Genomic DNA, 72,089 nt, shown 5'->3' on the forward strand with positions numbered 1-72,089 from the left:
CTTTATTAAATTCTGCATATAAATTTATATACAGATCATTGTACGATGACTATTCGGGAAGTAAGGAACGTTATGTCGCGAAATGGAAACCACAGTGAAAATCAAAACTGTTTTATTTGCAACAGTTAGCTACACCTTCCAGCTACTTCTCTACACAGTCGCCGCTCAGACTGAGACATCTGTAGTAGCGTTGTACCAACGTTTCAATTCCCTCGTTATAGAAGACAGCCGCCAGTGCTTTTCGATAATTTTCTACTCTGAACTGCAGCTCGTTGTCTGTGTCAAAATATTGTCTTCGTAGTCAGCGGTTCATTTGAGCAGAGATGAACATCAGGGGTAGCCAATTACGGGCTGTATTTTGGGTTATCAAACACTTCCCATCGAAGACGCTGCAGGATCATCTTCATTGCCACTGCAGAGTGCGGCCAAGAATTGTCGTGTAGAATGGACCGCATGACAGTTATGTTATTTGGATTTCGTAGCTTCGGGTGAAATCCTTCACTACGCCCTCATAGTTGGCAGTAGACACTAATCTCTAACCATCTTTACGTTCTCACTGTGAGCCCACAACTGAAAAGAGCGACATGATGCGATCGACAGGCGTACTAGTCATAGTGCCCAACGCATCTGTGCAAAGCCTCATCAGGTTTTCACTGTATTTTCCATTTTGCGACCGATCGCTCCTTACTTTCCGAATAACCCTCGTATATAGGAAATGTCCAAGGACTTTTAGTAGATTAGAGAACAAGAGAAGCAAAGATTCTAGTACCAAATCTTTATTAACTACTGCATTTACATTTACATACAGAAAACAACCCTTTCCTTGTTTTTGTTAGGTGTGATTTTAGTAATGGCCAATTTAATTTTAACATATAATTTAAATCCACATCTCAATCATCCGTTTCTTTCTCCAGCCAACAATTTGACAAATACAGATATGGTATGTTTTCCAACTCCAGTATATATCTATATTTTTCCCTGTATACTTCCTCTTTTATGGCTTTAACAATTAGTTCTGTTCCTTATGGCAGTTCTTCTAGATGAGAGCATTAGGGGATTTTAATTTTTTCTCTTATTTCCTGCATGACACTGTTGTTATAACACTCCACATCTTCCTGTGTGTAAGCTGCAAGTTCTTCTGCAGCACATTATTGCGGAATTTCGGTATAGAACTTCAAGTGCACAACTTTTGCAAACGAATTGTCATTAAAGGTTGTTGTTCCGTTGGTTTTAAGCTCTAAAAATGGTTGTTCCGTTGCTAAGTGTATGACATGGAGCCCATCACATTTCTATGTAATGTATCCATTCTTTTTAAGCAGCCCTAAGGAGGAATGGAGTTTGATAAACAGATTTTTCGCGTGTCCTTTAACGTAGTAAACATGCTCCAGTCGTTTTCGGCCAGTACTCCAACATATGGCCACTTACCTCTGCTCTTTACAGTTAGTGCTATTGTCTTGCATTCCCCAATAGTAGCTAGATTTCTCCATACACTGTGTTTAAAGCCATATGTAAACCTGGCCTGCACATCCGCAATAGACTCTTCCTTTTACATTTGCAGCTTATATTCTTCCTTTACAACAGTTGTCTTCTCTGTACACTCTAGTTTTCTTTTCTTTACTTCGGTGTCTTCCATTTCCAGTTTCCTTTTCCGTGCACATAACACATTAACCGCATTTCAGGTGTAATTTCTTTAATGGGAAATGGTTTAAGTCTGTGTGTACATTTACTCTTCGCCGCGCGGGATTAGCCGAGCGGTCTTACGCGCTGCAGTCATGGACTGTGCGGCTGGTCCCGGCGGGGGTTCGAGTCCTCCCTCGGGCATGGGTGTTTGTGTTTGTCCTTAGGATAATTTAGGTTAAGTAGTGTGTAAGCTTAGGGACTGATGACCTTAGCAGTTAAGTCCCATAAGATTTCACACACACTTGAACATTTTTGAATTTACTCTTCTTCTTAGGACTTGTGGAATAACGTTGCTCGCGTCAACCAACCCCAATTCTGCAATATCTAAATCTGACAGTATTGTGGAGAACAGTGTTGTAGACTGAGGAAAATAAGTTTCTCCTGCTTTAACATAATACTTCTGTATAAGACTTATATCATCTTTATTCGAGTCAGTGTCAAGAATCTCCATATAGTTTATAGGTAGATAGTTAAAACTGTATGCAGACTGAATATATCTGACAAGCGTTTCTCTGTCTGGAGTATCTGGAAGACTTACTTGTACAACTTCAATTTTCGGGTATTCTTGTTACTCCGGTATACAAACTGCAGAACGTTATTAAACACAGCACAACAGTTATTCTGTACGTTATCTGTTAATTGACTCCACATGGAAGCAAGTGGCCATGAGTAAAGTGGAGCACATTGTAAATACTGTTTACTGGTGTCGAAAACACGAAAACACTCGTGCACAGGGTCGAATACACGATACATTCTGTAGCTGTGTATTGTAGCCTCCAACCTGGTAATGCCATGCTGCTTAGCCAAGGAAGTTCTAAAAGTTTCTCGCAGTAGCATGTCTGGACACTTTATAAAATCTATAATGTGGTTACAAGTATCTTTGTTCACTCTTGGACTCGTGATCTGCCATATAGATTTGTTATGTATCTTTAATCTGGAGTTGAAGCTTAACCACGTTAGATAGTCTATTCCAATTGTCTTATCATTGTCCACAATCACATCGGTGTTTCCCTGGTGATCCCCTTCCATTAGAACGAATGTTCTAATGGTTTGCAAAAGTTGTAAATTTAAATGTTTATACCGAAGTTCCGCAAGAATTTGCAGGAGAAGAACTTGCAGCATACACACAGGAGGATGCGGAGTGTTATAACAACAGTGACATGCAGGAAATAAGAGGAAAAATTGAAACCCTGGAATTCTCTCGTCTAGAAGAACTGCCAGAAGGAACAGAATTAATTGTTAAAGTCATAAAAGAGGTAGTTTACAGGAAAAAATAGAGATATGCTGGAGTTCGAAAACATATCTTCTCTGTACTTGTCAAATTACTGGCTGGAGAAAGAAATAGATGATTCAGATGTGGATTTCAGTTATAAGCTACAAATTAAATTGGACGGTATTAAAACTACACCTACCAAAAATGTACATGCAAAAGTTAATAAAGATTTGGTACTAGAATATTTGCTTCTCTTATTAACTAATTCACCAAAAATCCTAAGACATTTCCTAATACAATGGTTCATGGGCATGTGTTTCAGATGTGGAAAGTGGGTAGTCAGATGACCTTGAAAAGGAGTTGAAACTGGGTATTTGAAAGTATAGCGCCCCCCTAATCGTACCTATATGACTTCGTCTGGAGGTGGGGGTTGGCGTGGTCGGGGGATGCGGTGGGCTTGGTCGGAGGCGGGGGTCTGCGTGGTCGGGAATGGGTGAATTAATTGATCAATGTAATTAATTTGCATATCAATTTGACATCAAAAGTGTCCTCGGAGCCCTGTCTCCCTACTACTGACGATTGTCGCAGGGGGTTTGCTTTCTGACGTCTCACTCCGATGGAGCATAAAACGTGAATGATCTGCAAACATTGAGAGGAACCCACATGCCTTGCTCATACAGTGGCATCAAGCAGTCAGGCCTGCAAGATGAGTGTTCTGCCAAGCGAGTGGATTCATTCTTATTTATCGAGTAACATGAACTCTCGTACTCACAGTTAAGTCACTAATCAACCTCCTGTATGAATAGTATGCAACGGAAACGCACATCTGACTATCAGTAATTTACAGAACTCTGACTGTTCACTACGCACTGACAATACCACATTTTCTTTTTTCTTTTATTTAACGGCTTTTATCAACACGTGGCCACCGCACTGAATATGAATGGCGCACACATTATAAATTCGGGTCATCATGACAACATACAATTCGAAGGAAAAGTCCACCAATCTTTTTCTTTTCACTATCTTATTTATTATGATAAATTCTATAACCTAAACACACAAATTCTATAACCTACAACAATAACACATGAGAAATTCCGCCCAGTGGGCATGGCTTTACATTGGTGATTCTCTACCTTATGGTCTCGTAATTATTTAACGCTACAGTGCACTTTCTGGATAGGATGGTGGATCTTTTATTATACCTCACACTTCGACTCTCACAATCATCATCACGAAACTTTCCTCCAGACCGAGCGGTACCGAAGGAGCAAGCATAACCCACTAATCTTTTGAAACTACCTTGCTACTCTCCCATGCAAACCACACATACCCAAATTACATGACATACACCACAGTACGACATGGAATATAATACAATGAATAGTCACAACACTATCACTTTCAGCTTTCCCACTTCAATTAGTACTTATCCCAGTTTCACACGACACTGCCCCACTTTGTAATTCTACTTTCCTACTATGAACTCTGGAGATATATGCACGTCTTCCTGTGCAATGCAAGCCAAGTGGCGTTGCTGGATAGACGGCCGACTCACCTTGCTTCTCTCTCAGAGTTCGAATCTAGCGTCACACGGAATCATATCACGCAAAGTAATATTAACAACATATTCATCACACACGCGAGTCCTCAACTGATACCATGGACGAGTACTTCTCTTTATCCTTTGTCTCATACACAGATTGAGACTCACACAGTACTCACCACGTGGAAGTACTCGTCTCTAATTTCAAGTCCAGCACACGCCATATCTTAAATATTTCAACTTATGGAACACACGCCATTTCTTAAATATTTCAGCTTATTGTACACACGCTAGTAATTCAACTTAACTTAAGCACGCGGAAGTATTTCAACTTATTGCTACACGTGGTTTCATTGTGACCGTTGGTCACTTCCGAAGATTACTATGATCCCATTAATATTACCTGTCTGACATTTAATTGTCCCCACAAAAGTTCCTGAAATAGAGAAATTATTATTTCAAACTACTCTTAAATATTCCACATGCATACCATGTCTCCACTCTTTTGTCTTTACGGAGCACAACTAAGACAGGTCTTAACAGCACAAGATCCAGCGGCAGAGTGCCGAAACATGGCCGTTCTTCAGGTCATCTCGCACCTCTGTCGAGGTGGGGGAAAACCATGCTACCGTATTGGTCAACCACATTTCAGGCGCTCAAAGCTCCGGTAAGTTTCATCTCTTTGGTTCCACCAAAGGTGGCTAAAGGATCGTCTCAAAGATGATCATATATTCACATTCACTATCTGCAGTTAGCTGACGACCATACATTCATTCATTTCACAGATCTCACCAAACTGGATGTAGGGATTTATTTTGTGGGAGTGCACATGTGATCAATTAAATAAATAAATTGTCATTCTTTCCCACACTGCTTTCCGGCTTCGCTGTATTAATTGAAATTGAGTTATTATTAGAAAAAATGTGTTGTTCTGACAAAAATAATGAAGTATGTTGTATCTATTTTCAATGTCGGGCGGTACTGTACCCTTTCACCATCAGCTATCATCATTCAGTGGACGTCCAGCTGTGGTATTGGCGTGCAATTTCCAGCCTTCTTTGCCGATACTGAACGGTCGTTGAGGAGACACTCTTGGTAGCCCCTCGGTTCATCTATGTGGTTAGTTACTCAACAGTTGCACGTCTATTTGCCGTCGTTCACCCCTGTCATCTATGGTCTGTGGTGCACCACTGTTTCCTCGCTGGCGGCTTAGGATAGTGTCAGTTTGCCATCCACGGTATGTTTTAACGACGCCGGCACGGGAACAGTTTACGATCTTCGCCGCTTCATAAATACCTTCACCCTTGGCCCGAAAGCCAACGATCATAGCTTTTTGGAAGTCAGATAAATCGCTTCGTTTCCGCATTACGACAACGCCTGGACTGTTTTCCCCGTCCCCTGGACATCCTTTATATACCCTCTACTGCTAGTGCTACCACCTGGTTGTTGCACGTTGACGTTGAACATACGCGGTGGTCACATTAATGTGACTGGAATGTGTAGATCTCCAATGGTATGTTACATGCCAAATTAAGTACAAAGTGTTGTTTTATATCCTACTGCAATCGTATATTTTACGAGGGTATATGAACCTAAGGTTAAAAAACATCCACACAGGGGTACCCTAGGCACATACCACGTTCGACCGTCGCACAGACTCTCGCATAGAGGACATAGAAATAAGCATCCCTGGTGCTGAGAAGCAAATGAAAGACTTGAAAACAAATAAGTCGCCAGGTCTGGATAGAATCCTGATTCGGTTTTACAGAGAGTACTCTTTGGCACTGGCCGTTCACTTACCTCGCAGTTACCGCGAATCTCTCGCCCAGCGCAAAGTCCCATGCTACTGGAAAAATGTACTGTATATAAGAATGGAAACAGGACGGACCTGAAAAAGTACAGAACAATATTGTTAACATTGGTTTGCTGTAGAATTCTTGAACATATTATAAGATCAAATATATAAATTTCCTTGACGCAGACAAGCTTCTGTCCACAAACCATCACGGATTTAGAAAGCATCGATCGTGTCAAATTCAGCTTTCCCTTTCTCGCTCGATATCCTGCGGTCTATGGATGGAGGGCAACAGGCAGATTCTATTTTCCTGGATTTCACACAGTGCCCCACTGCAGACTGTTAACGAAGGCCTGAGCATACGGAATAGGTTCCCAGATACGTGAATGGCTGGAGTACCTCTTAATGGGGTTTTCTGGTCACCAAGTTTCAAAAAATCGATTTTAATTGAATATTTCGATGGCTTACATTATAGAGAACATGTTGCAAAAACCGTTTTGCCCGTAAACTATTTCATATAGTCTAAATATACTATCATCGGCCCGGCATTCAGGCCTGTATACGAAGACCTATCGATCGATAATTTACTGGAAAGGTGTGTTGGCGCGATCACTCAAAACTCTAAGGAGTCGAGAAATTCACTGATTTGGACGTTTTCCCCAAAATACATATATCCCGGTAAAGATGTAGTCGAAACTGCAAACAATTTGGCTACAGTTATTTTCAACGACGGCTTCATGGTAATCGCACAGACAATGAATATCACAGGATTTCAACTTGGCAACACGCCGTTCGAATTTTGCAGAAGGTGCAACGCGGACCGCCATGTACGCCCAGTGCACCATGAGTCTATGGCCACCAAAGAAGCCAGATCTGAGGCCCACGCGAATGCGATTTACGAGATCGAAGAAGGCATCGCACACTTATGTTAAGTCCCAGACAACCGACTGTAAGATTTCCTGACTTATAAAAAAGAAGTGGGTGTATTTTATGAATAAAGAGGAAAAATGTTGCACTTCAATTTCCCTAAACATGACGAAAAATATAAAGCTATTTACGTTTCATACGAGGTACATAGAAGTTGAATATATACAACACTGTTAAGAGAATTATGTCCATTGCATGTAATAGTACATGAAATATCAGTCGAACGTCTCACAATAATTACTGTTTGTTTAAAGAAGTGGCTAACGTCATAAGAGTCTAAAGACTACTGTTGTCTTCAACAGCAAATTAAATATAACATGAGCGATCTTATTTTCAGAGTAAATGTGGTTTCTGCATTTATGGCTGCTGATAACCTAGGAAACGTTTATATGTAACTGAAAATCGTAAATGAAACTGTGCTACGTCGTTGTATTAACATGCGCGGCTGGCTGTGACCTAGTGTACCTGAAGTAACTGAAAATTCTGTCCACATGTACTTGCACAATTTACTTCTGTTGATTAATTAGGCAAGTTTTTTTATTTTTTTGCGAATATTTGGGTGCCATGGCCGGCTTTAGGTAAATTTAGGGAATGTTGCAGCAATGGCGGCCGACAATTAATGTACTTCTGCTACACTGAAAATGGCAATAACTCGGAGGATAGGTGCTTTACACACATATGAACATTAAATAAAATCCGTTATTTTATGTTAACAAACAATCATAATATTCTGAGATAACAAACAGAATTTATCACATCACAGATATTTCAATCCATTAACAAAATGTGAGCGTACAAGTTTGTGTCTAATTCTTCCAAGGACTCTTAACTACGAAGTTTTTACGTAGCCCGGTCTTTTCACATTTAGTGTTAACACTGAACGTTGTACTGTCTTCGATGTTGTTGCTTCACAGACGCGACAGTTATCTTAGTTTATTGGATTTTGTGCTTATGTTACTTCGTGTCTTTTCACTCGCAATAAAATGTTTGTATAGCACTTTTGGCATTTGCAGGCGACGATATAATGCCCCTGGAATGGTTTGTCCAAAAATTTATTTTTTTATGTGTCAAATGTTTCCACAACGTTGACAGGAAATTTGCAGTTCCCAAACACATGTGTACAAAAAAATTCATTTGATGTTAGACTTGTATTAGTCATTAAATGTTCTACTAGTCATTAAATTGCCATTGACTAGTTCTGATAATCACATCCTGTTTCAAAGTATACAAAATTTGTGATTGAAAAAACAGTTGTGTCATCCTGTAATGATCTGTGGTGTACTTTGCTGTGTGTGTGTGTGTGTGTGTGTGTGTGTGTGTGTGTGTGTGTGTGTGTGTATGTGTGTTTGTCAGCATGAATGAAGCTTGGAAAAAACTTCGTATACGTCACGGAAATTACGTAAAATTTCTTTCCCCATTCGGTTCACAGGCTGTGGCAACCCAGCAACAAAACCAGCTTAGAGTCTTCAAACTGCGTCATCTGACGATATATTGACAATTGAATTCGTGAGTTGTGTACTTTCAAGTGACTGTTTTGCGAACAGTTAACGTAGTTCAGACCTAAGGTAAAATTGACAATTTATAAACATACATTACAATAGAAAATAATTAGCTCTAGTACATACGACAGGTGACACACACTGAAGAGCCAAAGAAATTGGTACACCTGCCTAATACCGTGTAGGGGCTCAGCGAGCACGAAGAAGTGCCGTAACATGACGTGGCAAGCACTCGACCAATGTCTGAAGTAGTGCTGGAGGGAACTGACACCATGAATCCTGCAGGACTGTCCATTAATCCGTAAGAGTACGAGGGGGTGGAGATCTCTTTTGAAAAGCACGTTGTAAGGCGTCCCAGATATGCTCAGTAATGTTCATGTCTGGGGAGTTTTGTGGCATGTGGAAGTGGTCAAAGTCAGACGGGTGTTCCTGGGCGAGTCTGTAGCAATTCTGGACGTGTGGGGTGTCACATTGTCCTGTTGGAATTGACCAAGTTCGTCGGAATGCACAATGGGCATGTATGGCTGCAAGTGACCAGATAGGATGCTTACGTACGTGTTACGTGTCAGAGTCGTATCTAGACGTATCAGGGATCCCATATCACTCCAACTGCACACACCCCACACCATTACAAAGCCTCCACCAGCTTGAACAGTCCCCTGCTGACATGCAGGGTCCAGGGATTGATGAGGTTGTCTCCATACCCGCACACGTCCACCCGCTCGATACAATTTGAAACGAGACTCATCCGATCAGACGACATGTTTCCAGTCATGAACAGTTCAGTATCGCTGTTGACGGGCACAGGCGAGGCGTAAAGCTTTGTGTCGTGCAATCATCAAGGGTACACGAGTGGGCCTTACCTCCGAAAGTCCATATCGATAATTTATCGTTGAATGGTTCGCACGCTGACACTTGTTGATGGCCCAGCATTGAAATCTGCAGCAGTTTGTAGAATGGTTACACTTCGCTCCCGTTGAACGGTTTTCTTCAGTCGTTTTAGTCTCTTTCTTGCAGCATCTTTTTCCGGCCGCAGCGATACTGTACCCCATCGCTCGTGCGCCGACTGTAGCACCACTTTCAAACTCAGTTAAATCTTGATAACGTGCCATTGCAGCAGCAGTAACCGATCTAACAATTGCTCCAGGCACTTGTTGTCTTATATAGTCGTTGCCGACCACAGCGCCGTATTCTGCCTGTTTATATATCTCTGTATTTGAATACGCATGCCTATAACAGTTTCTTTGGCGCTTCAGTGTATAAATGTTGCTTTTATCATATTAATGTAATCTGCTCTGCAGTGGTAAATATTTCTTCGTTCTTGACACATTATTTTTGTGTACGTCGTCGTCGGTAAGTGGCAGTCGTCCGCGCTGCTGAAACCCGAAGGTCGGCAGATCAGCACGACGGCGTAACTACGATATGGTCATGGGTCGGAACTTGCGCCGCTTCACTGTCCGCGATGTGTGGACAGCAAGGCTTCCTAGAATTGCACCTGGTAGAAAAGTCACGAAAACAACAAGCAGTATTAGTTGACCTAATTTATACAGATATCCATTCACAATGCACTCACACATAGTTTGCGATTATTACTGTTTGTGATCGTATTGTGTTCTACAATAAATAGTCACGGTTAACCCGTTTAGGCCTGCTATTCAATCACTGCAGTTGTATGTGGACAGTAAGCACTAAATTTTGCCCTATTAAAAGCTTTTCTTGAAGTTTCGAGAACATACCTTCACCGAGGAGTCAAGCAGTATGTTGCTCCCTCCTACGTATATTTCGCGAAGAGACCATGAGGATAAAATCAGAGAGATTAGAGCCCACACAGAGGCATGCCGACGATCTTTCTTTCCACGAACAATACGAGACTGGAATAGAAGGGAGAACCGATAGAGGTACTCAAGGTACCCTCTGTCACACACCGTCAGGTGGCTTGCGAAGTATGGATGTAGATGTAGAACATGGTTTGGCGGTACATTTTACTGTTGTTGTTGTTGTTGTTGTTGCCTTTTGCGATTCGAGTTATTGTAGTTCTTTTGGTTCAAAATGGCTCTGAGCACTATGGGACTTAACATATGAGGTAATCAGTCCCCTATAACTTAGAGCTACCTAAACCTAACTAACCTAAGGACATCACACACATTCATGCCCGAGGCAGGATTCGAACCGGCGACCGTAGCGGTCCCAGAATGGAGCACCTATAATCGCTCGGCCTGTTGTTTTGGTAGTTTCCATTATTGGGATTACCAGACTGCGGTCTACTGGTACTATGATTAACGTTTTTGTTCGAATCATGGTTATAGCAAGCGTCGTTCACATCGCTACTGTTATTTTAAGGTCTGAAACCACCTCCTTTAAGGCTACCATCATTCTGACAGTTATTGTGGTTTCCACCTCCCCTTCGCGTTACTGTGGTTCGATGTATTATTTTCATTTGCCCTCTTGGCATCCTCTTGTATAACCTGTTTCTGTTTTGATTCTGCAACGCTGCAAAAATGGACTGAACTAAATTCTTAAGACTCTCAAATTCCTCTCGCAGTCCTTGGCTGGTATCACACTTGCTACGTCAGATGCTGCATTCGCCATTTATAACTTAACCTTCTCTGTAACTGTTTCTTTCATGTTTTTATTTCCTCTACCGATGTTGCCAGCTTTTTCACCTTTTCTACTAACTGATCCTGATTCAGATATAAAGTTGCCACATCGTCACTAAGTTGTTCCACCGTTTGCGGTAGGTCTTTGCAACTTGTTAGCAACGCGTTAATGTCACTATGTATACGTGACAAATCTGCCTTGATACTATCCGCGAGAGCCTTGTCGCGAGTCTCAAGTACTTCATTTAGCGTTAGTACAATCTCTTCGTTACGCTTAGCTAGAGCTTCGTTAAGCTCTCTTGCCCTTTCTTTCTCTCGAAGGATTTGTTTTTCTTCTCGCTGTCTTTCAAAGTCAGCGAGAAGTTGTCTCTGTTTCTCTTCCCTTTCCTGTTCTAAGATTTTCTGTTTTTCCTCGCGTTCCTCTTCTCTTCAATTTTCATGCAATTCTAATTTCCGTAGCAGTACAGAAATTAGATCCTGTTCATGTCCTCTTACTGGCAAAGGATCAATTGTGGCTACCCCCTGCCCCGTAACATCGACGATGTTAGTGTTACCTAACACCGTATGTACACTTTCGATAGACACGCTCCGTACTCTGGATGTAGTGTCTCAAAACCAGCTTCGCCACGTCCTTCTGTCCCGCATATTTGGGCTTCGAAATTCGTTCTGTGCATGTTAAGATTACTGTCTAAATATGCTAAACTGACGTGGTGTTCCCCATTTGGGATTTCTTCCACGTCAGTACTGTCTTTCCTCTTTGGTCAAATCATGATGATACACATTAACAACCCAGTAAACACGAGCACACAATATTGCACTAGTAACAATTAACTACGCACAGCTATATACACAAAATTCTTTCACTAGTATAAGAAAATTATTCTTGACGTTAGTTAACAGTCAAACAACTGATGCAACGTAAATTGTTTAAGCATTATCTACGCAAATCTGTTTACGTGTATGCCCTGTAGTCTCACTGATACGTGACCCGTAAAATGCAAAAACGTACCCACAATTACTTACCCTGTGTAGGCTGTTGACTCTGTTTATGTTGTTTAATTTTACTGGTCTATTTTCTTTATGGTGATTAGTTTTGTCTTTCTCGATCAAAGTTCTCGACAGCCGTACACGAAACGGAAATTACAATCCCATTACACTTCTCTACAAATACTGAATAATGTTAATTATTGTATACATAAAGGTTATTATTCTCGAGCCCCATGCTGGGTGCTACCGTAATACATCCTAACTTATAAAAAAGATGTGAATGTATTCGATGAATAAAGAGGAAAAAATTGTTGCGCTTTAACTTCTCTAAACTTGACAAAAAATATAAAGTTCTTTACGATTCATACGAGGTGCATTGAAGCTGGATATATACAACACTGTTATCTTATTTTCAGGGTAAATGTGGTTTCTGCATGTACGGCTGCTGATAAGCTAGAAAACATTTACAAGTAGTTGAAGATAGTAAATGAAATTGTGCTACAGTCGTATTAATATGCGCGACTGGTTGTGTCCTAGTGTACCTGAAATCATTTAAAATTCTGTCCACATGTACATGCACATTTTACTTTTCTTGATTAATGAAGCCAGTTTCTTTTGTGCGAATATATGGGCACCGCGCCTGCCTTATGGTGAATTTAGAAAATGTTGAGCAATGGCGGCCAACAATTACCGTACGTCAGCTACACTGAAAATAGCAATAACTCCAAGGAAAGGTGCTTTACACACATGTGAACATTAAATGAAATCCGTTACTTTATGTTAACTACTGTGAGATAACAAATTTATCACATCACAGACCTTTCCATGCACGTAATAAAATGTGAGCGTGCAAGTTTGCGTCTAATCTGATACTTCCTAGGACTCTTACTGAAGAACTTTTGATCGTATCCCGGTCTTTACACGGTTATTGTTAACATTGCTGACTTTGTTGCAACGCATACACCGTTATTATCTTAGTTTATTGGATTTTATGCTTTTGTCACTTCGTGTCTTTTCACGCGCAAGAAATTGTTTATTTAGCACTTTTGGCATTTCCAGGCGACAATATACAAACAACCGACGAAAACCCTTTCCAAAACTTTAAACGCGATTTCCTAAAAGTCTCATTTGTTTTGCTGGGTGTTTGGATTGCCGAAAAACGACTCGGCCGATTTCGATTCCACTTAGCTATTTTGGTATAGAATTGAAATGGCTAAGGTCGGAACTTCTAAAAGTTAAAAAATTTTCAAAATATAGATTTTTGTGTACCTTTTAATGCCCAGAAAAGTCGATTTTTTGTACTTCTTTTTCATACAGCTGTCATTTTGTAAGAAATTTTTTTCACTTTTAGGAGATTCTGACTCATTTATTTCAATAAGTTTTTCGTCTGGTCTGTTTCAGACCACCCAGTTACCTGAACCAGGTCCACCCGCCTACAGGTGCACAGCTTGCATTACGATGTTCAGAGCCATTTTGCTTAATAGCTTCTTCATATTCCAGCTTATTAATATTTTTTGATGAAGGTATAAGATAAATGACTAAAAGGATATAAGCATTGTTTGACTTATCTTTTGATTTTACCTCAAAAAAAGTTGAAAATATGGTAAAAATCGGACCTCTAGACCAGAAAATCCTCTTAACTAATAAAATCCAGTATGTTGCCCATGACGACGAAATTCATCAAAGACAAGCGTATCGTAAAGAATGCCCCAGCCAAGTTTGATAGGACCGCTCTTATTCTCCATACACGTAAATGAGCTGATGGATTGTGTGAGCACCAATTTGCGACTATTTGCTGATGAGGCTGTAGTGTTTAGAAAACTGTCGTCGTTATGTGACTGTAGGAGGATACAAGATGATTTAAGCAGAACTTATTTCGTGTGAGGAATGGCAAATTGTTCTAAAAACAAAAATATGATTTAATGAAATTATGTAGGAAAAACAACGCTGTAATGTTTGAATACAGTATTGGTTGTGTTCTGCCTGACAGCCACGACGATTAAATATCTAGGTGTAATGCTGCAAGGCGATATGAAATGGAACGAGTATGTAAGTAGTGGGGCAACTTGTGTGTCAAGCCACATTGCATTGTTGCCAAATTTATTCAAGATGGCGGCGCTGACGTCATCAAAGATGGCGACATGTAGACTTGGCAACAGTGCATGACATCATCCAAGATGGGGGCTTTTGGTGGGAAAATAGGCCAATAGTGCTATGTTCACTAACCAGACCTCCAGAAAAAATGGCGCATCATACAAGATGGCTGATTTTGGCGGGAAGATAGGCCAATTGTGCTATGTCCACTGACCTAACCCCAGAAAAAATGGCGCGAAAATAGGTCAGGTGGGCTACGTCCACTGACCTAAGCCTCCACAAGAAATTAGCGCCAAATTCAAATTCCAACAAGATAATGCATGCAAAACCATACTTGTCTTTATTATTATTCATTATCATTGATTATCATTTATTTATTATTATTAATATTATTTATTATTATTGGCCTACCTCCACTAGAAAATTCGCTCCAAATTCAAATTACAGCACGATAATGGCTGCGAAACCGTACTTGTCTTTATTATTATTGATTATTATTCATTGTCATTCATCCTTTATTATTATTATTGGCCTACCTCCACTAGAAAATTGCGCCAAATTCAAATTCCAACACGATAATGTCTCGAAAACTGTACTTCTGTTTATTATTATCATTTATTATTCATTCAAGTTGTCCGATTTCTGTGGGAAGAAAGCCATTTGCGTTACATCCATAATAAAAAATCTGTCACAAGTTCAAATTCCAACACCATAATCGATCACACATACGAAATAGCCCACATTCTACGAACTTTCGCGCTCATTTATCCTTTCACTGCTAAGCTATGAAAATCGCGTCAAATAATAAAGTGCACTTATACCAACCTAATTCACATCCTTTGATTTTGTGTGGGAAATAAGGGCTTATGTCTTTATTTCAAGCAGTACGGTCATCACTTGTTTTCCAACACAATCAGTACACATGTTCGAGATCCCAGTGCAGTCGACACGACGTCCACACTACAAGTGAATTAGTTGAAATCGTCGCCGCACCTGGGCCCGTCTCCAAGGCGCCATGGTCGCCGAGCGAGCGGCTGCATAGCTGAAGAGCGCGTCGACCGCGCCAACTCACGCTTGCGGAAGCCGAGCAAGAGGTGTGGGCGGTCTGTAATCAGACGGATGCGTGACTTCACGATCCTGTGTACAGCGTGCGTTGTGGGTTAGCTGCGCACGTCTGCTGAGTTATTTTGCGAGCGGATCTGCAGGCTCTGCTATGCGTTATTTGGAAAGTTTACGAGTACTGAGTGTATCCAAACATCAGTGTGAAGAATTATTTAGTACCAGTTTGTTATTGTGTGTACTGAAATTATGAGTTGGGTGTGTGTCTGTAGGCTGTGCAACATGGCCCAGAGCAAATCTGGGTGGGAGTTCTGTGATAGTGTGATAGATATACTGTATGGTTAAATAAGTTGTTTGAAAAAATAAATAGACTGCTGTCAATCATTACACGCCTCTGCAGGGCAGATCAGAGTGATTGGTTTTCCGTCACCATCTCGGTTGCAGGCGAGTAGTAAGTGTTTTTGCGGCGGCGTTAATCGTGTGTGTCAACGAGCTATGGGTTATTCTAACAATAGACGTGAAGGTAGGTCCAGACCTGAGACGTTGGCGGTATACATGAGAAGAACAAAGCAGCTTTCACATGTGTCAGAGGAGAGCGCCCTTTCTGGTCGGCTGTCACGAGCGCGCGGAAGCTGAACTTGGATGGAGGCCCTGGAACCCTCCCCCCCCCCCCCCCCCCCATCCCGCCGCCCGCAAGCGCGCGTGGCCTGCCTTGGAGCTTAATCTAAGGCGCGTAGGTGACATTAATTCGTCCGGTGTTAGGCGCGATTGCGACTGTGAGGAGGTCATGTTTGGGGGAGGCCGGGCAGAGGCTTTTGGTCGGTTTGGCAGCTGGGGGCAGGGTATTGGGTGAGGGTGTTTGGGCGCGTCTGTTGGACTATTTTGCGAGCATGTCTGTGCACTGTGCTGTGCGTTATTTGGAGAGTTTAAGAGTACAGAGCTCGTCTGAGGATATTGTGTACTGCATTATTTGAGAGCAATTCGCTATTGTGTGGTGAAATTAGGAGCTGTTTACTTGTTTGTGGCCTGTGTCAGACGACCACAGTCAGATCAATGCGGGTGTTTTGTGACAAATATACTCCATGACTAAATAAAAGGGCTCGAAATAAATAGAGTGCAGTCCTTCCTTACTTCCCCGAGCTGCACAGTGCAGTCTGAGCGGTTTTTGCGCAAAAACGGCAATCTGGTCAGATTGTGAGCGAGTCAACAAATAATTGGACAAATTTATCTGTAGAGGAGTTACAAGCCTGCATTGGAATGAATATCTTGATGGGTGTGGTTGTGTTACCAAGTGTAGTGCACTACTGGAGTTCAGAACCTGCCTTAGGTCGGACTTACATATCGAAAGCTATGAGATGTAAAAGTTTCAAAAAGATATGTGAAACTATTCACATATTCTGATGTTTGGGGGGGGGGGGGGGGTCCTGTGCACTAAGTCAGCTGGACCGTGGACTGAGTGGCGAATACAGCGGGTGGTGGTGGTGTCTATCTCTAGTTGTTTAAATAAAGACAGATGTGTGATTTTGAAAAGTTAACGATTAGGGAGCTGGGTATTTTAGATGGATTATTATTAAGAGAAATTAAGAGTTGTTCGGTTCTATGGGCGTGAATGTTTTGAATTATTTAGGTGTGCTTCACATGTATGTAGTCTGTTCAGTGACTTTTTTGACAGTTTACAATTATTTAGAGAAATTAAGAGTTGTTCAGTTCTATGGGCGTGAATGTTTTGAATTATTTAGGTGTGCTTCACATGTCTGTAGGCTGTGCAATGACTTTTTTGACAATTGACAATTAGCAAGCATGTGTGTAGAGCGTTATACATCAGTTATGTAGGAGTAGGTTGCAGGTCTGTATACTGTGGGGGCATGTGAGAGCGTGTGTTCTGTGATATATACTGCATTCCTAAATAAATTGCTCCCAAATAAGTAAATTACACTCCTTCCTCCTTCCATCAGCCTAGTGTGGGCTGAGTCGTTTTACCAACCGCCCCCCCCCCACCCCTAGGAAGTGGTGGTGGTGGTACACTTCGTTTTCAGCTATTTTCTTACGTTGGTAGCGAAGACGCAAGAGAGCTTTGTTTACTGACAGATTTCACACTTGGCGTCTGATCCTAGGAGGAAGTGGTGGTCGGGTGGATGAGGTCAGTACAAGTGCCCTTTCTTTACATGCAATTTTCTTAGGTTAGTAGTGAAAGCGCAAGTGACGTTTCTTGACTGACAGAATTCAAACTCGACGAGGGTTCCTAGGAACAGGTGGCGGTCTGGTCCTCGAAAAGTAGTTGAAAGTAGGTAGTTGAACAGCTTTGCATACGTATATGAAATTGTAAATTGAATTATTTAATATGATTAAAACTGAAACGGAATTAAATACTTAGGTAATTGATAGGTTAGATGAGCGATGTGGGCGTTAGCATATTTACAGAAGGCTATGTCCGTCGCGTGCATGGAGGGGGCGAACGAGGGTGTGTGACGTAAGCAGTCGGACGTCAGTGGGGTGGCGGCACGGCGAGTGTCCGGCTATAATGATCTTAGCGAGGGGTCTCGTGGCGATCAAACATACTGTTATACAGTCATGGCAGATTCCACTGTCGAGCACACTTTGGCGCCAAAATTGTAGAACGGCATTCTCCATCGCACAAAGACACGTGATGGACGGTGAACGGTCGGCATCGACAGGTTTGAACGTGTACAGCGAACAGATTTGGCGCCAGCTGGTCGGTGGGGGCAGCCTCCCCTGTCCACGAAAACATGTTGTTGACGAGAGCGCTGGACCGGCCGTGACGTAGGGTGATATGGCCGCTCCCTTACCTGTGGCGCGCGGGGCTATGCGGCCGCTCTCTCGGCGACCATGGCGCCTTGGAGACGGGCCCAGGTGCGGCGACGATTTCAACTAATTCACTTGTAGTGTGGACGTCGTGTCGACTGCACTGGGATCTCGAACATGTGTACTGATTGTGTTGGAAAACAAGTGATGACCGTACTGCTTGAAATAAAGACATAAGCCCTTTTTTCCCACACAAAATCAAAGGATGTGAATTAGGTTGCTATAAGTGCGCTTTACTATTTGACGCGATTTTCATAGCTTAGCAGTGAAAGGATAAATGAGCGCGAAAGTTCGTAGAATGTGGGCTATTTCGTATGTGTGATAGATTATGGTGTTGGAATTTGAACTTGTGACAGCTTTTTTGTTATGGATGTAACGCAAATGGCTTTCTTCCCACAGAAATCGGACATCTCCAATAAATAATAAATGATAATAATAAATAGAAGTACAGTTTTCGAGACATTATCGTGTTGGAATTTGAATTTGGCGCAATTTTCTAGTGGAGGTAGACCAATAATAATAATAAATAATAATAAATGATGAATGATAATGAATAATAATCAATAATAATAAAGACAAGTACGGTTTTGCAGCCATTATCGTGCTGGAATTTGAATTTGGAGCGAATTTTCTAGTGGAGGTAGGCCAATAATAATAATAATAAATAATAATAATAATAATAACAACAATAATGAATAATAATAAATGATAATAAATGATAATCAGTGATAATGAATAAAAATAAATGATAATGCATATTAATAAATACAACTACGGTTTTGCATGCATTATCTTGTTGGAATTTGAATTTAGCGGCAATTTTGTCTGGAGGCTTAGGTTAGTGGACATAGCCCAACTGACCTATTTTCGCGCCATTTTTTCTGGGGTTAGGTTAGTGGACATAGCACAATTGGCCTATCTTCCCGCCAAAATCGGCCATCTTGGATGACGGGCGATTTTTTTGTGGATGTTACGTTAGTGGACATAGCACAATTTGCCTATATTCCTGCCAAAAGCCGCCATCTTGGATGATGTCATGCGCTGTTGCCAAGTCTACGTGCCACCATCTTGGATGACGTCAGCGCCACCATCTTGAATAAATTTGGCAACAATGCAGAGTTGCTTGACACATAGGTTGCCCCACTACCTATGTAATGTAGGTAGTAAGGAATACAAATGGTACACATCGATTAATTTGGAAGAATTTCAGTAAAGTGGAACGTATCTACAAAGTAGATCATGTGCACTACACTAGAGCGACCGAATCTTGAGTACTGCTTGAGTGTTTGTGTTCTCCCCCTCGCCTGGTCGGGTTAAACGAAGACGTTAAAGCAATTCAGAGGGTGCAGTTAAATTTGTTGCAGGCAGATTCGATCAACACGGAGATGCTTCGTGAACTCATATGACAATGCCTGGAGCGAAGACGACGTTCATTTCACGAAACAATGTTGAGAAAGTTTAGAGTAATGGCACTATGGCACTGCAGAACGATCCTACTGCCGCCAACCTACGAGGACGAGCTGAAAGGGAATGCCTCCTAATTTTTTTGTGAAAAGTCATAAGGATTTTTAAATAAAGCGAAACTTATTAATACGCTACATTCTTATTGTTCATGTTTACATATTTGCAACCCTCTGCCTCTAGAGAGCTCCGAATTGTAGCGCGTTACATGGGTGTGTGTAACGCGACTTTATGAGTGCGAGAAACAGTGAGCTGTAGTCGTTTCGAATTCGAAGTGTTCGTCCACACGTAGAGCGCCCTGGCAACACCAGACTACACAACTGCGCTGCGACATCTGCAACGTCCTCATTCCTTGGATTCACTATCAACGTTCTTCTTCCATACAGTGTTTCGAAAACTTAAAGAACACCTTCGAGGCAGAGGTGAGGTTGTCACTCTGTCAACAAAGTCAAACATTCTACAGTTACGTTGTCAACAAATTGGTCCCTCGTTTGGAGAGATGTGTTCGTCCCCAGGGTGACTATGTAGAGAGATATGTAGAAATGAAGAATAAAGATGCAGAATGTTATTTTAAAGGCTTTAAGAGTTTCCACATAAAATTTCAGAGGCACTACTTTTCGGTACGGCGTCATACAATTCGTGTAAGGACTGTGAATGCAATATGAGAGACTAGGTTTCACACGGAGGCATATAGACAGTTGTTTTTCTCTCGTTCGATTTGCGAGTGGGACAGGAAACGGAATGACCAGTAGTGGTACAAGGTATGCTCTGCCATGCATCGTATGGTGTACGTATGTAGACGTATATGCCACATTGTCCCGTCTTCGATTGCAAATAGGGCGCACTCTAGTGAACTGCACTGAGAATGCAGGTCTACTATTCTCTCTATTCCGCAGGTCACTGAGTATACGTAGGTACTTCTGTTGTCAAAGGAGTATTGAGAGTGAGGTGTCCGGAAAGAAAAGAAGTATGCAAGTTACGAGGACGGTGCAAAACTTCCTTGAGCTATTTTTTGTAGGTCAAATCTCCAGCAAACACAAAGAGATAATCTGTTTTCGATCAGTTTATTTGCTAAGTAGGTAACAGATTAACGCCCTGGTGATGTCGAATACTTCAGAGACGGAGTAATACGTTAGATTTTTATGAACAGGAGAGAAAAACTGGCTCTGTGCAACCCATGACTCGTCTTAAGAGGTCAAGGGAAACCCCGGGAAAATCTAATCAGGATTGTCGGATGGCCGATTACAGCACGGCTATTTACGAGTACACTGAGGTGCCTAAAGTCTTGGGATAGCGGTATGCACACACACACAGATGGCGGTAGTATCGCGTACACAAGGTAGAAAACGGCAGTGCATTGGCGGATCAGTCATTTGTAGTCAGGTGATTCATGTGAAGAGATTTCCGACTCGATTATGGCCGCACGACGTAAATTAACAGACCTTAAACGCGGAATGGTATTTGGTGCTACACGCGTGGGTCATTTCATTTAAGAAATCGTTATGGAATTCAATATTCCGAGATCGACAGTGTCAAGAATGTTTACAGAATACCAAATTTCAGGCATTACCTATCACCACAGACAACAAAGTGGCCGACGGCCTCCACTTAACGACCGAGAGCAGCGACGTGTGCACAGAGTTATGAGTGGTAACAGACAAGCAACACAAGGCAAAATAAACCGCAGAAATCAAATGGGGACGTAAGACGAACGTATCCGTTAGGAGAGCGAAATTTGGCGTTAATGGGCTATGGCAGCAGACGTCCGACGCGAGTGGCTTTGCTAACATTACATCACGACATCATCTGCATCGCGGCTCCTGGGCTCCTGGCCATATCGGTCGCACACTAGACGACTGGAAAACCGTAGCCTGGTCAGATGAGGCCCGATCGCAGTTGGTAAGAACTGATGGTAGAGTTCGAGTGTGGCACAGAGCCCACTGAGCCGTGGATCCAAGAACTCAGCAAGACACTGTGCAAGCTGGTGGTGGCTCCATAATGGTGTGGGGTGTGTTTACATGAAAAAATGTGGACTGGGTCCCCTGGTCCAACTAAACCGATCATTGACTGGAAATGACTACCTTCGGCTACTAGGAGACAATTTACAGCCATTTACGGACTTCATATTCCCAAATAACGATGGAATTTTAATGGATGACAATGCGCCATGTCGCCGGGCCACAGTTATTCGCGACTGGTTTCAAGAACATACTGGACAGTTCGAACGAATGATCACGGTACCCAGATTGCCCGACGTGAATACCATCGAACATTTATGGGGCATAGTGGATATGTTTGTTCGTGCACAGCATCCTGCATTGGCGACTATAGAGGTAGCATAGCTCAAAATTTCTGCAGGGAACTCCCAACGACTTTTTGAGTGCATTCCACGTCGAGTTGCTGAAGTATGCCGGGAAAAGGAGGTCCGACACGATACTAGGAGATATTACACAACTTTTGTCACCTCAGTGCACGAGTCACCATGACACCTCGCTCAGTAGGGTGTTTTAAGAATTTTGCCCGGGTACTTAGCTCTTATCCTATCCGCACAGACCACTATTTCAATGAGCACTACCTCCATACCTTTCGTCTGTCCCCTGTCCGTTGTCAGCCATGCTGCGAACACGCCATATCCTTGCGTAGGAAATTTAATTCATTTTATGGCTTCTTCCGCCTTCTTTTCCTGTCATGGAATGTGACTCTGTATATCATGCAGCTAAAGTTTATCGGTTTCTATGTTCGAAGAAGTAGCTGTAATTATCATTGATTTTTGTAGCGTTAATGTTGTGTTTATTGGTGCATAAATAGAAATCCTCATAACTGTTCTGTTCATTTTTTTAAGTAATTTGCCTAAATTTCATTCACCTTCTAATACAACAGTGCAATCTCTGGAAACTAACAATTTTGTGTACATTTATTTGCGTCTCATTTGATTGTTCCTTGTCTTACTACCTTCTTCCATACTGTACAAGTAAAATTATACAATATTTTCGTTATATTAAATTAGCTGTAACAGCAGACTATGATTAGGATTACCGCCTTTACTGCACTTAATAAACTTAATGTTCGCTAATGGTTTCCTAACATATCCAGTCCCTTTTCAAGCCAGTTAGGGGCAGAACTTACAATTAGTAGCACTGACCAATAAGGAATATCTTCATAAATCCTTAGTGTACAAGACTTAAGGGTGCACAACAAATGCAACAGGAGACCACCACCACACAAGCAAAACCACTCGCCTGGCAGCCTCCACATGGCGGTCACCAGTTGTGATATTCCTGGCTGTGGCCGCTTACTACAAGCTCGCCTTGATACAAGCGAAGCACCATATGGTACAAAAATGGAGTGAGGTATCAGTGATAGACGGTACAGTATGTACCAGTCCCGTGAAAGAGTCCGCCAATTGTACTAAACTTGCTTCTGATTGGTCGGCACATTCAGGTGCTAGGCGCCAAACCACCTAATGGTTAATGGTTCTGACCATTATGGGACTTAACTGCTGAGTTCATCATTCCCCTAGAACTTAGAACTACTTAAACCTAACTAACCTAAGGACACCACACACATCCATGCCCGAGGCAGGATTCGAACCTGCGACCGTAGCGTTCCAGACTGTAGCGCCTAGAACCGCTCGGCCACTCCGGCCGGCCAAACCACCTAACTTCTCTTATTAATTATTCATATACTTTTAATTGTATTTAACCCAGTTTTTAGTATGACAATCTTTCATGCTTACTCTACGAGTCTATGGTTTTTATTTATTAAATTTCACTAGTTTTGAGAAGCATAAGAGTAACGATATTGCAACTGAAGTGCTTCGGACACCTTCGGGTCGCGTTGACGTGCCTGGTAGACGAAGTACTTTGGCTGCACTAGTTACTCTCTTTCGGGCGTTCTGGAGGATCGGACACGTATCTCACTATCGCGCGTTACTTAGATGTGAATATGGAATAGTCACCCTGTTTCGGGTGTTCTTCAGAGCCGGACATGCTGTACTCTATATCGGGCGTAACTTAGTTGTGAATATGTAGTACGCTGTCTAGTGCATACCGCAGAGCAGGACATGTGTATCATATTTCGGAAGTTGGATGGAAAAGTTTCCATACAATTAAGAAAGCTATGGCGAGTGTTATAAAAGACAGTGTAAATGTGTGAATATTTGAATAATAACCAAACAGGATACATTAATGAGAAGTGTCCCCTTCCGTCATTGTTAGTACTAATTAAAATATGGACACAGATGGAAGGAAAATGAGTGCCACACATGAATATATCAAACAGATAGGCTGTTGCTTAAGTAAGAAATGAAAAGGCCGGTGAGTTGTCTGTAGATACAGAGAGTAACCTGGGCAAGTAGCTTCCAGCAAAAAACACAATCACGGGTTCGAATGGACAGCGCAGCAGCCTCCGCCGAAGAACATCCCACTACCGATAAGCTGTCTTCTGCGCTGGGAACATAACTTTAGAAGGCGACAGGTTGGTGGAAAGAACGGTCAGAGATTCTTATTCAATCTCACCAGATCTCTCCAGCTTCCAGATCTGACTTCCAAAGGGACACGTAATTTATACAGGGCATCTCCTTACTGGGCAACGTGTATTTAAAGAAGAGGCTACTATCCGTTAACGTGAACTGTGAACTGGGTGAGACGTGGAAATCATATGGAGAACAGTGGACTGTAATGATTATCATAAAACGCCCGAATCAATAGTGTATGAGCAGTGAAAAAGATAAAAAGCAGCACTGTGTGAACTGTGAAATTATATCTTGTTTGAACTTTTGTAAGTTTCTTTGAAATGTTAGGCAACAGAATTTATAAATGCCGCTAATTAATGCATGTCGCATAGTTGAAAGTGCAAACGAGAAAATGTAAAATCCAAGTGTAAAGTTATAAGTGTGTACGCTGTCCAGAGGGATTACGTTTCATTTCACCGCTACGAGAAACAACGCTTCAGGGAGCAGTTAACAGAGCAGCGTGCAGCAGGCGAGGCAGATGACATGGAAGCAGAACCTGTCGCCTCCACCAGCTGCAGTCCAACGTCAGCAAGCGACGAACGGCAGAGATGGCCGTCTGTGGTTGACTAAGGCAGCCGAAGACTCCCAACACGACAAAAACAACGTCGTGAGCAGCAGCATAGCGCTGGAGAAGAAGATAGCCTGTCCGCTAATCACTTTAAAGCTAGCGAGAGGAAGCTAGTATTGATAACCATAGTAAAGGAGTTTTGCTATTTGGGGAGCAAAATAACTGATGATGGTCGAAGTATAGAGGATATAAAATGTAGACTGGCAAAGGCAAGGAAAGCGTTTCTGAAGAACAGAAATTTGTTAACATCGAATATTGATTTAAGTGTCAGGTAGTCGTTTCTGAAAGTATTTGTATGGAGTGTAGCCATGTATGGAAGTGAAACATGGACGATAAATAGTTTAGACAAGAAGAGAATAGAAGCTTTCGAAATGTGCTGCTACAGAAGAATGCTGAAGATTGGATGGGTAGATCACATAACTAATGAGGAGGTATTGAATAGAATTGGGGAGAAGAGGAGTTTGTGGCACAACTTGACTAGAAGAAGGGATCGGTTGGTAGGACATGTTCTGAGGCATCAAGGGATCACCAATTTAGTACTAGAGGGCAGCGTGGAGAGTAAAAATCGTAGAGGGAGACCAAGAGATGAATACATTAAGCAGATTCAGAAGGATGTAGGCTGCAGTAGGTACTGGGAGATGAAGAGGCTTGCACAGTATAGAGTAGCATGGAGATCTGCATCAAACCAGTCTCAGGACTGAAGACCATAACAACAGGGATTTTTAAGAATATTTTGTTTCGTAATAATTTCTTTAATAACAAAATGTTGAGGGAAAGTGAAACGCGGTGCAATCTTAGAAGTACAGAGGCAGTGCACATAAATATGCACTTTGTACTCGTCCGCTGACTGCTATGAAAATGTGGTACAGACTTCCACTCCTCCCCCCCCTTTTATCACGCCCTACAGACCCTCGAATGTCTTGCCCTCCGCCGGACATTTCGGAACCGCTTAGTCTCCCCCACTCGCATCCTCCATCAACTTATAAAATTCCCCAGCCTATCCTTCCATCTAGAACACCTCTGAATATCCCACGTTACCTGTAAACTCGACTCTATCTCCTGGTACTCTGTTCCCACGTTCCCCCAACACTACACCTCTACACCCTTCACGTCCTCTGCCAACGACACTTTAATCGGCCATGAAATCCACCCTGATATATACCCGACCTACCAGACCTGGGAGATCCCTACCGTTCTCCACTTGTCAGGGCCCCCTTCCCCTCCAGTCCTCTCCACTCACTTCCTAAGTCTTGCTTCGGAACCTCATCTCTCTTCACTCTTCTCCAATCTCTCCTCCAAGCATCCATCACCAGAAGCACCCTCCAATGCACTGTCTTTGATCGTTACTTTCCCATGATACCCTTATCCCTGGCAGTCCACATCCACTCATCTCTTCATTCATCTACGTATTATTTAAGTCAGTCAACTCATTGGCCTTTCCATTTCTTACTTATGCAACTGCCTATCTGTTTTTATATATTCGTGTGTGACACTTATTTTCGATTCATCCGTGCCCATATTTTAATTAATCACCAAATCAAACTTTTCTGTTTTTACTTATGCTACTGACAATCATTTCTTTTCTTTTTTAATTCTACGAAACGTTTATTTTTGTCAACCGCCATGTCCAGTTCTTACGTTACGTTCTTAAAATTTTTACTCTCGCGTGACTGAAGAGTGGCAAATTGGATTCGTTGACAGCTTCGCCCCCCCCCCCCCCCCTCGGTCCATATGCGGCAGAGCGAGGATGAAATAACAATAGAAAAAAATCGTCGGCCGATAATGTGGACAGTCGCGAATGAGAGCGCTGCCAACCGTAGACTACATTGCTTTCGTATCGTACTGGCCGCATGTACGATAAAGATTAGCTTAAGACTTCGTAGTCGCTATTTACGACAGGGGTGGTCAAGATTTCGGCTCGCTGGCCATGCCCGGCCCCGACTGCCGAAGCGCTCAGCCTCGCTTCATATTGCCCCCCCCCCCCCCCCCCCCACCTCCACGCCTCTCTGTCTGTGCGCGAAGAGGGGAAAACTGAACGCGCCGCATTTAAATGGAAGTACAAAGCCCGTTCAAAAAATCGGAAACATTCGCAGTTTTGCGCCAATGGTGTGTTGGAACGAAATGCGGTTGGCATCCATTCACACGCCTGCGTTTAATGTGTAACTGCCGGAAGTTTCATTGTTGTACGTGTGATAGTTATTGTTCCGCGCTGTGTTGAGTAGAACGTTATGTAGCACTGTTTGCGAATTTCAAGTTAGAGGAGCAATGCGTCTGCATTAATTTGCGTAAAATTCAAGAAAACCTTTAAGACACGTACCAAATGTGTGCTGATGAGTGCTTAAGCCGTACTCGACGTTACGAACTGTTCACACAGTTTAAAAATGTCTTGACGCCAGTTAAAGATGACGCTTATACAGGGCACCCATCGACGTCTACCGGCGACGTTCATGTCAGGAATATCAACGAGTCTGCCGAGGTGGCCGAGCGGTTCTAGGCGCTTCAGTCCGGAACCGCGCGACCGCTACCGTCGCAGGTTCGAATCCTGCCTCGGGCAGGGATGTGTGTGATATCCTTAGGTTAGTTAGGTTTAAGTAGTTCTAAGTTCTAGGGGACTGATGACCTCAGATGTAAGTCCCATAGTGCTCAGAGCCATTTGAACCCAATGTCAACGAATTTGTGTGTGCTCGAAGACTGACTGTCCGAGAGATTGCAGAAGAATGTGACATTTCAGCTGGGTGATGTCGGAAAATTCTGATACAGCATCTTGGAATTCATCGTGTTGCCGTCAAGTTCGTCCCACGGCTCATGAGTCAAGACCAGATCTGTGAAGAGCTTTTGGATCGCACAAATGAGAACGGGATGTTCCTTAAGAGAATCATCAGTGGTAATGAGACGTGGGTCTACGGTTAATGATGTTGAGACGAACGTTCACTCTCCACAATGGGCCGGGAATGGTTCTCCATGACTAAAAAGAGCTCATTAGGTCAGGTCAAATGTCAAAGCCATGCTGATAATTTTCTTTGAGTTTGAAGGATTGGTTCATTACGAATTCCTGCCACATTGACAAACGGGTAATCGATGGTACTATCGGGACGTGTTGCGACGCCTGCGATGAAATTTGAGAAGGAAACAGCCCGAAATGTGGCGAGACAATTCATGGTCCTTGCAGCACGATATCGCACCCTCACATTTATCTTTGTTGGTGTGTGACTATTGCACCAAAAACGAAATCACTGTACTGCCTCATCCTCCGTACTCTCCAGACCTTGCCCCTGTGGACCTTTTATTTGTTCCTAAAGTAGAAAACCACGTTCAAAGGACGGATATTTGCAACGGTGGACGAGATAAAAGAACATTCGTTGATGGTGCTTCGCGTGATCCAGCAAGGGGTGTACCAAGACTGCTTCCGGAAGTGGAAACGGCGTTGGGAGCAGTGTATCAGCTGTGGAGCAGAGTGTTTCCAAGAAGACCATGCACAATAAGTACAAGGTAAGCGTAGATAAATTTTATGGACAAAGTTCCAGACCTAGTGTAGTCGTACTGCGTACGACTTGGCTAAGTATTTCACATTCCTCAACAACATAGATCACAAACAAAACAAGTCTTCAGTATTAATTAATTATTTTTGGCGTGCTGAAGACATGATCCAAATTTTATCTGGTACAAACTGCCGGAATACGGAAGGAAGATAATTTCACAGAGTTTCGCACTCAAGTTGCCACGTAATCGTGACTCATTTAATTTCATAATCGGAAAAAAGTCTTTCGCACAAATATGTCGATCGAAATATTGTAGCACTCTTGCAGTCTCATTATGGAGACTTGGGAGATCTATCTGAGAAAACAACATAGACGTCCTGGACAGTTTTAACGGAAAAAGTTTGTAGTTGAAACTGGAATTACCCTTCCAGTCAGTCAGTTACATCTGTACATGCACAGGAGCACTTCCAACTGAAACGGCAAACTGTCTCGAAAACAAATGTAAGATTGACAGTGTCCTTAAAACCTTCATAAATCTATCGTTGTAATTCTTGCAAGGCCACAATGAATTCATAAAACCTCGGACTTTCTTTAACGCCACTGAGCTTAGGGAACTGAATGGTATTTGTCAGAATGTGTCCCTTTTATAACGCGATTTTCTTTCTAAATACAGCCCCATAATTGCAAAGACGTTACCTTGTAGTGTGTTAACCTGGGAAGCGTGCAATCAAGTCCATTTAAAATGCGAAGTCATAATCTATTCCGTATGTTCTAATTTTCGTTCCTGCACTCATTTTTTCTTGATAAATTCAACAATAGCGAGATTTAAATCGAAAATTCGTTCAGGCATGCCCCTTCACTTCAACGTACGTTGCAGTAGTACATGAAGTTTGCACCCTCTTCGGTCATTTCCATTGAGAGCTGTTGCAACAGAAAATGGAATAATGGGTATGACTTCAGAAATTTTACTATTCGCAGTACCAATTCTTTCAAGTGCTCTTTACCTGCAAATTCAGCACAAAGTGCTTCCTGATGTACGAAACAATGAAACACATCTGTCTATCGTTGTAATGTTTTGCTCTTTCATTTTTATCTAAAAGTTTAAATTCTTTCTCCGTGGTATTATAATGTCGTTTCTTAGCAAATAAGCAATACCCGTCGCTTACGAATTGAGAGTTCTCGTCCCTCTCTTCTGTCATTCCCATTCATTTTAAAGGACTGTGACGATAGATCGCTAGGCTACATCTTTTTGTGCAAACAGCCACTGGATCTGTGAACGTCCTTCATACGACGAACGAATAGCGAAGGGTAAACAGAGCTGACATCACAATTATGCCGATCTCGGAGAGTTGTGCCGACCGCAAAATGCCGCACGGCGATGCTGAATGATAGGCCCGCAGACACTGCACGCCCGAAGTTTGGCACGCCATGGTCCGCCCTCATGTACGAGAACTAGTGTTTGCACGTTACTATCAGTTATGCCGATAATATCATAGACTGCCAAGAGACAGCAAAGTTACACAGACGGAAAAAAATCGCGACAGCAAGAGGGAGTTGTGCGAGATAAACGAAAATTGGTAGGCGTATTCCTACATCTGAAAGTGATATCAATTCAAATTACGCGCCAGTCACATAAGACTGGGGCTAGTAGCAACATTATTAGGGTGCAAATCCGGTTTGCTTTAAATACACGTTGTATCGGTCGTGAGCATTAGTTAACTTTGAGACTGGACGTGGTGAGTTGATGTCAGCCAAGAATGCCTTTAACACGACAAAGACGCCGTTATCAACAGCTTACTGAGTCTCAACGAGATCGTGTAATGGCGCTACGAGAAGCTGGCAGCTCCTTCTGCGATACTGCAGAAAGACTTGGCGGGGACGTAGCAGCTGTACATGATTGCTGAAAGCAATGGTCACGAGAATGTACGGTCGCAACAAGATCGGGCTCCGGACGGCCACGTGGCACTGCCGAGAGGGAAGACCATCGTGTTCGTCGTGTGGCTCTGGTGCATCGTACTGCATCTTCAGCAGCAACATGAAGAGCAGTTGGCACCACAGTGACACAACGAACTAAATCGGTTACTTCAAGGACAGTTCCGAGCCAGACGTCCTGTAGCGTGCATTCCACTGACCCCAAACCACCGCCATTTGCGGACTTCCGTAGTGTCGAGCGAGAGCTCACTGAAGGGCAAGGTGGAGGTCTGTTGTACTTCCTGATGAAAGTGAGTTCCACCTCGGTGTCAGTGATGGCCGTGTGTTGGAACGAAGGAAGCCAGTTGAGGGTCTGCAACAAACCTGTCGATGTGCTAGAAACACTGGACTAAAACCTGGAGTTATAGTCTTGGGTGCGATTTCGTATGACAGTTGGAGCACTCTTGCGGTTATCCCACGCACCCTAACTCCCAATTTGTACGTCAATCTGGCGATTCGACCGGTTATGTTACAATCCATGAACACAATTCGAGGGGGTGTTTTCCAACAGGATATCGCTCTCCCACTTACCGCTGTTTTAACCCAACAAGCTATACAGAGTGTCGACGCGTTGCCTTGGCCTGCTCGGTCACCAGAGCTTTCTCCAGTGGAGCACGTATGGGATATCATCGAACGACAAATCCAACGTCATCCAGAACCAGCATTAACCGCCCTTGTATTGACTGACCAAGTACAATAGGCATGGAACTCCATCACGCAGACTGACATCCAGCATCTGGACAACGCATTTATTCACGTTTTGACGCTTGTATTCAACATTCTATCGGTTACACCGGTTATTAATGTACCAGCATTTCACGTTTACAATGGCTTATCTCGCACTATATTAACCTGTGATCTTGAAATGTTAAATATGTCACCTACACAAATGTTTCCCGAAATTTCATTATTCTACGTTAATTATTTTTTGGTGTTGCGATTTTTTCCGTAGTTATTTATGTATTTATATTTATATTTCATTGTATTACGTACAGGATATCAAGTGCCACGCATCCAACTGTACTAAATTTAAGTGCTCCTAATAAATGTTATTGATTACTTTATATAGTGTTGTGACATTTCAGCTCTAGAACCGCCCTGTCAACACAAGTGTTTATTTAATAATCTTAGCGTATATTGGCCACCTTTAATGAATTATAGCAGTTTCCTGCTGCCTTAGGTGTTTGGGATGAATTAATAATGGCATTCAGGTACAACATTCCCAAGAAAATCGTTAAATTTACTCCTAATAATTATATGTCTAGAAGCAACTTAACTTACCTACGCAATATCGTCTAATAGAGTACCGTTTCCACACATAGATAGAGACGCAGGATGAATCAACAGTAAAACAGAATGTCAACAGTAGCATTAAGCCGACATTCAAATTAAAAATACTGTTACACGTATTCTTACTTGTTGACTCATATTGCTTGCCTTTACTTTGTAAAAGCTGATATATGAACGAGTATATAAAGAGAACATTCGCAAAAATTGCTACTGAACATTTAATACTCTGTACTATGTTATTTGGAACATACAGCTTATAAAGCGAACTCACAGTTTGTCAGTTGCTCTTATCGTAGGCCATAATTCGAAAATACTAAACCTATTTCTTAATTATATATAAATGTTGCAGCATATTGCATTGCGCTCAGAATCTGACATTAGTATGGGGTAAGTACTTCGAGAATCGTGATTCAGGTATAATTATACCTCACCATGTACACGAACCCATCTTGTAGCCCCCAGTTACCACCATCACTAACAACATATCGTGGGCTGCCACATATTCCAGAAGCACTGCTGTAGCTAACGAACAAAGGAAGATAAAGAGTTTAACGTCCAATCGGCGAAGAGGTCATTAAAAACGGAGCTCAAGCTCGGATTGTGGAAGGACAGGAATGGAAATCGGCTATGTTCATTCAAAGCAACCATCCCGGCATTCGCCTTAAGTGATCTGGAGAAATAATGAAAAACATAAAGTTGAATTTGAAACACCGTTCTCCCGAATACTGGTTCAATGTGTTACCACTGCACCACCTCGGCCAGTATACAGCGTGTCCCAGGAGGACTGGTCAGTAATCAGAGATATGACATAAACAACCACTCGAAGCAGAAAGGTCTAGTAAACGTGGGATCTGAAACGCTTACCTTAAATTTTGTATCAGAACCGCATAGTGTCTCAGTTTTATTTCAATAGTTCTCATAAAAACATTATTACAAACTCAGATTTACGTTACAATAACTTAGATATAATTACTTTCACTGTCGAAGATCTCCTCAATATGGCTGCTATAAAAAAAAAATCAGAATCTCCTGCAATCATGCAGCACGCTTGTAAGTAGGCTGTTAAGGTTTTATATTGGTAACGCCACGTAGCGCTCTGTATGAAAATTAGCACTTGTTGGGTACAAGAAATGTGTTTCGAAATAGTGAAGATGAACAAGTGCTTATAGCTCTTAACTCTCTGAGTTTCAACAGTGCGGCAAAAATATATAATTTTAAAAAATTTCATATAATTACACTTTATTACGAAAGTAAACAACAAATACAAGAAGAAGCAAACAATCAGTTGATTTAAGGAGGTGGTTGCACTATGCAATATAAATGTAAAATTTTTCAAAAATTTAATCTTCATTGTCATATTAAGCAACGAATATAAGATAAAATTGTCAAAAAACGGAGGTTATTTGAAGGACATGATTTAACTTTCCAATCACTGGAACATACATTTTTCAACCACCCATTATTTCATGCGATATATTTGAAAGCAAAGTCGCATTTTTCCCAGACAAAATCCCACATCTCGAATCTTCCATGAATTCAAAATGCCTAAAACAAATTAGAGTCCCAAATAACAAGCAGAAATTGTTCAAAACTGTAATAAATTTAGTATCAGAACCGCATAGTGTCTCAGTTTTATTTCAATAGTTCTCATAAAAACATTATTACAAACTCAGATTTACGTTACAATAACTTAGATATAATTACTTTCACTGTCGAAGATCTCCTCAATATGGCTGCTATAAAAAAAAAAAAAAATCAGAATCTCCTGCAATCATGCAGCACGCTTGTAAGTAGGCTGTTAAGGTTTTATATTGGTAACGCCACGTAGCGCTCTGTATGAAAATCACTGGCTGTGCTGTGTGCAGTCTGTGGCTGGGTGGCATTGTTGGAATATTCGCCATTGTAGTATTGGGCAGTGGGATGTGAACAGCGCATAGCGTTGCACAGTTGGAGGTGAGCCGCCAGCAGTGGAGGATGTGGGGAGAGAGATGGCAGAATTTTAAGAGCGGATGATCTGGACATGTGTCCCCCAGAAAGAGTAAATTTGTAATGCTGGATATCATGAACTGATCTATAATGACTTTTAAACATTGTTTGTTCTCTATCAAAATCTTTCATTTGCTAACTATGCCTATCAGTAGTTAGTGCCTTCAGTAGTTTGAATCTTTTATTTAACTGGTAGTAGTGGCGCTCACTGTATTGCAGTAGTTCGAGTAACGAAGATTTTTGTGAGGTAAGTGATTCATGAAAGGTATAGGTTATTGTTAATCAGGGCCATTCTTTTGTAGTGATTTTTGAAAGTCAGATTGCGTTGCGCTAAAAATATTGTGTGTCATTTTAGTGATGATCAGAATAAGTAAAGAGTACGTTCAGTTTTGCTCAGCTGTTTGAAAATCAAATGACGTAGAGGTTTATCAGCACAGTAATTCATTGATTTTTCTAAGGGGGCGTTTCTCGCTCTCTTTCCGACTGTAGTTTTGAACGCTATAAATAACTGCTACAATGCACTGCACCTCAGTGTACCGCTAGAAGTTTCCGTCTTTCACTAACTTTGGCATTTTCAAGCGGAAGGCAGTTTTACTTAAAAAAATAATAATAATAAAATGATGGTTTCAGGCAGAAACTATCAGGCTTGAAAGGTTTATGGCATTCACATTAAAGCCCATGTTTAGTTGACATTTCCTCTTATTTTGACCCATGATACCACCTCTCAAAATACGGAAAGCAAAGAGATTGCCGTGGAAGAGATTTATTTCAGAGCATCTAAGATGAAAAAGTGCTCGTAGCTCTTAAGTTATGCATTTTACTAGAGCCCTATTTTATTTATTCCTCTCTTACCCCTGGAACACCCGGTATACTCGTAGTTAACGAAGAAGCGGCAGGCAGCAGTTTCAGACTACGTTTAATCACAATAGCCCTTCGCGTCCTCTAGAAGCTTTCTTTCAAATTAGGATACCACTAATCACCAACTACATTCTGGTCAAGACACACACACAAATTTAATATTGCAGCTACCGCTTTGTAATGCACAAGAAATTCGTCTCTTAATTATATTGAAAAACAGCTTTCCAGTTTCTAGAACATAAAGGTATTACTATAACTCCTTCATTCCTAGAAATTCTCTTTGTTTGCAGTTGTTCAGATTACATACGTAGAGTTTCATGGGGGCACTTTCAAGATATTTTGCTGCAATGGAAGGAAATCGACTCTGTCCTTTCCTAGGGAACCATACTGGTATTTGCCTCAAATCACACAATTGTGTGTTTGGAGAACGGTTTTAATCTTGTGAGACCTGAGTTTCTCCTGGCGTATACAACTTTCAAATAACTTCCGGGAATTCAGCCAGGTAACACTTTCAGCGACCGCCGATATTTCGGCGGGAGAACACCCCGCCATTTTCAAGGCAAACTGCAACGGACAGGCGGCGTACATGCAAATTTAATACCTCGGTTCTCGGACCCAAGCAGGAAAGATAACACACACACACTGAACACTAGTGCCACCAAAGATGGCCAAAGTCAGAGCTATCGATAGTGAGACTATGAATTCGCAGGTGAGGTAGCATTGAGTCTGTCCCTCTGTTTCTTGACAAGGGAGAGAGCCGGATTCCAAACAGAGTTTAAACAGAAACCTCCATCCCTGTTAACAAGGTTGCTCGCTAATTTAATCTCAACTGCCTCCCGAATCACACTGTCCCAATAGCTGGACGTGCATGCCAATATCTCGGTGTTATTATATAACATGGGGTGACCAGTATCCAAGCAATGTTCGGCAATAGCAGATCTATTTGGCTGCTGTAATCGTGTGTGCCGTTTATGCTCAGTACATCTGTCCTCCACGGTCCTGATAGTTTGACCAATATATGCCATGCCGCAGCTACAAGGGACACGATATACACCCGCATTACGCAGTCCAAGATCATCCTTAACGGAACTCAAAAGTGCTCTAATTTTAGATGGAGGTCAGAAAACACATTTCACATCGTATTTCCGTAAAATACGACCGATCTTATTGGAGGTGTTTCCTACGTAAGGCACTTAGGTGTTGACTCAGAATTATCATCAATCACCTGATGTACAGTTGGTCGATAGCGCAACGCACGTTCAATCTGTCTATCACTGTAACCATTTTGACGAAATGTAACTTCAAGATGGGACAGCTCAGCTGGCAAAGTCTCAGCGTCAGAAACGATATGTGCCCTGTGTACCAAGGTACGAAGTACCCCTTCACGCTGAGCCGAATGGTGACAACTATTAGCTTGTAAGTACAAGTCGGTGTGAGTACGTTTCCTGTAGACTGCATGTCCCAATGATCCATCATCCTTCCTCCTAACCAACACGTCGAGAAAGGGAAGGCAACCATCCTTTTCCACCTCCATCGTAAAACGAATGTTCGGGTGGATCGAGTTCAGATGTTCTAGAAAGACATTCAAATTCTCCCTACCGTGAGGCCAAACAACGAAGGTATCGTCAACGTATCTATAGAAACAGGCGGGTTTTAAAGGCGCCGACTCCAATGCGCGTTCCTCGAAGTCTTCCATAAACAAATTTGCGATCACAGGAGACAACGGACTACCCATCGCAACTCCATCTGTCTGCTCGTAATACTGGTCATTAAATAAAAAGTAAGTGGATGTCAACACATGCCTAAAGAGATTAGTTAAATCAGCACCAAACCTGGCTTCAATTAACCGCAACGAATCAGACAGAGGAACACGAATGAAGAGAGAGACCACATCGAAACTCACTAAAATATCAGAGTCATTCAGCCTCAGTCCCTCCAAACGACGTAAAAAATCAGCTGAGTTCCTGATATGATGTTCACACCGTCCTACTTGTGGACTCAACAGAGAAGCAAGATGCTTGGATACACAATATGTCGGGGCGCCGATGTTACTCACTATAGGACGGAAAGGAACCCCTTCCTTATGAACCTTTGGAAGGCCATATAACCTAGGGGGAACCGCACTATAGGTGTTAAGCCTCTTGATTGTGTCCTGCGACAAACCACTTTTCTTCAGGAGGCTGTTGGTCTGTTGAGAGATATCACACCCAAACTGATTTGACAGATAAAACGATGTACAAAGATCATAGGATTGAAAATACAGCCCCATGTGGAGTGAGGAAGTTGATGAAATCAGTACTGCGTGTTGCCACCATTGTTGGGTATAACCGCTCCTACACGCCTCTATATTGAATCAAAGAGAGTCTGGATGTGTTGTTGGGGTACAGTAGTCCATGCTGCTTCCACATGTTGCCGAAGGTGATCTGGTGTAGAAGCGGACATCGTATCCTGGACCAATCATTCCGCAATCATCAACCTGACGTTTTCAATAGGCGAGAGATCTGGAGAACAGGGAATCCAAGGCAGCAATGCAATCCGATGGGCGACGAATAAGCCTCGAACATTGAGTGCCACGTTCGGTCGCGCATTATCCTGTCGCATTGTGGCCGTCGGCAGGCTCCGAAGGTATGGGAGTACAACAGACTCCAACACTTCAGAGACGTAACGCTGGCTGGTTCGTGTACCGACAATGCATACTAGTGGGGTGCGGGAGTGGAATCCAATATCACCTCAAACCATAACACCGGGTGCAGGACCAGTATGGCGATGCATAAGGCAACAGTTCAACAGTCTCTCACGACGGTGTCTCCAGACTCTAATCCGATCATCGTGGTGGTCCAGGCAGAATCGACGTTTTTCAGCAAGAGCAGTGTCGTTACATTAGGTTGTCCACGTCCGTCGTTCATCACATCATTGCCGGGGCAAACGCCTGCAGCAGTGGATGTCTTGCGGACAGTCCACTCTGCTGCGAATGGTCCTCGCGGGCACTGCTTGTTGCACAACATGCTGAATTTTTTGTGATACCGCTCGCGACGTGGCAGAGCCATCCATCTCTGCCATGCGAACAGTGTCCGTGTCATCGCGTGTAGTAGTGCAACGATGTGGGGGCAGTCGGTTCCGTCGGTTCCTCCTGCACCCAGCGATTACAGATCAGTATCACAGTAGCTTGGTTCCGTCCGACACGAACACCGATTTCTCTGAAGGACAATCCCCAATTTCTATAGGCAACTATTCTTCCTCGATCGAACTCGGAAACGTGCTCGAAAGACGGTCGCTGTCTTCTGGGAGGCATACTGAAGCTGCTTACACAAAGGAACCGAACGAATTCCAGTATGTCCACACGGCCGTCTGTGCCCCTTTATACACTGAAGAGCCGAAGAAATTGGTACACTTTTATAATATCGTACAGTGCCCCCGAGAACACGCAGAAGTGCCGCAACACGACGTGAAATAGACTCGACTAATGTCTGCAGCAGTGCTGCACTGTAGGGTTCTCTATAAATCCGCAAGAGTACTAGGGGGTGGAAATTTCATCTGAACAGCAGGTTGCAAGGCATTCCAGATATCCTCAATAATGTTCATGGATGTTGAGTTTGGTTGCCAGCGGAAGTGTTTGAACTCAGAAGAGTGTTCCTGGAGCCACTCTGTAGCAATTCAGGACGTGTGGGATGTCGTATCGCTGGAATTGCCCAAGTCCGTCGGAATGCACAATGGGCATGAATGGCTGCAGGTGATCAGACAGGATGCTTACGTACGTGTCATCTGTCAGAATCGTATCTAGACGTGTCAGGGGCCTGATGTTAATCCAACTGCATGCGCCCCACACCATCACAGAGCCTCCACCAGCTTGAACGTCCCTTGCTAATAGGCAGGGTCCCTGGATTCATGAGGTTCTCTCCATACCCGTACGCGTCCATCCGCTCGATACAATTTGAAACGAGACTCGTCTGATCAGGCAACACGTTTCCAGTCATCAACAGTCAAATGTCAGTGTTGACGGGCCCAGGCAGGCGTACAGCTTTGTGTCGTGCAGTCATCAAGGGTACACGAGTGCACGTTCGGCTCGGGTAGCCCATATCGATGAGATTTCGTTGAATGATTCGCACGCTGACACTTGTTGATGGCCCAGCGTTGAAATTTGCAGCGATTTGCGGAGAGGCCGCACTTCCGTCACGTTGAAAGATTCTCTTCAGTCGTCGTTAGTCCCGTTCTTGCAAGATCTTTTTCCGGCCACAACGATATCCCAGATTTGATGTTATCTGGATTCCTGATATTAACGGTACACTCGTGAAATGGTCATAGGGTAAAATCGCCACTTCATCGCTACCTAGGAGATGTTGTATCCCATCGCTGGTACGCCGACTGTAACACCGCGTTCAAACTCAGTTAAATCTCGATAACCTGCCACTGTCGCAGCAATAACGATCTAACAACTGCCCAGACGCTTATTGTCCTACATAGACGTTGCCGACCGCAGCGCCGATTCTGCCTCTTTACATAGCTCTGTATTTGAATACGCATGCCTATACCAGTTTATTTAGCGCCCGTGATGTGCGCCCGCGCTGAAATCCTAATCATGTGCATCTTGCGTCCCCGCAAACGCATGTTACACATTTCATCTGTTATGGTTGCTTCCTTCAGGTTGTGCATTTTGGGTGGCCAACAGTGTATAAAAGAAGCCAAAACGTTCCAGTAATCATGGGACTGCGAACGAGATAACTGCGAATGCAAGGTTACTAGCCGCCACTGACTTCAATACGTAGTTAAAATGAAACTTTTTCTATTAAGGCCACATCTAATTTACCTCAAATTTCACCCATTATACAAAATGTCCTCACTTACATTCAGTGAATCTACATCTACTCTGTTCTCCGCAAGCCACACAGTGGTGTATGGTCGTTAGCACTGAACGTGCCAGTGTCACAGCCCCGCCCAATACCCCCTCCTGCTCCAGTCTCAAGGGGTGTGCGGGAAGAAAGAGTGTTGGAAGAATTAAGATGTGTAAGCTTTCTATAAAAGTTTATCTATGAATGAAAATATGGAATATTCTTTCTTTCAAAAAAATTTCCTCTTTGTGTAATGTGTGCTTTAGATATGGTTTCCAACTACTGAGCAATACTGCCTATTGCTTGGCCCAGTGTTGTGTATGTGAACAGTATCATGAAACAAAACATTAAACGTGGTGAGATACTGGATTTGAAATAATGAAAACAGTCTAATTAGATTCCAAAAGTACAGTTATTAAATGTGTACTCAGTTGGTGAAATACTGGATTTGAAATCATGAAAACAATATAATTAAATTCCAAAAGAACAGTAACTAAATGTGTACTTAGTGAAAGCTATTTAACTGAATGTCAATACTGAAGAACGTTACGAAATCTGCGTGACATGTGGTGCAATTTCTGACTCGAAATGAACACGAAAATAAAATTCTGCTGTAGTCAGAAGAAAAATAACTGTTTAAGATTACCTACAATGTTCACTGTGACTTTGTCTGTTTGCTTAGACATCATCTGATAATTCTGACAACGAACTGTTTCCTCAAAAGAATGCAAAGTTAGGCCTATCCTGAAATGAAAGTAACTTACCTCAGGCGCAGCATGTAGTTTTGTATTTTGGGTACTGACGTTCTCGAAAACAAATAGAAATTAGCAGATGCAGCAACCAAAGAAAAAGATGAACTACTCGCTACAAAATATGTTTTGTTTCTTGTCATAAACCATCTGTGGCTTCGTTAGACGTAGGATACAATATTCGGAAATTTACTAAGAATGATGGAGGACGGTTTTACTTCAACGAAAGTCGTAGTTCAAAAACTAGACTCTAATTATTGTCAAAAACGACTGTACAACATAACTAGACCTTAACAATTACGAAATTCTCTCAACACAAAAATTACAGGTATTCGAACCAGTTGCATTATTTGTGACATAATGAAAACAAAGAGATCACATTAATACTAGTCATGAATGTTATTAGTTATCTGACGCACAAAGCTTTCCTTTAATTAATAGTTCTGCCGAACAAACATTTCATTCTTGCACATGCATTGGTTGCCGTGAAAAATGCCTCCAAAAATGTACCCCATCAACAAAATCAGTAACATACGTATACAAACAAGTTTTCATCTCCATAATAAAGTACTCCAGATAATTTCCCTCACATTCACAAATGTCAAATCCCCTTCTCCAGAAACTCAGCTGCTTGCTACTACGCCTCAAATAAGAATGCCCCAGCGTTGCACAACTAACAGGCGAGCAAGCGAACCACAGATAATCTTACAAAGAATGTTACTCATTACTAATTCATCTTTGTCCCAGTACAGTAAAGGTGAATTGTTTACGGTGGCAGGAAACATATGAAAATCTTACAAATGTTAGTTGACTCTGCTAGAAACGTACGCCCTCGGACGTAAAACGCTGCTTTTGTAGCCACTGGTGTTCGACGAACATCCTGGTGACGCCTTAGCGCTGACTAAACGAACCCGTGACGAAATGCGCTGCTCTTCCTGGAATTCTCTTTATTTCCTCTGTAGCTCCGACCTAATATTGGTCGCGGGAGTGAGGAGCAACACTCGAGCATCTGTCGGACGAGGTGTATGTAAGCTACCTCTTTCGTGGGTGGACAACGCATTCTGAGGATTTTTTCACTGAGTCTCAGTCTGGCACATGAAGTGTTAAGGTTAGTTTTATATGACGTTCCACTTTAAAACACTCCGTACGCATACCTGTACACTCATATACACTCCTGGAAATGGAAAAAAAGAACACATTGACACCGGTGTGTCAGACCCACCATACTTGCTCCGGACACTGCGAGAGGGCTGTACAAGCAATGATCGCACGCACGGCACAGCGGACACACCAGGAACCGCGGTGTTGGCCGTCGAATGGCGCTAGCTGCGCAGCATTTGTGCACCGCCGCCGTCAGTGTCAGCCAGTTTGCCGTGGCATTCGGAGCTCCATCGCAGTCTTTAACACTGGTAGCATGCCGCGACAGCGTGGACGTGAACCTTATGTGCAGTTGACGGACTTTGAGCGAGGGCGTATAGTGGGCATGCGGGAGGCCGGGTGAACGTACCGCCGAATTGCTCAACACGTGGGGCGTGAGGTCTCCACAGTACATCGATGTTGTCGCCAGTGGTCGGCGGAAGGTGCACGTGCCCGTCGACCTGGGACCGGACCGCAGCGACGCACGGATGCACGCCAAGACCGTAGGATCCTACGCAGTGCCGTAGGGGACCGCACCGCCACTTCCCAGCAAATTAGGGACACTGTTGCTCCTGGGGTATCGGCGAGGACCATTCGCAACCGTCTCCATGAAGCTGGGCTACGGTCCCGCACACCGTTAGGCCGTCTTCCGCTCACGCCCCAACATCGTGCAGCCCGCCTCCTGTGGTGTCGCGACAGGCGTGAATGGAGGGACGAATGGAGACGTGTCGTCTTCAGCGATGAGAGTCGCTTCTGCCTTGGTGCCAATGATGGTCGTATGCGTGTTTGGCGCCGTGCAGGTGAGCGCCACAATCAGGACTGCATACGACCGAGGCACACAGGGCCAACACCCGGCATCATGGTGTGGGGAGCGATCTCCTACACTGGCCGTACACCACTGGTGATCGTCGAGGGGACACTGAATAGTGCACGGTACATCCAAACCGTCATCGAACCCATCGTTCTACCATTCCTAGACCGGCAAGGGAACTTGCTGTTCCAACAGGACAACGCACGTCCGCATGTATCCCGTGCCACCCAACGTGCTCTAGAAGGTGTAAGTCAACTACCCTGGCCAGCAAGATCTCCGGATCTGTCCCCCATTGAGCATGTTTGGGACTGGATGAAGCGTCGTCTCACGCGGTCTGCACGTCCAGCACGAACGCTGGTCCAACTGAGGCGCCCGGTGGAAATGGCATGGCAAGCCGTTCCACAGGACTACATCCAGCATCTCTACGATCGTCTCCATGGGAGAATAGCAGCCTGCATTGCTGCGAAAGGTGGATATACACTGTACTAGTGCCGACATTGTGCATGCTCTGTTGCCTGTGTCTATGTGCCTGTGGTTCTGTCAGTGTCATCATGTGATGTATCTGACCCCAGGAATGTGTCAATAAAGTTTCCCCTTCCTGGGACAATGAATTCACGGTGTTCTTATTTCAATTTCCAGGAGTGTATGTAATGGACGTAGCTGTATCCATTTATTGTTCACTAATAGTGTAAGAAAACACTAGTAGATCTTTCCTCCTTTAAAGGCAATACGTCAATTTTTTATGATAATTTCAACTGCCAATATCATCAGAAAACGTTGACCCTATGCACGTCTTCCAGCATTTCGCTACAAGGTTCTGGTACTGCCACGTCCCTAACACTGCAGCTTCACCCGCGAACATCCTCATGGAATTTTCGGCGCCATGCATTAGGTGATATAAAGGCGGTCAGAAACAGTCTCAAAAGCTTGTAAGGGTGTTTCAGGGTAGGTTGGACTGAAAAATAATTGTTAAGAAAAAATTTGGTATACTGCGCCGTTTCAGAGTTAATCAGCACTGAGTTTAGTCACTCGGGCTATTGCACACGCAAATTCAAGTGACTCGCCACAGACGGTGTCGCGAGACGTATTCTTCGCTTGGTTTCGTAACACCGAACAAGAGAGTGATACAAAAACTATACGTGAATTGGTAGTCAGGATCGAACCCGAAGCAAAAGCTGACACTAATTGTATCTGGCGGGTCGCGAAATTCGCGCTCTCGGGCTTCGCAAAGCGTCTCCTCACATGCCAGAGACAAAAAAATGTCTGTCACAAAATTTCGTCCTGCGAGTACATCTGGTAGAAAAAGGACGTTAAAGAGTGGCAATCAGGCAACACTGTAGCTCTATGTACGGTAACTACAGTTGGTGTAGTAAATACAGTTTTGGGTTAGCGTACAGGAGGTCGAGGGTTGGGGGCGCATTTTTTTATTTGCCATTTAGGTTACATGTATCCTAAATGTACAACATTTTGTAATGCTGAACATAGCAAATACGTGGTTACACAAATAAGAAATGGACTGTTGAAACAAATGACCTATCATAGGACAGAATAACTACAAAAAAATATCAATTTCGAGCTGCTAAAGTTGATAGCACACTAAAATAACATAATATCTCTTTTGTATCCCGCCTGGATAGGCGGTGCGGGGGTCTGCTCCTGTAAACTGAAAGGTAGGCCGAATGTAGGAAGCGAATAGGAGCAGGAAAAGGTGAAGTACTTCGGTACTGCTTGTAGATTTTACAAATTTACTTTAGTCAAAATTATGATTACATAATGGTTACTTAACTTTGGCTTACATGAGCACGTAGGTGCGAAGCCGTACAGGTATCAACGCTAACAGCTACTAGTAGCTGGACAAACTATCACTGAAGTAACTGAAGTAACAAAGTCTGTAATGGATAGTCCCCTATGAAGTAGAAGCTAAGTTGCTCTGTCGGCGGCTCGGGATCAAATGGGTAGAATCTGGAGCGGCGCTCGTAGAGCTGCACAGCGCCGGCTGGAGGGCGCTGTCGTGGATGTCGGTGTCGTAGTGCCAACCTAACAACTTGTACCTACGCCGTGGCATCGTAGCTATCGATACCACAATATCTACTTGACATTTATACTACATGTAATATGAGCGCTCAGATGTCGCACATTATTAACCAGTGACAATAATAATGTCTATATTAATGACCGCATAACCTTCACAACAGAACACGTTGTCCTCAGAACAACAGACGCACAAAGCGACCTCCCTGCACGTCCAAACATTGTGCAACCCTCCGGATCATACAGCTCTGGACCCTTCGCAGCAAAGCTGCCTCCACAGTAACAAGAGCAACATGAACACACGCTACCAATTCTTCCACATTCGTTGGCAGAGTGGAGTATACGTGCTCTGTCAGGTGTCCCCACAGGAAGAAATCCAGGGGATTTGGGTCAGGTGAACGTGGTGGGCATACAACTGGACGTCCACGCCCGAGCCAATTCCCTGGAAATGTTCTGTCCAAATACTGTCGCACATTAATTCCAGAGCGTGGAGGTACTCCATCATGTTGGAACCGTATCCGTTGCCGAACATATAGTGGAACACCTTCCAGCGCATCAAGCAGATATTTGCGAGGAATGTATAATCCCTTCATGCAGTCAATTGGTCAGGCAACACGCAGAAGCCCAAACACCTGTCGTCCAATATTCCGGCCCATACGTCGATGCCAAAGCCAACTTGATATCCACGGGTGATTTGCGGGTTAACCCCACACCAATGGTGGGCATTGTGCATATTGAAGACACCCTCACGAGTGAATGCTGCTTCATCCACCCGTATTACCGTGTTGACGAAGTCATCGCTGGCTTCCTGTTGTTGATGGAACCATTCACAGACTTGCATCCGCTGACGGCGATCTGCAGGATGCAGGTGTTGCGTGAAAACATAATGACAGGGGTGCAGAACATACTCATGCAGCACGTTAACGACTCTGCATTGCGAGACACGCAGCTGCCGTGCTACGCTACGTGCACTTCAGTGAGGTTCTTGGTGTATGACTTCCAGAATATCTTCCTCAGTAGCTGGAGTATGGTGAGTCTGTGAACGGCCTCTGTCATGCGACGGTAGAAAGTGAGAACCTGACTCCCTAAGCCACAGCTCCAGATGACGAAACACATTTTTATCTTGATGGCGTCGACGAGGATATCTAGCAGCATAGTCACGAGCGGCAGCACCAGCCCGGTTATCAGATGGACTAAGAATCCGAAGCATATCCACATATTCATCGTTCGTGTATGCCATGCGTCTTGTCGCGAATGGGAGTAGGAATGCGTAAGATTGTATAAGATGAACCTGTAGGAAAGCAACCTAACGTCAGTCAGGGAGCTGGGAAGCAGGAGAGGTTGCGTTTTTGTGGTAAGGGACGCTGGAGCTACGTGACCAGCTACGACAGAATGTTCTAGAAGGACGACAGGACACAAGAGACGCGCGTAATCGCTGGGTATTGCATCAGATGAGCCCATATAACGAGGGCCGCTGGTGTTGCTGAGCATTTTCTTCGACAGTTGCCTCAGACGCTGGACCTATGCTACTCTGTCCTCGGGAAGGGACTTAGTTTCTCGTGGCACTTAGCTGCACAGGGTACATGCAGGATTGCACAACTTACATTCAATGTGTTTGTGCCTCTTTGGGTTCGACAGTGGTCTTATCCTACCTCGTGTTTCGTCTCAGTTATTTCGCAACGTCTCCCTGCTTCTCAGTTATTTCCAGCTTGTTTTCCAGCACCAGGACTTGGAGTTGGACGAGCCACCTCATTACTAAATTTAGCGTCTATCTTCCATCCTGATCCGGTCGCAGAAAACTACAGACGCGACAGACGATCAACACTTTTTGGTGCCAGGTGTGGGGTTGGCACAAATCAGGCATCCCTTCTAATAGGTGTTGGCTGTCTGTGGAAGCCTTAGCCTTACTTTTCTTACACACAGTACCGGGATTAGCTGCGCCACGGATTTGAGGAATAGGTGTAGGACGACTTTAACTTTTGACGGTACTCAGCTCGAAGTCAGGAAAAGACTGACGGCTTTGAGCAATCAAACTGAGACGAGGTGCGGACTGAGGCGAGGACAGAAGAAAGAAGAAGACGACTTTGACGGGCTGAGAAGGTCCGTGACGGCGCGCGTTCGACACGCGGGAAGCGGTCGCCGGCGAGGCGTAAACGGCAAGCCGCTCCAGACAGGGAGGCGGTGTTATCGGTCTTCGGGAGGGCCGCAGAGGTCCGTCAGCTGCTGGAAGCAGATAACGAGGCGCGTGGCTGCCGAGCGAGGCAGGCGGCGAAGGAGGACTGGCGGCGAGCCGACGCGAGCAACTAGAAGAGCCGCACGAATCGGCGCAGACCATAGAGACACTTAAAAAGGTAGAACAAATCTTGTCGGTACAAAATTCCGCAGTCAGGGCAGGCAGAATCAAGCAGTAATAACAGTGCGCAATCATTACCAATCAGGCAACACATTAGTTTGAGTGATGCATTAAAGTAGTTGCCTCGGCCTTTTGATGGTAATAAGTTTCAGCTGAACGAGTTTCTAGACAACTGTGATAGTGCGTCTGAGTTAGTGGCCCCTGAACAGCACGATGTATTACCGAAGTATGTTAAGGCACGCATAGTGGGAGCGGCTAGAAGTAAGTTATTAGTTAGAGACTTGACAACCCCTTGGTTCGATGTACGTGCTATACTTGTTGAAAATTACGCTTGTAAACGCACGTTGTATTACTTTGCGTGTAAACTGTTTGCAAATCGTCAGGAAAGAGGTGAAAGCATTGCACAGTGGGGTTCACGTATTGACGCGTTACAATATCATTTTAGAGAAGCCATCCGAGGTGTGATGACAGAAGCTGAATTGGCTGGGAGTATTGCGCTAGTGTTGAAATGAGGAACAGCAGTCTGCATACAGGGACTCTATGGCTCTGAGCACTATGGGACGTAACTGCTGTGGTCATCAGTCCCCTAGAACTTAGAACTACTTAAACCTAACTAACCTAAGGACATCACACACATATATGCCCGAGGCAGGATTCGAACCTGCGACCGTAGTGGTCACGCGGCTCCGGACTGTAACGCCTAGAACCGCACGGCCACTCCGGCCGGCCAGGGACTCTATGACGACAGAATCAAAACAATAGTGAGAGCTAGAGGAGAGTCCGTGACACTCTCTGAAGCCGTTGGCATTGCTGCTACGGAGGAAAGCGCGATAGCATCGGCTAAACAGAAGCCGACCGTGAGAAATATGGTTAGAACACCAAGGATGGACAAGGCTAAAAGTCCATCGTGTTATAATTGTGGAAAGCCAGGGCACGTGGCGAAAGACTGTCGTGCACACAGACGTGTACGAGTTTTCGAAAAAGACGCGGATAGAAAGCGTAGGGAAGAGAAAGAAAATACAGACAGGCTAGCGAATTTGGAACAGGAAGGGGCGGACAGACTAGCGGAGATAAATTGAGAATTTAAGAGGCACTGTAGAGAAATAGAGAGTTTGACACCGGTTAAGTGTACTCAGTGTAATTTTTCAGGGCACAAAGCACCGTGTAAATATTCAAATGACGTAATATGTTTTAAATGCAACCAGAGAGGCCATTACGCAAGACAGTGTAACGAATGCTCATGGTTGGCGAAACGAAAGAATAAGAGGCCGGTAAACTAGGAGGAGGCGCAATGAGGCAGTCGCATTGCGCCACTTCCAGTAAGGTGTTTACAGTAGACTGCACAAATAGAAACGATTTTATGGAGTTAGGGTGCACAAAAGGAAAAAGAAATCCAATGAAGTTATTAATAGATAGTGGCGCACAAATAAGTTTAGTAAAAAAGGAAAGTTTATGGAACATTGGGAAATGTAACCTAAGAGACGGTATTAGGATAAGGGCGATCGCTAATACCGTAGCAAAGACTGAAGGTTCAACAGAGTTGGAATTGCAGATTGCAAGGGATCTGCTTGTGAAACATAAAGTTCATGTTATAGCGACAGAGGTAGATCTGCCGTTTGAAGGTCTGCTAGGGAGAGATTTCCTAACAAGACAGAATTCCGTGATAGATTATGGAGCAAAATGTATATAGATTCGTGGGAGGCGAATAGAGCTAAGAACAGCATAGGAACGTCAGTCCACAGGGAGGGACTCCTGTAGAAACAGTTATAATGGTAGCGCGGTAGGAGCTGCGGAAAAGAGATGTACTTGTTCGGTCCGGTCGGAGCCGTGAAACCGAGAAAAGTCAGATGGAACACTGTCAGAGCCGGTTCGATGGCGGCGGTAGTCGCGAGAGATTGCTATTGTAGTGAGAAGGTGGTTGAAGCCGCCAAGCAAAGGTGTAAACGTTCGGTTGCGGTCGGAGTCGCGAAACCGAGAACAGTCAGATCGAACATGGTCGGAGCCGGTTCGATGGCGGCGGTAGTCGCAAAAGATAGCTATTGTAGTGAGAAGGCGGTTGGAGCCGCCAAGCAAAAGTGCAAAAGTTCGTTTGCGGTCGGAATCGTGAAACGAAGTAAACATGTAATGAACGCAGTTGGAGGTGGTTCGATAGCGGTTGGAGCCGCAAGGGAAATAAAAGACGCGTCGAACGCGGGTGGGGTAGAATCTGCAAAACAGTGCGAAAATAAGGTTACAGTTGGTGCCGTGACACAGAGGTTAAGCCAGTGCGGACGGGAAACCGCAAGAGCAAAACAAAAGAGGCAAAGAATAGTAATGGGCCCTAGAGAAGAGAGAATTCTTAGAATCGAAGTCAATGCAAGGAATGAATCAGAGGTGGTTATTCCTAAACAGGAAATAAATTCTCGAGTTTATGTACCAGAAGCGCTGGTAAGAGTTAAGGAGGGCACTTGTATAACAAGTGTACTAAACACAACGGATGAGAGAATATCTATGAAGTGTCCGGTATTAGTGACAGAGCAAGTGCCACCTGAGGAGGTGTATAAGATACAGCAAGTGAAGATAGGAAAGCCTGAAGTGAAGTCACGGGCTAGTAAGTTAAAGGCAAACGTGAGGGTTTAAAATTTAAATAGTGAAGAAAGGAACGCCATTTTAGAAATATGCGTGGCATATAATGATATCTTCCACTTGCCAGGAGATAAATTAACGTATACAGACGTTACAAAACTTGAATTTAAATTAATACCGGTAGCAGAAGGGCGAATAGTGTGTTCGAGGCCCTACAGAATACCGCAGGCGCAAAAAATGAAATTATAAATCATTATCCAAATAGAGAAATGGTTAGGTACCAACCTGCTCGTAGGGAAGTTGGAGAAAATGAGGAAATTATTTTAGAAAGAATGCCCATCAGATATGACGCAAGAGAAAGCGGCCATTTGACTTACGAAAGAAGAATAGTACCAACAATATATTCGGAAGAGATCGAAAGACGATTACCAGTAATGCTAGTGTCAAGATCAGACAAGAGATAAAAGAATAAAATTGTATTAATATAATAGTGAAGATGATATTATGTGTATGCCTCGAGATGTAATTATTCGTGTGCCCTTGAAAGGAGAGAAATTATGATGTGCTCATGATTTTTATAGATAAAAATGTATACAGAAAGTAAAATTTTCTGTTGTGTTAAGAATAGATATTACTGTGCTCTTGAGAAATATTATTTGTGCGCCCCTTGAAAACAAAGAAATTATAATGTGCCCATGATTGTACAGAAAGTAGAAATTTCTAGTGTATTAAGACTAGTTAATGTGTATGTCCTTGTGATGTTTTTCTTGAAAAGCAAAAAAATTGTGCCTATGAATTGCATACAAAGACAGTAAATAATTGCAATATGGAGGATGAATAACTATGTGTAAACTTGAAGATGATTTTTAAATGCTATTGAAAACAAATGGATTATTGTATTAATGAATTTGTATATTAATTTGTATATTCATAATAGGATTTTGTAAAATACCATTGAAACGTAAAAGTATCAGGTGCCTTATGCTAAACAAATGGTTTTAAAAGATGTTAATGAACTTTAAAGAAAAAGACTAAATGTATAAAGAAAATGTAAATTTACAATTTAATAAAAAGTCGAATGCTAGAGGCATAAGCTAACACATATATAGCAAAATTTTGCAGTCTCTGAGGACAGAGACTACAAAATTTTCCCTCGGGGAGGGAGGTGTAGCGAATGGATCGCGGATGTGAGAAGAAATGCGTAAGATTGCATAAGATGAACCTGTAGGAAAGCAACCTAACGTCAGCCAGGGAGCTGGGAAGCAGGAGAGTTTGCGTTTTTGTGGCAAGGGACGCTGGAGCTACGTGGCCAGCTACGACAGAATGTTCTAGAAGGACGACAGGACACGGGAGACGCGCGTGATCGCGGGGGACTGCATCAGACGAGCCCATATAAGCAGGGCCGCTGGTGTTGCTGAGCATTTCCTTCGACGGTTGCCTCAGACGCTAGACCTGTGTTACTCTGCCCTCGGGACGGGACTTAGTTTCTCGTGGCACTTAGCAGCACAGGGTACATGCAGGATTGCACAACTTACATTCAATGTGTTTGTGCCTCTTTGGGTTCGACAGTGGTCTTATCCTACCTCGTGTTTCGTCTCAGTTATTCCGTCAGAAGTATACGTCCTTTATCCCACCGAGTTCCCTTATCTGCAAAGAATTTCCAGCTTATTTTCCAGCACCAGGACTTCGAGTTGGACGCGCCACCTCATTACTGGATTTAACGTCTAGCTCCCATCGTGATCCGGTCGCAGAAAACTACGGACGCGACAGTCAGCCACACTGGTTTAGAGGTTTAGAATGAGAAAATTCGATACGTGTACGCATGTACATTGGAGTCGGTCATGGGCGCGTTACTCCACTCACAACTAGTCCCTGTCTGATGGACAGCGCATACAGTATAAACACACCATCAGTCGTACCTAAACAACACCGAATCAACGGGAGGCCTCGGCGCTTGTTGGTGACGTCACGTCAGCTAGGCACGGCGAACGCCAGGTCTTTTTCGGGCAGAAACGCCTGGGCGTGCTTATCACTATAAATGTCTTATTTTTGGACAAAATGTTTGGTATTGTTTTGGATTCTGCAGTTTTATTTAGATGAAAGATTTTCTTACTGTCATAAAGCTACAAATGAAGATCATAGTTCTGTATTACTTAATCCTGTCGAAACAAACGTAGATCAATATGAGAAGATGCTTTGCCCCATTGCAAGCTTCGGAAATTTTACATTCAAGTAACTATATTTACTTGATCCATTTTGTTATCGACACTTACCCCAATCCCCTTACAATTAACTCGTTTCTTTTATTTATTTATTTATTTTCGTTTGACATCGTCGCTGGAAATGTGAACTAATTTACATGTGTAAATGTCCAACTGTTGCCAGCCATTAGATTACAGTCGTTTTCAACGGAAGGAATTCTAAACAGGGCAACAAAATAGCTTCATACATCGAAAATATTGCTGAGCTTAAACTTTTTTAAACATGCACATTAGAAAAGATAAATTGCAACTGAAAGGAGAAACTTTATAAGATAAAAAAAATTTTGATAAAACAAGTATCTCTCTTTTGCCTCTTCTTCTGTCCCCCACCCCCTCCCCCAACGTGTATAATCGCAAGATATTTCATTAACATTCAGTGCTCGTCACCCCATAGTCAACCAAGATATCTAAAGAAGAGCACCAATATGTTCATAGTTTCTTATAAAAGCAACCTAGTACAAACGTAACTTCCTCAGATTTACAAATAAGGTAAAGAACCACGAATTCTGTTGCTCCTGGACCATGAAGTTGTTTTTGTATGTCAGTCCTTAAAACAGGTGGAAATTTAAGTTCGGGAGTACACTATTTGTTAAGATGTGTAATGAATTGCACAATTAATTGATTGCAGAAATCTCTCAGAACAATGTGTGCTGGTCAACTACCGCCAATAGTTTCACATTCTCCTGTGTCAGAGAGGGACACACCACCATTATGAGTAGCTGACGTGGCGCCACAAACAAGCGCCGAGGCCTTCCTTTGAGTCGGCGTTGACCTAACGCACATTACCCCTGGACAGATATTTTTCTGCATGTTCATCTCGACACCGCTAACTGGGAAATGTTCGGTTTCGAGTTACACTGTTTCCTTAATGGTAATAGACATGACGTTCCCACAATCCAGTTGATAGAATAATAATAATAATAATAATAATAATAATAATAATAATCACAATTTAAGAAAATTCTTTCTAGAACGAGCAGAAACTAGCAAAATACACAAAGGAATCACTCATATAAATACATCGGCTACACCACTGCAATTTCATAACCACTTCTACAACCCTTTAGATCACATAACATCAACAGACACGAAGAACGTAAATTGGAAAAAGAAAACACTACATGGCAAGCACCCGTATCATCTAACACAGCCACACATCGATCAAGACGCATCTAACACATGGCTAAGAAAAGGCAATATATACAGTGAGACGGAAGGATTCATGATTGCAATACAGGATCAAACAGTAAACACCAGATATTACAGCAAGCATATTATTAAAGATCCCAATACCACAACAGATAAATGCAGACTTTGCAAACAACAAATAGAAACAGTAGATCACATCACAAGCGGATGTACAATACTAGCAAATACAGAATACCCCAGAAGACATGACAATGTAGCAAAAATAATACATCAACAGCTTGCCTTACAACATAAACTTATAAAACAACACGTTCCCACACACACGTATACACCACAAAGTGTACTGGAGAATGATGAATTCAAATTATACTGGAACAGAACCATTATAACAGATAAAACAACACCACATAACAAACCTGACATCATACTCACCAATAAAAAGAAGAAATTAACACAACTAATCGAAATATCCATACCCAGTACAACAAATATACAAAAGAAAACAGGAGAAAAAATTGAAAAATACATCCAACTGGCTGAGGAAGTCAAGGACATTTGGCATTAGGATAAAGTTGATATTATACCAATTATACTATCAACTACAGGAGTCATACCACACAATATCCACCAGTACATCAATGCAATACAGCTACATCCAAACTTATATATACAACTACAGAAATCTGTAATTATTGATACATGTTCAATTACCCGAAAGTTCCTAAATGCAATATAACACATACCATACGGTTAAAAGGAAGTGACGCTTGATCAAGGTCCGCGTCACTTTCCATTTTTAACCAGACTTAACGTCTGAGAAAGTAAAGAAATAATAATAATGCATTGAGATACGTACTAAACAGCATGTGGTTACCAGACTCAGTGTTGAAAGGTATAATTAGTGGGACCATGGTGATAACACACACAAATAATAACCAAATTTGGAGATTATTCAAAAAGCACGTTGCTGTTCCTACTGGTAACGTAAAGCCCGAACGAAATGTAATAGACTTGAACGAGGCAAGGATAATAGTAAGTACCAATCTATGGGACCGTTGGACGAGGATACAAAGAAAACAGGTTTCGCATCTAGTAGATGAAGTGGTGCGAATAAATTCACGTCCACGACGTGGAAAGGGCTTCTTTCAATGCTTTCACTCATAATCGAACCATCCACCCCATGCATGCCAACCCAAAACACCACAAGTAACCTCTGCTGACAGAGGTAGTTACCATACATATGGTTACCGTGTTGCCTAATTGCCGCTTTTTAACGTCAGTTTTCTGCCGGATGCACTCGCTGGGCGAAATTTTGTGAGATACTTTTTTTTTTTTTTTTTTTTTTTGTCGCTGTCAGTGAGGAGTCGCACTGCGAAGCCCGAGTGCGCGAATTTCGCTTCACCCTGTGTGGATTGGTAGATGGCGCTGTCGAATGAAAAATCCTCGGACCATATGCACTGTTTTCTTTGTGTGCTGCAGGCTGTGTTATTGATGCAGTGTACTGTAATCAGCAGAATGGTCCGGTATTCATATCGCGAACAAGCCGAGATGGTAATATGTGATCTGAAGCTTTCCAAGTGTATATGCTGTTTGAAAGGTTCTCGGGTGTCCAGCCGGATACGATCGTCGAATTCAAACAATATTTGGGCGAATAACCGTTCCGCCATCATCAGGTGGTGCTGATGCAATGGTCTGTCCGGTCTCTGGCGCCAGTATTTATCCCCCACGAGGCCAGGTGCGATTTCGTGCGCGGACGGCAGCGCGCGGCGTGTCCGGTGGTGAGGGACGCGGAGGCTAAGGTAGGTGGAACTGGGGTGGGTGGCGCGTACTATCTCTTCAGCAGCCATGGCGGAATGATCTCGCGACCGTTGCACCGTTGCTCCTTGATAGAGCTTAGTATTGGTTTCCAGGCCTTACCGAGTTGGTAACAAGTGTCGCTGTTGATTAGGTTGCCTGTTATGCGAATTTGTATGGCCTCTTTGAAGATGCAGTCCCAGTAGTTGTTTGTGGAGGCCAGTACTTGTGTGTTCCACAGTGGTAACACCGGTTCCCGTCGGATGACCGATGTTGAATGCTGTGACCATTCGGTTTGACGAGCGCTGTTGGCAAGCAGGGTGCACTTAGCCCTTGTGAAGCAAACTGAGGAGCTACTTGATTGAAAAGTAAATTGACGTACGGCTGGGAGAGTGGTGTCCTGGAAAAATGCCCCTCCATACCCGCATCCAGTGACACCAGTGAGTGAGGATGAAACGGCGGCCAGTCGGTACCGTTGATCCTTCCAAGGCCTGTTTGGACGGAGTTTAATTTTAGTACTTGTGTCTTGTCATAATTCGTTGTGTGTCCACACATACTGACCCGTACCTACATGCTTCCAGCTGCAATCATCCGGCACAGTTAAACAGAGTGCTTAACAACTTGGTACACAGAGCACATACGATCCGAGACGAACAGAACCTATCAACGGAACTCAAACGCTTGGAGACTGTGTTCCTCAAGAATGGATATGGGAACTGCCGAATCCAAAGACAATTCCGACAATAGAAGCACAGTAGGGACCAACACGAAGAACAAACGGAAGAAGAGAGAAAAAGGCCTGGCGTTTCTGCCTTTTGCAGCCAACTTGTCGTTCAAAACAGGGAGACTATTGAGGCAACACAAGATCGGCACAGTCTTCCGACCACTGGCTAAGACGCACGCCTTACTACGCATAGTACAAGACGATGTCAGCCTCAAAAATGCGGGTGTATACAAAACTGCGTTCAGCTGTGGCATATCATATATAGGCCAAAAGATTCGCTCAATGGAAGATCGGTGCAAAGAACACTAACGCTGCACCGGCTCGGCCAACCAAGTTAATCTGCTCCAGCAGAACACTGAATAAACACTGGACACGCAGCGAATTATGACAAGACGAAAGTACTGGCCTCCACAAATAACTACTAGAACTGCATCTTCAAAGTGGCTGTAGAAATTTGGATAACAGGCAACCTCAATCACAGGGTACTGGTTATCAACTGAGCAGGGTATGGGAAGCAGTGCTAAGCTCTGTCAAGGAGCAACGGTGCAAGCGGACACGAGATCACTCCGCCACAGCGGCCAAAGAGATACTGCGCTCCCCACCCCCCACCACCTACCGCACCCGTCACTTCCCCCACCACCAGTCACACCGTTCGCCGTCAGTGCACGGAATCGGACCTGGACGAGCGAGGGATAAATGCTGTCGGCAGAGAGCGGACAAACCATTGCAACAGCACCACCTGATCATGGCACAATGCTTATTGGTCGAAATATCGTGGGCATTCGACGATCGTATCCGGCTGGACACCCGAGAATCCGCCAGAAGCCGAGATGGTGTTTGTGTACTGCCGAGCAGATGAAATCGGTCGAGAGGCAACACGGCTATACCAAAACAAGTACTCTCATACACACCAACAACATAACACTACATTTCAACTCCTTTCTGGCGCCTGTGTGACCATGGGTGCATGGAAGACGGCAGACTGCGGATTGGGAGGACCGGTTTCTACGGCATTTGAGATGAACCCTAGTGCAAGCTCCAGGCAAGTAGTCCGTCAATAAGCTGTAATCCAAAATAAGACTATGTGTATGCTGAATGACAACCTGAGTGGACAAACGGGATGTTAGAAAACGATACCAGCAAATTTCGAGATGTTATGGAGATTGTAGTGAGAAACAAATTGTTATGGGCCAGCATCTGGGAACACGCATGGTGACAGTTCGTGTGCTACTATCGTTAGCATGTATGGAAAGTGGTTGAAGGATGGTCAAACCACTAGAAGATGACAAGGTGTTGGACGTCTACACCTCATCACAGAACGTATTGATAAAAGGCTTGCTCGCTCTGTGAAGCAGGTTAGGAGACGAGTGTGGCAAGTCTGACGACAGAGTACAATGCCGGTAAAGGTACGAGTCTTATAGGCCTGGGAAAATGGTTGAAAAAGCTATTACAGCTGACACCCACTACATGTTCCATGTTAACCCAACGAAACCGTTAGTTACGATAGCAGTGGACCCGAGATCATAAAGGTTGAACTATCGATGGAAACGAGTCGCCTGATCGAGTATATCACGTTTCTTGTTACACCAGGTCGACTGCCATGTCCGGATACGCCATTATCGGGACGAACAGTTCAAAAAATGGCTCTGAGCACTTAACATCTGAGGTCATCAGTCCCCTAGAACTTAGAACTACTTAAACGTAACTAACCTAAGGACATCACACACATCCATGTCCGAGGCAGCATTCGAACCTGCGACCGTAGCGGTCGCGCGGTTCCGGACTGAAACGCCTAGAACCTCTCGGCCACATTGGCCGGACGCTCGAACACATTTACCGCGCCAGCTTAATACTCATAAACAACAAGCCAGTAATTTTCGGTAGTCGCTTGAGCTGTGAGTTGTCATCTGGTGCCACATACCTCCAAAAACCTACCATATAGTTTTGGAATACGAGCCACTCCTACATTCCTAATGTGGCCAAAAATGCTATTAAGGACATGGACTTAGTATTTCGGTTCCTCAGTGTGTAGGCCCTATATTGTGAACAGTAATGGTCGTATAACACTACTTTGGTGTATTGTGTCCGAACCTACTTGTACGTCTGAAGATTTTTCTTCGTAGGTGAGCGGACATCTTGTGCATACCGTGTGGAGGAGCCGAGTTCAATTCCCGCTATTTACAGGGATTTTTGCCGTGCTGGAAGAAATAGAATGTGGTGTATACAGCGACGTAATAACTGAGAAGGTACTTGAATGACGAGAATGGCTCTGAGATTTGGAACGCTCACAACGACTGGAGGATAAGTCTGATGACGTATGTTCAACACACACCGAGACGACGAAGGTCGTGGGACACCTTCTAATAACGTGTCGAACCTCCTCGTGCCCGGCGTATTGTAGCAACTCGACGTGGCACGGACTCAATAAATTGTTGGAAGTCCCCTGCAGAAATATTAAGATGTGATACCTCTATAGCCGTCCATTATCGCGAAAGTGTTGCCGGTACAGGATTTTAAGCACGTATGACTTCTCGATTATGTGTAATAAATGTTTGCTGGGATTCGTGTCGGGCGATCTGTGTGGCCAAACCATTCCCTCAAATTGCGCAGAACGTTCTTCAAACCAATCGAGAAAGATTGTGGCCCAGTGACATGGAGCAAATACTTTATTTACAAAATATGACAATATCCCCGTGATGTGTTACGACAATGAAATGAACCTGTGACCACTGGAGACATTGCCACAACTTCCTCCAAAAATCGTAACATAACACACATGTATTCATACTAACAAACGTAAATTCACCTGATGAAGGAGGTTTGAACCTTTGAAACGTGTCGTGGAAATAAATAAACAGTGACTGGTAACAGTAAAATTGTTGTTTCATTCGATGTCAGTAACAGTTACGGTAAAGCCTACCCTTAAATGTTCGTACTTTGTCGAAATTACACGGGGTGCTCCATTGATCGTGACCAGGCCAAATATCTCACGAAATAAGGGTCAAATGAAAAGACTACAAAGAACGAAACTTGTCTAGCAGGCAGGGGGAAACCAGATGGCGCTATGGTTTGCCCGCTAGATAGCGCTGCCTTAGGTCAAACGGATATCAACTGCGTTTTTTAAAAACAGGAACGCCCATTTTTTATTGCATGTTCGTGTAGTACGTACAGAAATGTGAATGTTTTAGTTGGACCACTTTTTTCGCTTTGTGATAGATGGCGCTGTAATAGTCACAAACATATGGCTCACAATTTTAGACGAACAGTTGGTAACAGGTAGATTTTTTAAATTAAAATACAGAACGTAGGTACGTTTGAACATTTTATTTCGGTTGTTCCAATGCGATGCATGTACCTTTGTGAACTTATCATTTCTGAGAACGCATACTGTTACAGCGTGATTACCTGTAAATAGCACATTAATGCAATAAATGCTCAAAATGATGTCCGACAACTTCAATGCAATTCACAATACGTGTAACGATATTCCTCTCAACAGCGAGTAGTTCGAATTCCGTGATGTTCGCACATGCATTGACAATGCGCTGACGCATGTTGTCAGGCGTTGTCGGTGGATCACGATAGCAAATATCCTTCAGCTGTCAAAATGGCTCTGAGCACTATGGGACTCAACTACTGAGGTCATTAGTCCCCTAGAACTTAGAACTAGTTAAACCTAACTAACCTAAGGACATCACAAACATCCATGCCCGAGGCAGGATTCGAACCTGCGACCGTAGCGGTCTTGCGGTTCCAGACTGCAGCGCGTTTAACCGCACGGCCACTTCGGCCGGCCTTCAGCTGTCACCACATAAAGAAATCCGAGGACGTCAGATCCGGTGAACGTGCCGGCCATGGTATGGCGCTTCGACGAACAATCCACCTGTCATGAAATATGCTATTCAATACCGCTTCAACCGCACACGAGCTATGTGCCGGACATCCTTCATGTTGGAAGTACATCGCCATTCTGTTATGCAGTGAAACATCTTGTAGTAACATTGGTAGAACATTACGTAGGAAATCAGCATACATTGCACCAATTACATTGCCATCGATAAAATGGGGACCAATTATCCTTCCTCCCATAATGCCGCACCATATATTAACCCGCCAAGGTCTCTGATGTTCCACTTGTCGTATCCATTATAATTATCCGGGCTGTTATGCCGTGGTCGGTTGATGAATTCTGTGTCGATTCCCAATTGTCGTAGCCATTGTGTATTTTCCGTTGCCTAATAGTGCATATTATGCCGGTTTACGTTACCGCTGTTGGTGAATGACGCTTCGTCGCTAAATAGAACGCGTGCAAAAAATCTGTCATCGTCCCGTAATTTCTCTTGTGCCCAGTGGTAGAACTGTACACGACGTTCAAAGTCGTCGCCATGCAATTCTTGGTGCATAGAAATGTGGTTCGGGTACAATCGATGTTGATGTAGTATTCTCAACACCGTCGTGGTTGACGTTTCACGTGTGGCTCAACACTTCCTGTTTCCTTAAATAACGTAACTATCCGGCGAACAGTCCGGACACTCGGATGATGTCGTCCAGGATACCGAGCAGCATACATAGCACACGCCCGTTGGCCATTTTGATCACAACAGCCATACATCAACACAATATCAACCTTTTCTGCAATTGGTAAACGGTCCATTTTAACACTGGTAATAAATCACGAAGCAAATACCGTCCACACTAGCGGAATGTTACGTGATACCACGTACTTATACGTTTGTGACTATTACAGCGCCATTTATCACTAAGCGAGAAAAGTGGTCCAACTCAAACATTCATATTTCTTTACGTACTACACGAATATGTAACAAAAATGGGGGTTCCTATTTAAGAAAACGCCGTTGATATCCGTTTGATCTACGGCAGCGCCTCTAGCGGGCCAACCGTAGCGCCATCTGGTTTCCCCCTTCAAGCCAGACGAGTTTGATTCTTTGCAGTCTTTTCGTTTGATGCTTATTTCGTGAGATATTTGGCCCGGTCACTATCAATGGCTCACCCTGTATAAAACATGTTATGTTATTCGTAAGCAACTTTCGCATTTATCAAAAATAACAGGAACCTCTTTTCTTTGATCATGATGAAGAACGTTCTGTTGAATGCAAAATAATAACAATAATTACATATGTTTTTATGTTTGTGCATCCATAGTGTACCTGCATCAATAGTAATTACTTTGGTTGTATAAAATGGAAGATGTTTCTAATTTTTATTACTTATAAAGTGAAAGTTATAGTCGGTAAAGGTATAAAATACATAATTGACTAACTCTAAAAGATACACTGAATGATGTGTGGTTTTGATTATGTGCTAAACAAACAAAACAAAAAAAGACGAAAAAGAAACAAAGAGAAATTGGCCGCTGTCAGTTTCTGTCTTACACATTCATTAATGTTTCTTTCCTTACTAACACAACGAATACCATCTGCAAGCCTACCATTTAGTACGTCATGTATGTACTGTACCAAAACTACGGAACCGTAGTTATGATAGAGCGCAATTCTAGTGTCAAGCCATACGAGCAGGTTCACTGTACACTATTGTACCCAACAGATAAATATTTATCTGTCGGGAAGAATGTAGTGGGACATGCAGTGACTTTATAAGAAGCCAGCACGAACCGCACGCGCGTCCCGTGAGATGGAGGTGTGAAGGCGGACGCCGCGGGGTCCCGGGTAAAGCAGGAAGGAGGGCTGGCAGGAGGCGAGCGCTATTTTTAGCCGGCCGCAGCTACACGTGTTACACTGTCAAGTGCGCAGTACCACCACGTGCTCCGCTGTCACAGCACAGCTCTGTCTCACACCATCCTACAACAAAATACTGTATGTAGTATATAGGGACACCTGCCCTGAGATTCCTCGCAGGTAAGCTTCGTTTGGGTTTTTACGCAGAGATGTGCAAAACAGTTTATTGAAAGTATTTAATTTCAAAATGCAAATACTTTTTTTTCTGTTTCAGATGTAGATACAAAATGGTTTTAAATAAAATAATTTTAATACAAAATGCAAAATACGCAATCATCATTATCATCTTCTCTTCAAGCATTAGGTCTTTTTTTGTTATGTCTATTCGGTACCCATAGCTTCCTCAGTCTTCCTTGACTTCTTCTCCTAACTGGCTTAAATTTTCTTACCTGCAGAGATAGTCCTTCTCCGCTCATTCTTGCAAGACTCTCATTCCAGTTTTTTCTGTTTTCTTGCATTTTGTCTAGGATGTTAAATGTATTCAGCTCTTCCCTTATTTCCCAATTTCTAAATCTGTCGGCTCATGTGCATCACTTTACTGCTATTACAACCTCATCTCCGTTGCTTGTATGCGACTTCTTTGACACTGACTTATAACCCACAGTTCACTTCCGTAAACAATCATTGGAAATGCCATTGTCTTATAAAATTGTTTCTTTCCTCGTTTTATTGTTTAGATATCTGTTTATTGTTCAACATGTATCCCCAAACGTTGCTAATTTCTTGCCAATGTCACAGTCCCACTTATATATGACGTCACAATCTAAATAATTAAAATGTTTGACCCGTTCTGTTCTTCTACTGTTGAGTACAATTTTTGTCCGTACAGGATATTTCCCTTTTTTCTGAAATTGCCAAATGGTACTGTTCGCAAACCTTACCAAATAAATGTATTGCCCTTTGTAAGTCATCTATTATTCATCAGCAGTTTGTTGTTGTTGTTTTTGGGGAAGGAGACCAAACAACGAGGTCATCGGTCTCATCGGATTAGGGAAGGACGGGGAAGGAAGTCGTCCGTGCCCTTTGAAAGGAACCATCCCGGCATTTGCCTGGAGCGATTTAGGGAAATCACGGAAAACCTAAATCAGGATGACCGGACGCGGGATTGAACCGTCGTCCTCCCGAATGCGAGTCCAGTGTTTAACCATTGCGCCACCTCGCTCGGTCATCAGCGGTTTAGCGTCGTCTGCACACAAAAGGCAATTCAAGCGAGAATTACTGTTAATCTTAATTCCTCGTTAAAAATCTCCTTCCATTTGTGAATTGCATCATCTAAATAAATGTTAAAAAGTGTAGGTGAAATGCTGCACCCTTGTCTTACTCGCTTGTTCGTAGCTATAGGCTGTGTTAGAGTGCAATTTACATTTAAAATTACAATCATGTGTTGGTACAGACTTTTTAAAACGTTCGTTAGGTGTTGTGGATATTCTCTTTTCTTCATAATGCTCCACAGTTGCTAACAAATTTATCGAATACCTTAATAAAATCAATGAATACTAAATGGGTTTCCCTATTATACGCTCTCTGGTTTTCGATTATTTGTTTTATTATAAATACTAGGTCTGTCATCGATGTGCCCCTCCGAAGTTCAATTTGTGCTTCGCCTAATAAACTTTCAGCTATAACCTTTAACCTCTTGTTCACTATTCTAGCATACACTATGTATGCGGTGTCAAGTAAGCTGATTCCTCTATAGTTCTCGTTGCTATTGCAGTCTCCCTTTTTAAATAGCGATATGATCTTTGCATATGAACATGCTTTAGGAATAATCCCATTCTCCAGCACATGTTAGATAAATGTAGTAAACTCTTATTCAGTAGGCTGCCTCCATATTTTAGCAATTCAGCGTTTATAGTATCCATACCAGCACCTTTTCTGCTTTCTGTGGAGCTGAAGGCTTCTCCTAGTTCATCCACAGATAAATTTTCTACACATCCTATTCAAGTTCATCTACTAAAATCCCTGTAGAGTAATTTTCTTCATACCACATGGTCTTGTAGTGGTTCAAATGGCTCTAAGCACTATGGGACTTAACTGCTGAGATCATCAGTGCCCTAGAACTTAGAACTACTTAAACCTAACTAACCTAAGGACATCACACACATCCATGCCCGAGGCAGGATTCGAACCTGTGAGCGTGGCAGTCGCGCGGATCCGGACTATAGCGCCTAGAACCGCTCTGCCACTCCAGCCGGCGTCTTGTAGTGTTCTTTCCGTTTGCTTGTTGGATGTTATGTATTTGAACAACTTCTTTTTCTGTTTGTTTTAGCATTTTCATTGTTTCATAAGCTATCGTTTGCCTTCCGTGAATATCGTTTTCTATTACGCTTGTAAATCTATCCCAAGATTCTTGACAAGCTCGTTTCACTGCTCGACTTGCTGCATTTCTCACTTGATTATAAATTTGATGATTCTCCCTTGTTTTTTCATTGAGAAACTTAAAATAAGCAGTTTGTTTTTTCCTTATAACTTTATCTAATGCTTTCTTCTCATCTTTTACTTTTTCCTAAAGCTTCTTCAGAAGCTTTCTTAATTGAAGTTTCAATATTTTTCCAGGCCTTCTCTATTTCTTCCTCTACTTCTTTCTTCTCTAGTACTTGACGAAGTCTCTTCTGGTACAGGTCTCGTATGCTTTTTTCATTTAGTAGATATATAGTAGAGATACTTTATAGATTCCTTCCTTCATCTATTCTTCTGTCAACTTTTTGTTCTTTCTCCACTTATTGCGCTTATCTATTTGAGATATCAACAAGTAATGGTCAGAATCTACAATATCCCCTCTACGCTCTTGCGTTTCTTACTTTGCCCTCCACTTTTTCGTTAATGATAAGTTAGTCAATAAGAGACTTAAATCCTCGAATTGACCATGTATATTTATGGGTATCTTCCCCCTCCTTCCCACAATCTTTGGTATAGGTTTATTCCCCGTCCTTACCTTTAAATATCCTGCTAATATTATTTGCTGCTTATTGTTATACTTGTCCAAAACCGATTACAGTTTGTCATAGAAATTTGTACACTCCTCTTTCTTCCCTTCATCAGGTGCGTAAGCTACAATGATAGCCAAGTTTTGTCTCCCTTCTTTGACAGTTAAAACCATAATTCTTGCATGTATATAATTGCACCTTATAATTCTCTTCTCTCATCACTTATGTACTGTAAATGACAACAGCTTTGTTTAATCTCTCCTGTTTTCGTGTTCCACTAGACAACATCAGATGTTCTCCTACATACTTGCTACCCTTTAGCTTTTTCTTTGTGTCCGTTATGGAAGCTAAGTCTACCTTGGACTGTTTGAAAATTTCTGCTGACTCTTCTTCTTCGTTTGCTAAACCTCTGATACGTATTTTCAAAGTATCTTTATTCAAATAAAACACCTCTAGTTACTGAACATCTTACATCCTTTTGTTTCACTGATTTTAACATCAATAATTGCTCAAATATTTCTTCTTTCGTGTTGCACCTATGTCAACTCATATCAGTCCATCAAAGGGAAACAGTCGTTCAAAAGGAGGAGAATATGAAAACACAAGCCAATCGGCACGAAATGTTCCGAAATATACCGACACGGCACTAAAATAACTAGGGGCCATGACGATTTCTTGTCGCGTATGAAAAGTAGACAGACAATTCCTGAGAGTGGTATAATATTGACCTTCAGGTACATTAGGGTACAATATGAAGTCCAGAAAACGCAGACACTCGAACGACCCCGTGTACTCCAGCTAGTGTATATTAAAAATTTTGAACACAGTTTTAGACACCAAATGAAGATCGATGAAGGTGGACTATCATTTTAGGTTAGATTACTAGATATAACCATATTATGATGTTTAACACGTTGACGATTAATTAAAAACTTTCGATACTAATCGCTCCAACGGAAAGAGAAAGCAGTTCTTCAAGTATTCCATAGATGTAGACACTGTTAACAAAGTTATAGGTGTCACTGTCACACTGAATGAAGCTCGTGAGTAAATTGGGGACATCACAAAATTGCGATATTGAGCTCACTCTCGCCTTCCTTCACTTCCTTTTGAGATCACTAGGCGTCATCAGATGATGCCGGTACGTTTTACAAGAAACAAACGATAATGTTAAAGTATAATGTGTTCCCAAGTCTTACTGCCTTTTCTAATAATTAGAGTCATGGTCATATTCACCTTTGGCTCTTATTGCGCCATTTGTGTCTGTCGTGGAACTATTTTTGTTTAAGCAAAGGACTCACTAAATGAATTAAAATTATGAAGTACGAAATAAAATAAAATTCAAGAGAAGGATTTTGCATTTTACAAATACGATATACCTTTTGAGCGTTTCAAATAAAATACAAAATGCTTATTGAAAAAAAATTTCAAATGCAAAATAAAAACTGGTATTTTGCACTTTGTATTTGCATTTCAAACACACGTATCTGTCATAATTCACATCTCTGGTTTTACATGGTTTTCCTAAATCGGTACAGTCGAGTGCTGGGGCACTTCTTCTAGAACGTCAGCGTCGACGCTCCTCCATTCTTGTCAAAGCAACCTGCGGGGACGAGGTGATTAGTTTTCATCCTCGCAGTGAGGGGAAAAAACAGCCACAAATAGGTTACTCAGCAATGCCCATCTCAGATCCTTGTTTTCCTGATGCAATACCACACATCTGGGTGGATAATTTGCCCTGTTTCTTCTCCAGCACTGCTGCTTGTGACGCACTTTTTTAGCCAAAATACTTGGGAACCATTCACAAGTACTTATTTATTTTACACAATGGAACGTACTCATAAACAAGACTCCTTTACGCACGCCAGGAACAGAGTCATAACGTTGTAACGTTTCTGGTAGACGGAACAGAGTTCGCTTTCCTGGTAGGAATCCCTGGTTTTGATTGCTATTTCGTTTTTAACGTTTCATCAGCGACAACAACAAATCGGCCCTCAAAAACAAGTGGATTTTCTTAAAAACCTACCTCACGTTCTAGAGAAATTCCATTAAAAATTAGATTTTGATTAGAATTCAACAAATGCCGGAAACATCTTGCACAAAATCTTTTCTTAGTTAATTTCTCATAGAAAATTCATTGTACTGTATCTTCTAATATGCCTAATCAACTGTTTCATAAACCACTAATCTCCGATATAATATTGGGTAATTACTCGACGTTTCTCATTTGTGGTTCCAGTATCGGAATCAGGTGACAACGATATAGCGACAAATGGTGAATTTCAATGTTTTGTACAAATAATACTGACATCTATATTTTGATATTACACTGTCGATGTACCGATAATATCAATATATTTCCTCTATGTTCTGAGCTCCCTTAATTCTATATGTATTACGCAGGAAACTGTCTCATTTGTGAACGGTAGACAGTTCTTGCTTGATGATGACCACTACATATAGTAGTGGAACAAAACTCAGTTTGTTAGCTCTTCACGTTATATACGAAACTGCTCTACAGCATAGTGGCGGAAGAACTCACTAACATGAATATAATGCTTTTGATTCAACATTTAACTGAGATACGAGGACATATTGAAAAGTAATGCCTTCGAATTTATTTTATGAAAACTCTTAATTCTTTTTAAATGAAACAAACATTATTAAGAGTCTATACCTTTATTCTTCATGTCTACATATTTTCAGCCCTCTGCCGCTAGAGGGCTCCGAATTGTAGCGTCTAACATGGTGGTGTACGAGGAATGGCGTGCTGTAATCGAGTTTCGAATTCCACGAGTTCATCCATTCATGGAGCACCCTCTCCTTCAGCATGACAATGCTAGACCACATACCAACGCTGTGACATTTGCAACAGTCCGTCGTCTTGAGCTCACGGTCATCGACCATGCTCTATTTAGCCCCGACGTGGCCCCATCCGACTTCCATCTATAGCCAAAACTTAAAAAACGCCTTCGAGGACTTCACTTTGATAGGGATGAAGTGGTGCACGTATATTAGAAGTTGTGGCTCCATCAACAAAGTCAAACATTCTACGGACGGTATCAACAAACTGATCTCTCGTTGGGAGAAAAGTGTTCGTCGCCAGGTGACTATGTAGGGAAGCAAATATGTAGACATGAAAAATAAAAATGTAAAGCGTTAATAACGTTTATTTTATCTATAAAACTCTAAGAATTTACACATAAAACATTCGGAGGCATTACTTTCAAGCAGACCTTCGTAATATGTGGAACTTTGAAAACCATTGATGTCGCTAGTTTCAAAATAATAGTTTCAGTTTCAAATAATTATTTTCTCTGTGATGTCCGTATAAACATAGGTTAACCAGCTTTACAAATTTTTTTATGTTATAAGCAGTGAGAACGTTAAAATGTTTTCTAAAAGTTAAATTTATTGACGAAAAGTTAACTGTAAATTGACAATAACAGACCTATCATATTACAAGTTTAAATAATCTCAAATTCCTGTTTGAAATCAGACAACTTCTTGCAAATGCATTCAATATTTTTTAATGTAGTGAAAAGAAGAGAAATTAAAAACATCGATATTTGTCAATGACTCTTCATTGTGTATGACATTCAAACACTTTATCGAAAAGTCGATGAGTAAACACAGAAACTTTACCAGATCTTGTTTGGGGATGCCCTACATGTGAAGCATATCCAAGAAAACAATGACAATGTTGGAACTCTGTCACCCATTTATTAACGATTACAAGTGAATTATTTATTTGTGTTTTCGCTGTCAGTCACTTGAATTTTTTATGTTTAATTTAACATAACGCAACGCATTTCGAGCATGTTCTGCCTATCTGCATGCTCGAAACATATTATGTTATGTTAAACATAAAACAAATAAAAGGGACTGGTAGCAGAAAATACAGATAAGTTATTACTCCACACAGGCACAGTTCCAAAAAGTAGCCAGTATGCTCACACTTAATTGTAAGTGAAAGTCAGGACTCCCTATAAAAGTCGCCAATTTTGAACTAGTAATTCTTGGTGCTAGTATGTCGAAAACAAAGAAATTTTATGAGGACAAGATAGTCTTTTTAATACATTTGAATGAAACTTACGTTATACAGCTACATTAAAACAACTATTCTGATGGAGTTTACATTTTACATAGATTTTGACGCAACGTGTATCAACGCCCCATCAAGATTTAGATTTTTTGTGGTTTCCCTAAATCGTTCAAGCCGTATTTTGGGACCTATAATTCTAATACTCCATTCTTTCATTACCGCTGTGCTAGACAGGGAACATTTAACGTAACCCTCACATATCTTGGGTGTTTTATAAAGAACACACTTACCTACCTCCTTCACAATTTAATAACAATGTTTAGTTTGGCACGACTCGGCTCGGTAGCATGCTGTAACTTTCGAGTGAACGTCTACTAATTATATATTATTAAATACGACTACATTAGCCATAACTACGATGATTTTGATGCTGTAAATTGGAAATTTGTAGTAAGGTCTTATGGGACCAAACTGCTCAGGTCATAGGTCCCTAAGCCTACACACCACTTAGTCTAACTTTAACTAACTTACTCTATGGTCAACACACACACCCATGCCCGAGGGAGGACTCGAACCTCTGACGGGGGGAGCCGCACGGACCGTGACAGGGCGCCTCAGACCACGTTTTGATGTTGTGTGAGCCAGTGAAGTTAGATGGAGTAATTTCGCAGAATCTGTCAAGAATTTACTATGAGCTGCAGTTCAACATGTACTTTTATGTGGCATTTGTTAATTGAAATTTCCTGTAACTTCTCTGTAGAGTATTGATTGAGACACTGGATCCGTCACAGAATAAATATTAAGGTTTAGCGTGGCGTTGACATGTGTCCTTCAAAATCATCGCCACCCATTTCTTTCCCAGTCCTCCATCGAATTTGGGAAGCCACCTCCAATCACCTCGACGTTGATGAAAAGTAAAATTATAGTCCACATTCTGTCTGACACAGTAAAAACCATTTTAAAATAAGGAATACTGGAGTCTAGCATCTAGTCGACAGCACAGTCATTAGAGACTGAAAAGTCATTCAATTGATAGGGAATATTTCAGTATGAGCAGTATTACAAGAGGAATTTTGAGTTTAAAAAGTTGGTGCAGAAAATATAGTTGTTGGATTGCTATGTGTAAAAGATTATTTTAAAAACAGATCAAATAGAAAGTAATTACCCAGTTTATTCATTATTGATTTGACGTAAATTATCTCATGTAAATTTGTCGCATACTACTGAAAGGTGTTATGAATGTTAAATTTGTGATTTCAGGAATACGAAATTATCACTAATACATAACAATTAAGAGGAAAGGACTGTTTCATAATAATGATAATAACAATAATAATTGTAATAATAATAAATGTTTACAGTCCTTTATTTCGGGATCCATTCGAAATAGAACGAATGTCACAACGAATTATTTTGCATCAAACAGCTCTTTATAGCACGAAATACTGACGTTTACTCCGAGGATATCCTCCTTAATAGTGCTAATTTTAGTATGTGCATGCAGTGGTTCACCCACAGTTGAGAGGAGCGATGATACAATTTCCATACACTGATCGAGATTCACATTTTTTGTGGTTTATCTAAACCGCTTAATGCGAGAACAGGACTGGTATAAAAAGAATCTGACATATCCTTCCTCACCCGTGCACATTCTTATCCTTCACGTCTATAAGGACCACCGAGAAAATCCTGATCATCATCTTTTCCTTATTCTAATACTACTACTACTACTGCTGCTACCAAAAAGTGACACAGAGTGAGACCTGAGTTTCTCCTGGCGTATAAAATTTTCAAACCACTTACGGGAATGCAGCAAGGTAATATTTACAGCTACCGCCATATTTCGGCGGAAGTACACCCCTCTATTTTTCGAGGCACAAACTGCAATTTTTGCCTTGAAAATGGCGGGGTGTACTCCCGCCGAAATATCGGCGGTCGCTGTAGATATTACCTGGCTGAATTCCCTTAAGTTGTGTGAAAAATGACACAGACATTACATAAACCTATTATTTTAATGTATTTCACAGCTATTTTCTCGTTTTGCGAGTTTCAGAAGGCAGACTAAGAGACATGTCATGTTCATAGTATATTCTGCCTTTACAATAAGCTGAATGCGAACATCAGCGATTGTTTAGGTACTGGACCTACTTCAAACTGCGTTGTGTCATGTTACTCTTATATCAGGAATACACAGAAATAATTTACACTAGTAGTAAGTGGGTGGATTGGGTGCACTTGCAGGTAATTTAAAATGTTTTTTATTTTCTTATAAAAAGTTAGGCTGAGCCGACTAGCCACCTACTTCCTAAAATTTTTCTATAAACGGATGCAAGCTAACATATCAACAAAGAAATAAAAAAATTAAAAAAATTTTCAATCAAATTCTGCAGCTACGCGACGAACTCCAGATCATGAAATTCATTATCTTAGTTCTCTTCATTCCTTTATATTTTAGTTTAATATCACCATCTTTAAAAAATTGAAAGTCCCAGTTACTTATTATTCTATTGAACCTTTCTGACAAAATAATTTTAAGTTTACTATCGAGCTCTAGAGAAATTTTCTCTCTATACCTAGTTTTTAAACGTTCACAATCAGTAATGTAATAACACTAATTTACCTCAAGCTCACTACTCTTTTAAACAGATTAGAATTGCTTGCATTATTGAGCTTCTTCAGTACAGTGTCCATTTATATAGAACAAAATTTTAATAACCTTTTAAATTTTTAATCTTTATAAATATGACTAATGTGTGGGATGAATTTCAATTTGACATCTTTGTCGAAAGAAGTAATAATCCAAGAGAGAAACAAATTAAGTGTAATATTTGCAAAGAATATTTTAAACGACCATTAATTATAGAACACTTGAGGAGTGAGGATCATACTGAACGTGTTAGTGTATTAAAGAGAATTTATGGAGAAGATACAAAAAGTACTTTGATAACTATGAGGAAGCTGATGTAGAAATATGGGAGAAAACAGAAAATTCGGATTCTCCCTTTTATTTGACCGTAAAGCAAATAGTGGATTCTAATTTGCTAATTAATAATTTACCTACAGAATTACATTAAATCCTATTCATCATTTTTAAAAGTTTATCACTCTATAACCAAGAAGTTAGAAATATCTACATCTACATCTACATCCATACTCCGCAAGTCACCTGACGGTGTGTGGCGGAGGGTACCTTGAGTACCTCTATCGGTTCTCCCTTCTATTCTAGTCTCGTATTGTTCGTGGAAAGAAGGATAGTCGGTGTGCCTCTGTGTGGGCTCTAACTCTCTGATTTTATCCTCATGGTCTCTTCACGAGATATACATAGGAGGGAGCAATATACTGATTGACTCCTCGGTGAAAGTATGTTCTCGAAACTTCAACAAAAGCCCGTACCAAGCTACTGAGCATCTCTCCTGCAGAGTCTTCCACTCATCTCCATACCACTTTCGCGATTACTAAATGATCCTGTAACGAAGCGCGCTGCTCTCCGTTGGATCTTCTCTATATCTTCTATCAACCCTATCTGGTACAGATCCCACACTGTTGAGCAGTATTCAAGCAGTGGGCGAACATGCATACTGTAACCTACTTCCTTGGCTTTCGGATTGCATTTCCTTAGGATTCTTCCAATGAATCTCAGTCTGGCATCTGCTTTACCGACGATCAACTTTATATGACCATTCCATTTTAAATCACTCTTAATGCTAACTCCCAGATAATTTATGGAATTAACTGCTTCCAGTTGCTGACCTGCTATATTGTAGATAAATGATAAGGGATCTTTCTGTCCATGTATTCGCAGCACATTACACTTGTCTACATTGAGATTCAGTTGCCATTCCCTGGACCATGCGTCAATTCGTTGCAGATCCTCTTGCATTTCAGTACAATTTTCCATTCTTACAACCTCTCGATATACTACAGCATCATCCGCAAAAAGCCTCAGTGAACTTCCGATGTCATCCACAAGGTCATTTATGTATATTGTGAATAGCAACAGTCCTACGACACTCCCCTGCGGAACACCTGAAATCACTCTTACTTCGGAAGACTCCTCTCCATTGAGAATGTCATTCTGCGTTCTGTTATATAGAATACAACAAAATGCAACTAACTAATTAATTCTATTTGTATAACAAATGTGATATGAATATTTTATTTACCTCAGAAGAAATAGATTAAAAAATTTAACAAGATGAAAATTTTAAGATTATTAAAATTTGTTGTATAATAAATAATTTTTAATAACCATAAGGCACTGTATCATTATTTTCTAGAACAACTCTTTTATCATACTGAACTGAAAATTCTTTCTTAACCTGTTTGTTAACCAGATTTTTAGTATCAACATCTCTGGTTATCTGATTGTATTTTGACTGTATCTCTTCTTTTACTTCACTTTCTATTAGCCTTATCATAGACTCGCCATTCAACTTTTGAATATTTCTGTAATTTGAGTGAATCCTTTCATCTTCAATTCTGTTTTTGCATCATATTTCTTATAATAGTAACTTTTTGGACCTGTTGGAGCCCAATCTGTAATCCAATTATATCCTAATTCATCTGTCCATTCACCCAGCATACAATCTGTTTCCACAGTATTTTTACCATT

Source organism: Schistocerca piceifrons, chromosome X (assembly GCF_021461385.2).
Source record: "Schistocerca piceifrons isolate TAMUIC-IGC-003096 chromosome X, iqSchPice1.1, whole genome shotgun sequence".
Taxonomy (NCBI): Eukaryota; Metazoa; Arthropoda; class Insecta; order Orthoptera; family Acrididae; genus Schistocerca; species Schistocerca piceifrons.